The 59,629-nt window shown below is 41.4% G+C and overlaps 6 gene segments (V, D, J or C); all 6 read right to left on the bottom strand.

Moving 5' to 3' along the window:
* Positions 1–6,117: 6,117 nt before the first annotated feature.
* On the bottom strand, positions 6,118–7,361 carry LOC116521944. The segment is given in 4 exon segments: positions 6,118–6,231; positions 6,343–6,653; positions 6,738–6,855; positions 7,137–7,361. Coding segments are annotated over 4 exon segments (768 nt in total).
* Positions 7,362–8,338: 977 nt separating this feature from the next.
* LOC116522864 lies at positions 8,339–8,841 on the bottom strand (the record flags this gene model as incomplete). The annotated part of the segment is given in 2 exon segments: positions 8,339–8,655; positions 8,741–8,841. Coding segments are annotated over 2 exon segments (357 nt in total), but the record flags the coding sequence as incomplete, so codon positions are not given.
* Positions 8,842–19,481: 10,640 nt separating this feature from the next.
* LOC116521943 lies at positions 19,482–19,954 on the bottom strand. The segment is given in 2 exon segments: positions 19,482–19,837; positions 19,915–19,954. Coding segments are annotated over 2 exon segments (396 nt in total).
* A 3,807-nt stretch (positions 19,955–23,761) lies between these two features.
* LOC116521942 lies at positions 23,762–24,259 on the bottom strand. The segment is given in 2 exon segments: positions 23,762–24,138; positions 24,220–24,259. Coding segments are annotated over 2 exon segments (417 nt in total).
* Positions 24,260–28,028: 3,769 nt separating this feature from the next.
* LOC116522868 lies at positions 28,029–28,465 on the bottom strand (the record flags this gene model as incomplete). The annotated part of the segment is given in 2 exon segments: positions 28,029–28,348; positions 28,426–28,465. Coding segments are annotated over 2 exon segments (360 nt in total), but the record flags the coding sequence as incomplete, so codon positions are not given.
* Positions 28,466–32,789: 4,324 nt separating this feature from the next.
* On the bottom strand, positions 32,790–33,260 carry LOC116522865 (the record flags this gene model as incomplete). The annotated part of the segment is given in 2 exon segments: positions 32,790–33,106; positions 33,189–33,260. Coding segments are annotated over 2 exon segments (357 nt in total), but the record flags the coding sequence as incomplete, so codon positions are not given.
* Between the last annotated feature and the right edge of the window lie 26,369 nt (positions 33,261–59,629).

Raw genomic sequence — 59,629 nt, 5'->3', positions numbered from 1 at the left:
CAGATACAGCTGGCTGCAGGAATCATCCCTGGAGATGATGAAACGGCCCTTGACTTTATTTGGGTATTAAGTGGAAGGAGATGAGCCTGTACTTATGCTGGCCAACAATTCCAGTCCTTTCCTTGGAGCCTGTCTCACCCAATACATGTAATGGTTGCTGAAGGTGAATCCAGAGGTTTCGCAGGAGAGACGGAGGGACTCTCCAAGTCTTCTCACATTCCCTCCAGACTCCATCAGCTGTACCTGAGATTGGACTCTTTAAAAAAAAACATATTTCAAATAGTTTTTTTGATCAGGAAACAGGAAATGGAAGGAAATTGTTTAGAGAAGAAAGGATGACCTTGAAAGAGGACTAATAGGGACACCAAGATGAAGTCTTTCCACAAGACCATTTTCTGTCCCTGCAATGAATAAAAATGGATTCAGGAAATTTCACAAACTGTGTTGGCTGAAAAGGGAAAGAACGGGGGCTCCTTTAAAGAGGAAGTGGAAATTTTGCCTCGATTTGCCTATCCAACCAGATATGTTTGGCCTAGTGGTTAAGGCAGCAGGCTAGGAAGCAAGAGATCTTGAGTTCAGGCCTCTCTTAGCTATGAAAGCCAGCTGAGAGACCTTGAGCTACTCATTCTCTCTCAGCACAAACCTTATCACAAAGGTGTTTTAGTTTTGTTATTGTTGTTATAGGGAAAATAAGAGAAGGAAAGGAGTGTCGGATATATTCACCACCTTGAATTATTTATAAAAAATAGCAACAGTACTTAGGCTTATATACCGCTTTATAGTGCTTTTACAGCCCTCTCTAAGCAGTTTCCAGAGTCAGCCTCTTGCCCCCAACAATCTGGGGCCTCATTTTACCCACCTGGGAAGGACAGAAGGCTGAGTTAACCTTGAGTCAGTGAGATTTGAACTGCCGAACTGCAGTTAGCAGTCAGCTGAAGTACCCTGCAATACTGCACTCTAAGTAGAGTAGAGTAGAACTTTCCACTAGAATGTGTATAGATTTATGAAACCCATTCCAGTCCTTTCCCTGGAGCCTGCCTCACCCAAATCATCCCATTGCTGCTGAAGGTGAATCCCGCGGCTTGGCAGGAGAGATGGAGGGATTCTCCAGGTCTTCTCACGTCCCCTCCAGACTCCACCAACTGGACTTGAGATTGGACTCCTAAAAAGAAAGGAGCTTTTTTAAATAGATATCTTGTATGCAAGAGGAGAACATAGAAATCAACTATGTAGTGGCAATAATTATCTTTGAGGACGAAAAGTATGGACAGAAGGTTTAGCCACATTTTTGCTTCCTGTAATGAATGGATGAAATTTAAAGGAGAGGATTCTGGAAATTGCGCAAGGTTTATGTTGGTGGGTGTTGTCCGAAAAGGCAAACCTTAAAGGGTAAATAGTGTCTCAATTTGCATATCTGTTGGGATAAAAGAGCCACAAAGGGCATTGATTAATACATTAACATGAATATAACTTGTATGTGCATTTTTCAATTAAGAAAAGGATTGGGACACAATTGTTTGATTAATACATTAGCATGAATATAACTTGTATGTGCATTTTTCAATTAAGAAAAGGATTGGGACACAATTGTTTCCCCTGTGATTTAATGGGAGAAAGGTCAGTTGATTGTACATTAAATAAAAGGAAATCTTGGAGAAATCCAACATGTCTCAAAATAATGCACAGTAATAGAGAATAAATGTATTTATTAGAGAGCACATCAAAATGCTAAAACTTCAGATGTTTGCTGCAAAATTACTTTTTTAATTTATGGAAAACCCTAAATACATTAAATGCATATTTCAATTAAAAAAGGATTGTGTTATGTGTTCCCCCCTCTCATTTAATGGGAGAAAGGACTAATTTATTGTAACTTAACTAAAAAAAGGCTTGAAAATAAAATCAGCACTTCTCAAAATGATGCAAAAAATAGAGAGTAAACTTATTTATTAGAGAGGACATCAAGAGGCCAGCACTTCTGATGTTTGCTGCAAAATTACCTTTTTATATGCGAAGCCTCAATATGCTCTGATTTCTGTTCTAAATTCCGACATGGCTTAATAGTAAGGATTGTAGTCTCTCAAGAACAGTGGTGTTATTCAGGCGGTTCCGATCAGTTTCGCTGAACCAGTAGCCCTGGACTGTGGGTGAACCTTCCCGGGCACGCCCGCTCCCAGCCAGCCGCCATGGCACCAAAACTTCTTATGCAGCCTCATTTTTGATGCCACCTGCATGCATGCAGTCCATATGCATGACCAAAGAACATACGTCAAAGGCACACACATGCATGACACAAGGGTGTGGAACAATGTTCCCTCTAATTTTTTTCAGTGTGCGCGGAAAAGTATAGTGTTTGAGCAGCACATTTTCATGCCTGAGCACCTGAATTTTTCATAGATGTTTCACAGAGCAATTGATTTATAGGATCCAAATTGGATTGGAGAAAAATGGTTTTGTGTGTGGGTGCATTTGTATGTTTGTGTCTCTGTGTGTGTGTGTGTGTGTGTGTGTGTGTGTGAGAGAGAGAGAGAGAGAGAGAGAGACAGAGAGAGACAGAGAGAGAGAGAGAGAGAGACAGAGACAGAGACAGAGAGACAGAGAGACAGAGAGACAGAGAAAGTGATCCGGTAAGGGAACTGCGCCTATTTAGAAAAGAAGGTAAATTATTTCATATATGATCAGTCGAAGATAAGTATGGGGACAGGTTAGGCGGTAGAGGGGAAGGTGGAGAGAGAGAAAATGATAAAAGAGTGGGAGAGAGGAAGAGGGGAAGAAAAAAGAGGGAAGAGAGACAGAAAGAGAAAGAGAAGGAGAGAGAAAGCGACAGAAGAGTGGGAAAGGAGAGAGAAAGAGAGACAGAAAGAGGGTGAGAGAGACAAAAAGAGACAAGCAGGAGAGAGAAGGGAGAAGGAGAAAGTGACAGAAGAATGGAAAATAAGGAGAGAGAAAGAGAAGAGAGACAAAGAGAAAGAAGATGAGAGAGACAGAGAGAAGAGAGGAAAAGGAAAGAGTAAGAGAGAACATCTCATTTCAACCATGAGGTTCAAATATTTTCTTTCATTGGTAATTTTATTTGTCCATTTACTATTCTATATTCTCATTTCTCCTTAACTTTGTCAAGAATTCCCTTCTTTTCATAGAATTTGTCACAATATCTTGAGAACAACTTTTTCAGCATAGCTTTACAGCTATTTAAAATATATAGTAATTTAGGTCAGGTTTTTAGAACATTAGTCTACTATTTAGGTCATTAAGTGCAAAGAAACAGAATTCAGAAAGTTGGCTTCCCTTTTTGTAATTGCCTATTGCCTGATTAATATTCCACCTACATTTTTGATAACTGATATTCACTGTTGACCCAAGAAGCCCATCGTAGAAAGAGACACTCCCTATGAACTTTGTTGGGTTTCCATGGAATGAAGTTTGATCTTTTTCTCAACCATACAGTAGCATATTCTTTCCAAGGAGGATATAATCAAGATAGTCCATAATTGCCTATCAATCTAACAGTATGGCGATTGACAATCTCTATATATTTCAACTCTAACTCTTTCAGCCTTAAAGATTTGGTGAGGAGAAATCCAAAAATTCTTTTAAAGAGGAAAAAAATGCTTGCACAATTGCACCCATGGAGACATGTATATATACACTTTAAAAAATGCTAAGTCTGCCCACCAACACACTGTCTCTCTCTCTCTCACACACACACACACACACACATTCTTACTCTCAATCTCATTCTATCACTCTCTCACTCACTCTCTCTCTCACACACACCCACTCTTACTCTCACACTCTCTCACCCTTTCTCTCACTCACTCTCACTCACACACTCACTCAATCTCTCTCTCACACTCACTCTCACTCAAACACAGACACTCACTCTTACTCTCACTCTCATTCTTTCAGTCTCTCTCTCTCTCTCACCCACTCTCTCTCTCACTCTCTCACTCTCTCAACTTCTTTCTCTCTCTCACTCACACTCTCACTCACACTCTCACTCACACTCTCACTCACACTCTCTCACTCTCACTCTCTCACTCTTTCACTCTCTCACTCTCTCACTCTCTCACTCACTCTCTCACTCTCTCAATCTCTCACTCTCTCACTCTCTCACTCACTCTCTCACTCCCTCACTCCCTCACTCTCTCTCACTCCCTCACTCCCTCACTCTCTCACTCTCTCACTCTCTCACTCTCTCACTCTCTCACTCTCTCACTCTCTCACTCTCTCACTCTCTCTCTCACTCACTCACTCACTCTCTCACACACACTCTCACTTTCACTCTCACTCTTACTTTCTTTCTCTCATGAGAGTGAGCGCATGTATCCCTCCTTCCTTCAGCCCAACATTCTTGCTGGCATCCCGGCCAGGCAAGAGGGACTGTAGAGGGTCTCCTTGAGTCTAGGGCAGTGAGTCATTCGATGGGAAAGTTGCCTCTCGGAAGGAATGACCCAGCTTGGCTCGTGCTTTCGATCTGCCACCCAATGAACGAACGGGGAAGCGAAGAGGCAGGAGAGACGAGTTCTCATGGCAAATCCGAGCAGCGGCTGCTGGGAGCCCATCCCATGCCTTCTCCAAACCCCCCACCCCTTCTCACAGCTACTTTCTGCCTCATGGACCTAGAACTGATTGGATCGCTGCTGTCTACGGGCTGGTTCTCCTCTCCTATTATTGTGGAAGGCGTCTCATAATATCCACTGCATGGCACTTGGAAACTGCTGTGCGGTGTTTTGTTGCCACTTGCGTGGCTACATAGCCGCACAGCTTAGAGGGAACATTGGTGTGGAAGCTCACAGTTGCAAACTGGTGGTAAACCAGTGAATCCCAGCCCTGTACTATTTGTTTGCAGATGCAGCTGGCTTCTTTTGGCATTGTCCCTGGAGATGGTGAAGCAGCCCCTGACTTTGTCAGAGTAGAACTTTTTACTGCAATCATCATAGATGAGTGTAAACCACTCCAGTCCTTTCCCTGGAGCCCGTCTCACCCAGGTCATGTGATAGCCACTGAAGGTGAATCCAGAGGGTTGGCAGGAGAGAGTGTATGTTAACACTTCAATGCATCTTGTATCATATCACATATCACATCAACTGTATGGTTTACAGAGTATTACTGTGTTTTTTGAAGCCTCGTGTATTGTTCAAATGTTAATCATGTTGATTAGTTTTTCTGGCACAACGTGCTTTTTATATTTCAACACTCATTTTGTTTTAAGCGCCAATGAAATAAATATATGTTTAACTTTAAGGGACATGGTGGCTCAGTGGCTAAGACGCTGAGCTTGTCGATCAAAAAGACTGGCAGTTTGGTGGTTCAAATCCTTAACACCATATAATGGGGTGAGCTCCTGTTGCTTGTCTCAGCTTCTGCCAACCTAGCAGTTCGAAACCTTGAAAAAATTCAAGTCGAAAAATAGGGAGCATTTTGGTCCCTACTGCCAGTCATTACTGACTCGTGTGTGTGTGTGTGTGTTTCTGTGTTTCTCTGTGTGTGTGCTCATCTCTGTTTCAAAGCCAAAGAGCCAGCGCTGTCCGAATACGTCTCCGGGGTCATGTGATTGGTATGAATAAACACCAAAGGTGCACTGAATACCGTTACCTTCCCACCAAAAGTGGTCCCTATTTTTCGACTTGCATTTTTACCTGATTTTGAACTGCTACATTGGAAGAAGCTGGGACAAGTAATGGGAGCTCACTCTGTTATGCGGTGCTAGGGATTAGAACAGCCAAACGGCTGACCTTTCTGATTAACAAGCTCAGTGTCTTAGCCACTGAGCCACATTGTCCCTATAATTTATTAGAGAGGATATTAAAAGGCTAGCATATCTAATGTTTACTTTAAGATTACCCCCTTAACCTTTAATTTGTTTTATGCAAAAAATGTCACCCCTAGTCCTTCTTTTCAATAGACTAGCCATACACAAATCCTGAAACTGTTCTTTGTATGTTTCAGCCTCCAGATGCCAGTCATCTTATTACTCTTCTCTGCCCTCTTTCCAAAGTCTCAATATCTTTTTTTTTATAATGCGGTCAACAAAACTGGTTGCATCATTGCAGATGTGATCTTCCAAAGGCTTTATTAAGTGATGCTTCATGTAATCTTGACTCTGTCACTCTGTTAATGCAGCCTAGGGTTGCCCTGGCTTTTAAACAGACTGATGAACTTGGCCTTTTTCATTTTTCTAACAGCAAACTCTGTGATATCAAGACCAAAATAGTCCTTCATGAAGCTCTCAGTAGACAGTGATCAATCCTGTCTGACTAATGCAGGATTGGGGCTCCATAAAGTTGAAGAGTGAAGAAAGGAAGGTTTTTGCTTGGCTTCTGATTCACTTCCTCTCACTGTGGGTTTTGCACAGTAATAGACTCCTGTGTCTTCAGTTTTGAGGCTGTTCATTTGCAGATACAGCTGGCTTTTGGCATTGTCCCTGGAGATGGTGAAGCGCCCCTTCACGTTGTCTGAGTAGAACTTTTTAGTGGGATCATAAGAGATGAGTGCAACCCATTCCAGTCCTTTCCCTGGACCCTGTCTCACCCAGTGCATCCCATAATCTCTGAAGGTGAATCCAGAGGCTTGGCAGGAAAGACGGAGGGACTCTCCAGCTCTTCTCACATCTCCTCCAAACTCCACCAACTGTATTTGAGATTGGATTCCTAAAAAGAAAGGAGCTTTTTAAATAGATCTCTTGTATACAAGAGCAGAACATAAAATAATATATATATAGTGGCAATAATTACCTTTAAGGAGTACAAGTATGGACAGAAGGTTTAGCCACATTTTTGCTCCCTGTAATGAATAGATGAAATTGATAGGAGAGGATTCTGGAAATACGGAAATAGCGTTGGTGGGAGATGCCTGAAAAGGCAAACCTTTGGGCTCCTTTTAAGGGGAAATTGTGTCTTGATTTGCATATCTGTTGGGATAAAAGAGTCACACGGGGCATTGATTAACCCTTAACCACAGACATAAGATTCCGGCTATGCTATTACAGACAAAATTACCACTCTAGATGCATAGTCCATTAATTGGACAACAATATTGTGACTGTTGGTTCTGGATCTGTTGCTTCCAAAAGGTGCAGAAGATCATTTGAATTTGTTCTTGCCATACTAATTATTGCACAAAGTATATTTTACTTGGACAACTATTTCATCAGGAGCTTCATCATTGCTGATGTCAGAATCGGTGGTGTGTTTGTGTCTGTGTGTGTGTTTCTCGTTGTCCATTACAAAACTTTTGTCGCAATCCGATCCCACTTCAATCAGATCATTCTCTGCTTCTTCATACCATGTTAGAAGACCCTCCTCGAAGTTTGGACCACCAAATCTCACTCTTTTTGGTGGAAAACATGGCCCCAACATTATAACTTTATATATATATTAACAAATATCTGTGATCAAAATAACCACAACTCAAATTCAAATGCCACTGAAGAAAACACCAAATAACTGACCCAACTGTGATGCTGCATAGACCCTTATTAGCTGCTATTCCCAACCGGAACGGTCCATTTCTAAAAATAGGGGTGTTCCATACATTTTGGAAAACTGTTGCAGTCACTATGATGGAGGGTTTGTGGTTATGGGTTAATACATTTCAATGAATAAAAGTTGCTTGTGCATTTTTCAATTAGGAAAAGGATTGGGATTCCGTTTTCTCCCCTGTGAGTTTATGTGGGGAAGGACCAGTTGATTGTACATTAAGTTAAACGAAAGCTTGAAAAAATTATGTGAAATCCAATTCTGTTCGAGAACTTAACTTCTTTCGTAATACATTAAGACAATGTATCACTTTGTAACCCTTGGTGGATTGGTGTATATATTTGTATGCATTTTTAAAACACTTTTTTTTCATATCAGCCAAATATAATATGTCCTTCGATGTTTCCATATCCAGCAAAGATTTGAAATACTCAGGCATTTTATCTGGTGAAAAACATTAATGATATATCATTTTAAAAAGATTCCCAGTGATTAAGAAAGGAGGTTTAGAAACTTTTGTTATCAAACATAATTAATTTTTATTTAAAAGGTTTCACAAAGATAGAATGTTTTGAATGATATTTTAAATAGACAATGGAATGCCATTTATGTGGTTTTGCCTTGAATTTTGGAATATTTGTTGCATCTTAAGGTTACACTGGCTTTTAAACAGACTGATGAACTTGGCATTTTTCATTTTTCTTGCAGCAAACTCTGTTATATCTAGAATGAAAGAGTCCTTCCTGAAGCTCTCAGTATACTGTAATCAATCCTCATTGACTAATCCAGGACGTGGGGCTCCATAAAGTTGAAGAGTGAAGAAAGGAAGGTTTTTGCTTGGCTTCAGATTCACTTCCTCTCACTGTGTCTCCTGCACAGTAATAGACTCCTGTGTCTTCGGTTTTGAGGCTGTTCATTTGCAGATACAGCTGGCTTTTGGCATTGTCCCTGGAGATGGTGAAACGCCCCTTCACTTTGTCTGAGTAGAACTTTCCACTAGAATCGGTATAGATGAATGAAACAAATTCCAGTCCTTTCCCAGGAGCCTGTCTCACCCAGATCATCCCATAGTCGCTGAAGGTGAATCCAGAGGCTTGGCAGGAGAGACGGAGGGACTCTCCAGGTCTTCTCACATCCCCTCCAGACTCCACCAACTGGACTTGAGATTGGACTCCTAATAAGAAAGGAGCTTTTTAAATGGATGCCTTGCATTGAAGAGTGGAACATAAAAATTATATATATATAGTGGCAATAATTACCTTTGAGGACTACAAGTATGGACAGAAGGTTTAGCCACATTTTTGCTCCCTGTAATGAATAGATGAAATTGATAGGAGAGGATTCTGGAAATAGCGCAAGGTTTATGTTGGTGGGTGTTGTCTAAAAAGTAAGTTGGGCTTCTTTAAAGGGGAAATTGTCTCTTGATTTGCATATCTGTTGGGATAAAAGAGTCACAAGGGGCATTGATTAACCACAGACATACTATTCCAGCTACGCTATTACAGACAGAATGACCACTCTAGCTGCATAGTCCATTGATTGGACAACAATATTGTAAACTATAGCCTTGACTATACACACTTTTGTTGGCAGGGTGATGTCTCTGTGTGGAAATTTTAAATCCCCTTAAACATTCCAGACAGTTTCCCTCCTGAAACACAGCAACATTTTTATTAAAATCTTCAGCTTTGTGGCGGAGGTCAAAGACTCATGAGAAATTCTCTTGAGAGAACATTCAGTGAACTATGACAAAAAAAAATTGTCATGTTTTAAAAATGAAGCAATATCTCAAAATGCTTGTTTTATTCTCTACCCCACCCCCATAGGCCATGGAGTTTGGTGTGCCAACATTGCCCCCTGGTGTCCAAAGTGAGGAGAGGACACAATCCTCCTAATTCTCTGAGGAGATTCTTTAGGTCCAGATGTTTCCTCAATATCTGTGTGGCAGTTTGGATATTTATAAAGATCATCATCATGCTTCATTTCCTGTCTTATGCCAGGATACTCAGGGCTGCCTTAACTGAGGGACCTGGTGGGCTGTTGCCTGAAGCACCACAAGCATAGGGGCCCCACGTGACCCGTCAAAACCGCGGACCACAAAAGCGTGATCGACAAAATCGCGCATTTGACGTCATCACAGCGCGACGAAAAAGATCGAAAAATTGAAATAAAAATTAATAAAAATTAAATTACAGCAAGCCGATTCACATGAAGGTAAGGGTTAGGTTTAGGGTTAGGGTTAGGTTAAGGGTTAGGGTTAGCTTTAGAGCGTTAGCGTTACGTTTAGCGTTAGGTTAAGGGTTAGCGTTAGGTTTTTGGTTACGTTAACGGTTAGGTTTAGGGTTAGGTTTAGGGTTAGGTTAAGGGTTAGGTTTAGGGTTAGGTTTAGGGTTAGGTTTGGGGGGGTTAGGGTAAGGTTTTCGCTTTATTTTTACATTTTTCGATCTTTTCCATCGCGCTGTGATGACGTCACATACGCGCTTTTGTCGACCGTGATTTTGTCGTCCGCGGTTTTGTGGTGGAACCGGGGCCCCATACTAATCTTGTATCATATAAGTACATCAAATCTATGGCTTACTGATTATTATTGTGTTTTTCAAGCATCGTGTATTGTTCGAATGTTTATCATGTCAATTAATGTTTGTGGCCAGCATATATTTAATGTTTCAACAGCGATTTTGTTGAAAGTGCCAAAAAAATAAATATATGTTTAATTTGAGGGTGGCTCAGTGGCTAAGACACTGAGCTTTTCAATCAGAAAGATTTGGAGTTCGGCGGTTCGGGGTCATAATACTGTTAAGACATCCCTGCTAAATGGATAGGAAAGCATTTGGGAAAGTTCAGAAAAAGTTAACTGGCAGGGTGACTTTGGGCTGGTTACTCTCTCTCTCTCTCAGCCCAACCCACCTCACAAGATTGTCGTGTAGAATTTGACCAGTTTAAATGCCTAAGCCTGGACTCAGAGTCCCTGTTACAGCCTGGGGGATCAATCCATATTTCTACCTGTAATATTTCTGTTGGGAAGAGCAACAAAGTTGATTAGGGGACTGGAGGCTAAACCATATGAAGAAGGGTTGTAGAAACTAGGTAAGTTTAGTTTAATGAAAAGGGCGACTAAGGGAGACATGATAGCAATCTTCCAATATCTCAGGGGCTGCTACAAAGAAGAGGGAGTCAATCTATTCTCCAAAGCACCTGAGGGCAGGACAAGAAGCAATGGTGGAAACTAATCAAGGAGACAAGCAACCTTCCTTATTCAGTGGAACCACTTGCCTCCAGACGTTGTGAATGCACTGGAATTAAGAAGATGTTGGATAATCATTTGTCTGAAGTGGTGTAGGGCTTCCTGCCTAAGCAGAGAATTGGACTAGAAGACCTCCAAGGTCTCTTCCAACTCTGTTATTCTATTCTATTCTATTCTATTCTATTCTATTCTACTCTACTCTACTCTATTCTAATTCAATTTTCATAGCTGCTCTAATGAGAAGGTTTTTGCTCAGCATCAGATTCACTTCCTCTCACTGTGTAAGTTGAGCAGTAATAGGCACCTGTGTCCTCCAGTTTGAGATTGTTCATTTGCAGATACAGCTGGCTGCGGGAATCATCCCTGGAGATGGTAAAGCGGCCCTTGACTTTACCTGGGTAGTAATTGGAAGGAGATGAGCCTGTACTTATGCTGGCCAACAATTCCAGGCCTTTCCCTGGAGCCTGTCTAACCCAATACATGTAATGGTTGCTGAAGGTGAATCCAGAGGATTCGCAGGAGAGATGGAGAGACTCTCCAAGTATTCTCACATCCCCTCCAGACTCCAAAAGCTGGACCTGAGATTGAACTCCTTTTAAAAAAAAACATTTCAATTATATTTTTTGATCACGAAACAGGAAATGGAAGGAAATTGTTTAGCTAAGAAAGGATTACCTTGAAAGTGGACTAATACGGACACCAAGACTAGCCGCAAGACCATTTCCTGTCCCTGAAATGAATAAAAACGGATTCAGGAAACTTCACAAACTCTTTTGGCTGAAAAGGGAAAGAACGGGGGCTCCTTTAAAGAGGAAATTTTGCCTCGATTTGCCTGTCCAACCAGATATGTTTGGCCTAGTGGTTAAGGCAGCAGACTAGGAAGCAAGAGACCTTAGCTATGTCTTAGCTATGAAAGCCAGATGAGAGACCTTGAGCTACTCATTCTCTCTCAGCACAAACCTTCTCACAAAGGTGTTTTCTGGTTGTTGTTGTTGTTGTTGTTGTTGTTGTTGTTATAGGGAAAATAAGAGAAGGAAATGGGTGTCAGATATATTCACCACCTTGAATTATTTATAAAAACTAACAACAGCACTTAGGCTTATATAGCGCTTTATACTGCTTTTACAGCCCTCTCTAAGCAGTTTCCAGAGTCAGCCTCTTGCCCCCAACAATCTGGGTCCTCATTTTACCCACCTGGGATGGACGGAAGGCTGAGTCAACCTTGAGTCGGTGAGATTTCAACTGTCAAACTGCAGTTAGCAGTCAGCTGAAGTAGCCTGCAATACTCCACTCTAACCACTGCACCACCTAGGCTCTTTGGCAGGATACAAATATATTTAATTCCTTATTTTATATTTTCTTTTACTTTATTTTACTTTACTTTTCCTTACCTTAACTTACCTTATTTTACTTTATTTTTTAAATTTAATTACCATCCCTCTCAGCACAAGATAATTCTTTGGGTAGCTTACAATGTTAAAATGGATAATGCATAACAACAACATATACAACATATACATATATACAATAAAACATTATATAAATAAACAAAGAAGCAAATGAATGAATGAATGAATGAATGAATGAATGAATGAATGAATGAATGAATGAATGAATGAATTCATAACCATTGGGATCAAAGAATCCCTCCGTGCATTGGTCTCCTAGGTTTCCTTGCATACAAAAGAACCACAAATGATAATAAAGGCGGAAAGAGAGACTGAAAAAAATCAAGAATGATTTTTTCCCCCTGTAGCATATTTTAGCCCATTAACAATATTAACACTTTTATTTGTGATTACAAAAAAAGAGCTATTTTTTTTTTCCCAGTGAAACATTTGTTTAATTTTTCTTTAAAAAAAACAAACACAAATATGTCATCATTTGTCAATCATTAAGACATTGAAATACAATTTTTTTTGTTGTGTGTACCCCTCCCTCCCTCCACCCCCCCATCCCCCCTCCTCCTTCCCCCCCCGACTTCCCAGAACCCGTACACGGTATGGATTTTTAACTAACACAGTCTAAAATCTATTGAGAAAAAAGAAATAAAGAAATTAATGACATTCTAGATTGAACTTAGCTTCTTCTTACTGAACTAACTTTTAACAGTTTAAATCATTTCTGATCTTAAGCATAGGCTAACTGGAATTTCTTAGTCCCGTATTTATTTTGTATATAGTCAATCCATTTTTTCCAGTCTCGTTTATATCTCTCATTTGAATGATCTTTGAGATATGCCGATATTTTAGCCATTTCAGCTAAGTTTGTTACTTTCAATGTCCATTCTTGGATTGTAGGCAAGTCTTCCTTCTTCCAATATTGCGCCACCAACAGTCTTGCTGCAGTTATCAGGTGCAGAATCAAATTGGTCTCTACCACTGTAAAATCAGTACATATACCTAGTAAAAATAACTGAGGAATAAACTTTATCCTTTTTTAAAAAACATTTTGCATGACCCACCATATTTTTATCCAAAATGCCTTAACCTTTTGGCAGGTCCACCATATATGATAATATGTAGCATCGAGAGAACCACACCTCCAACATTTAGGCTGTACATTCGGATACATAGAAGCCAACTTTTTAGGATCTAAATGCCATCTATAAAACATCTTGTAAAAATTTTCTCTCAGATTTTGAGCTTGTGTAAATTTCACATTTCTTACCCAAATTCTTTCCCATGTATCCAACATTATTGGTTCCTCAATATTTTGAGCCCATTTTATCATACAATCTTTAACTAATTCTGTTTCCGAATCCATCTGTATTAATACATTATATATCCTCTTTATATGCATTAAGCTTTGATCTCTTATTTGTTTAAACAGATTATCCTCAACTTGAATAAAGCCAATTTTTTGATCTATTTTCCACCTAGCCTGTAATTGCCCATACTGGAACCATGTTTGAACTACCTTCTCCTCTTTTAATACCTCTAAAGATTTTAATTGTAATACCCCCCTTTCCGAGGTAAGAAGCTGTCTGTAAGTAAATCTGTCCTGTTTTTGTGCTGTATTCATATTTTCAATTGCATGTCTAGGAATTGCCCACATGGGTATCTTGTCATTTAATTTATATTGGTATTTCTTCCAAACCCGCAATAAAGCATTTCTCAAAATATGACTTTTAAAGTTCTTATCCAATTTTTTGTTGAATAACAGGTAAGCATGCCAACCAAATACCAGATCGTGTCCCTCAATGTTCAATATTCTATCATTGGTTAAATGAATCCAATCACTAATTACAGATAATGCCACTGCATCATAATATAGTTTTAAATTAGGTAGTTTCAATCCTCCTCTCTCGCGTACATCTTGCATTATTTTCATCTTTACCCTCGGCTTCTTTCCTGCCCACACAAATTTGTTGATACCCTTCTGCCATTCTAAAAGGTTCGCATCTTTTTTAAGTATAGGTAACATTTGGAAAAGAAATAAAAATTTTGGTAAAATGTTCATTTTCACTGCCGCTATCCTGCCCAGCAAAGATAAGTGCAATTTCTCCCATTTTTTCATCTCTGTCTGTATGCTATGCCAAAGTGGTTCATAATTATGCTTATATAATTTCCCATTTGAAGTTAAAATGTTAACTCCAAGATATTTGACTTTTTTAACTACCTCACATCCTAGCATCACTCCTAATTCTTCCTTTTGTTTAATATTCATATTTATAGCTAATATTTTGGTTTTTCCTAAGTTTATTTTAAAGCCAGACACTTGACCATATTGATTAATCGTATTCATTAAAACCATACTGGATTCCTGCGGTTGTTCCAATATTATGACCAAATCATCCGCAAAAGCGCGGATTCTATATTCTTGCTGCCTAATCTTGATCCCTTTTAAACCATCCAAGCCCCGTATTTTATTCAACAATACTTCCAAAGTTATAATAAACAATAATGGGGACAAAGGACAACCCTGTCTTGTACCTTTTCCAATTTGAAAAGAGTCTGTTAAACTTCCATTGACTATGATTTGTGCTGTTTGCTGTTGGTATATTGCTTTAATTGACTGTAAAAAATTATCTCCTATCTGCATTTTTTGCAATATCTTCAGCAGAAATTGCCAGTTAACTCGATCAAAGGCCTTCTCAGCATCCAAAAATATAAACGCAGAAGGGATCTGGTTGTTCTTTCCCAAATATTCTAATGCATTAATAATTAATCTGACATTACTTTTCATCTGTCTCCCTTGTATAAAACCTGTTTGGTCCGTATGTATCAATTGTTGAATGACCAACATTAACCTATTTGCTAATATTTTAGTAAAAATTTTATAATCTACATTCAGTAATGAAATGGGTCTATAATTTTTGGGTTGAGTAGTATCTTGATCTTCTTTGGGTATCAAAGATATAAACGCTGTCTTCCAAGATGGAGGGACTTTACCTTCCGTTTGAATCATATTAAATAATTCTCTAAGAGGTTCTACCATTTCTAACTGTAAGTTTTTGTAGTAAACCGCTGTCAAGCCATCTGTACCTGGTGCTTTCCCTGGCTTTAATTGCTTAATTACCTGCAGGATTTCCCCCGAGGTTATTGGTTGATTCAATTTTTGCCTGTGTTCTTCTCTAACTGAAGGTATTTTCTCCTTGTCTAAATATTTGTCTATGTCTAAACCATTAATTTTATCCCCTTTATACAGTTCTGTAAAAAATTCCCAGAAAGCCTTTTGAATCTCTTCCTGTTGGAACACCTCCTTCCCTCTGTAAATCAGTTTAGATATATTTCGAGTTTTCCTTTTTTTCCTAATCTGATAAGCTAACCATCTGCCAGGTTTGTTTGCATTACAAAAAGTATTGTGTTTTGCATATAATAAATTAGTAGCTACCTGGTCAGAGATCAACATGTCAAATTGAGATTTTAATATGTTAATAGCTTCCTTAACCTTTGTATCGTCTGGTTTCCTTGTTAACTCCAGCTCTTTTCTCTTAATTTCCTCTTCCAGTTCTGTTCGTTTTAGCCCTTGCTTATTTCTATGTGTTTTATTTATATTCATCAAAACTCCTCTCATATACGCTTTGCTTGCATCCCATACAAATTCCATAGATGTACCCTTATTCATATTCAAAACAAAATATTCAGATAGTAATTTTTTACAATCATTAATATAGTTTTCATATCTAAATAAATTTTCATTCAGTCTCCAAAACCTTCTTGCCTGCACTACCCTTCCCAACTCCATCCAAACTGGGTTATGGTCCGAAAGGACTCTAGCTGCAATCTTTGTTTTCTTGACCCTAGAAAGCAAATCATTAGTGGTTAGAATAAAATCGATCCTTGAAAGGGATTGATGCCTGTCCGAGAAGAAAGTGAAGTCATATTCCTCTGCATTTCTTTCTCGCCAGATATCTCTCAATTCAAAATCATCCATAATGTCAAAGAAAGATTTGGGTAACTTTGCTCGCATCTTGGTATTTAGGCGGGAAATCTTCTTATCTCTCTTAGTGTCTATCACTCCATTCCAGTCACCCAATAGTATACAGGAACTATAGTCCCACTGTACTAATTTAGCATGAAGATTTCTATAGAATCTATCTTGCTGTTGATTGGGAGCATAAATTCCCAAAAGTAATGTCTTTTTCCCTTCTAAGATTAAGTCTAAAGCAATATATCTTCCGAAGGGATCTGCTTCTATTAATTCAGCTTTCATATCTTTTCTTAAGTATACAACTATACCATTCTTCTTTTCCATAGCAGAAGCTGCAAAATGTTGACCAAGTTTTGAGTTGATCAAATATTTTTGATCAGTTGACTTGATATGAGTTTCTTGCAAACAAATTACATCGTTCTTAAACTGTTTAAGATAATGAAATATTTTCTTCCTCTTCTGTGGAGAGTTCAGTCCGTTGACATTCCATGTTAAAATCTTAGTTGTCATCTTTGGTTGGTTGAAGCATTTTTAGAGCTTCCTGCACGGCCTGTTTAACCTTAGGTCTAGCTCCTCCCACTGCTTCCAGATTTGTTGTTGTAGTTCCTTGATCGATGGCCGATGATTGTTGATGCTGTTGCCTCTTAGCTTGTTTCTCCATACGTCTAGTAGTCATGCGGCTAGGTCTTGGTTCCATAGCACCTTGCACTTCTAGAGAAGAGAGATGCTCCATCTTGTCTGGTGGTTGTGTAGTTTGCTGTCTATCCTGTCCTTCTTGTGGTCTTTCTCTAGGTCCAGATGGTGCAGGGTGTCCGGCCTTCAATATATTATAATAAAAATCTCGGGCTTTCCATACAGAGTTGAGGCGGTACCTTTGCTTATCAAATGTAAATATGATGCCAAATGGTGCATCCCATCTATACTGTATCTGACGATTTCTGAGTTCTTCGACCAAAAAAGCGTAGTCTCTTCTGGCTCTTAACATTTGAGGTGGTATCTCTTTCAAAACAGCCAGGTCTTGACCGCCAATTTGAAGCTTAGTGTTATAAGACGCTTGCAGTACCATATTTCTGAACTCTCTTGTAGTAAAATATATAACGATGTCTCGAGGAAGCTGCTTCTGCTTTGCCAGCCAGGAGTTAACGCGGTAAGCTTTGTCAATTTGCCAGCCTTGGTTGGTCCCTGGTCTTCCCATCAGGCGGTCAAAAGCTTCCGATAGGATCTGTTTCAGGTTCTCCTGTTTCTCCTCACGCAGCCCCCTTACTCTTAATGCGAACTCCATTTGTCGGTACTGTATCATAATAATTTCTTTTTCAGCATTTTCCACTTTTTGTTCCACCACCTCTGTTTTCAATGTCAAGTTAGCATTGGCATCATTAAGAACCTCTAGAGTATCTTCCACTCCAGAAATATGTTCTGTTAATACAGTTACAAGACTCAGCATGTCGTCTCTAATTTTATCAACCTTAGCCTCAAATTTCTCATACAACTCCTGTTTAAGTCCTTTTATTTCACTTTTAATTTCACTTTTAATTTCTTCTTTCATTTCTTTTATTTCCTCTTTTCTCTCCTCTCTATTATCTCTAAATTTATCTTCCATTTTAATTGTCTGTGCATTAAGAGCCTCGCTTAGATTACTCAGAAAAAATTCTTTCGTTAACACATCCCCAGCAGGGGGCATAGGAAGCGGAGGCTGCAGCTTTGTACCAGGCACTGAGGATGTGCCCCTGGAAGTAGAGGGTGACGACTTCAAGTTAATATTTGGTTTTGAGGCCATTTCAAAATTTGTCTGCCTGCAGTTAATAAAACTCTATTGCCTAAATATGCAGCTTTAAGTAAAGAGGCTTTTATTTTGAAGTTTAAGGCTTGGCAAAAGTTTCAGTGAGTAAACATTGTAACAAGACCGTTCAACAGATTCATCACCATTTAACTTCCAAATAAGCAAAGTTAATGAAGGAGTAAAATTCTTCTATTGTGAAACCAAAACATGTGATAAGCTATCTCTTTTGTTTTGAATTCTTTTGAAGTCTTGTGAGAATTAGCAAAAAGTGTTCGTTATTACCGGAGAAACCAGCCTGCTCGGCGCCATTTTAAAAGCCTCTGAGTAAATAATTTTTCGGAGGAGAAAAAGAGAAGAAGCTAAAATGTTGATAAGCAATTATTGTCCTTGCAGTAAACGGATTCAGCTCGTGATAAGATTAAATCAAACAAAACTTAGAGCAGAGTGGGAGAGACCTACTTTGTCCTGCACAAGGCAGTTTGAAGTTCCCAGCACGGACAGCCGTTCTGCCTTGGGCTAGCCCCCCTTTCCTTGCAAGCACAAAAGCTGCAAAAATCGAAGAGCATTTGCCAGCAAAACAGTTTCTTCTTTCCCTCTTGCCTGAAGGATAAGAAAACCTGATAAGACGTCAGATGGAAGATCCTCTAATCAGGTACGTAGCCAGGAATTCGGAGGCAGCTGATTTTTTGCTGCTTCCACCAGTAAGCTCCTCCCAGGAAGTCGCTAATTTTTTTCTACTATCCATTTGTTGTAATGTCAACCATTTGTCTAAAATGGTATAAGGTTTCCTGCCTAAGCAGAGGGTTGGACTAGAAGTCCTCCAAGGTCCCTTCTAACATTGTTTATTCTATCCTATCCTATCCTATCCTATCCTATCCTATCCTATCCTATCCTATCCTATCCTACTCTATGCTCATGTCTCCAAAATGAGACAATATCTAATGACGCTTGTTTTATTCCCAACCCCACAACCATTGTGTGCATAGGACAGGGAGTTTTCTGCCACAACGTTGCCCCTAAGGGTCAAACATGAGGAGAGGTTGCATTTTCCTAACTTTCCAAAGAGATTCTTTAGCTCCCGATGTTTCTTCAATTTTTGGATACTTTGAAATATTCTCCTAAAGTTTCATTTCTACTCTTCCAACCAGTGGGGGTATTCAGCTGATTCGTACAGGTTTGGGTGAACCAGTAATGGTGACCTGCAGATGGCCATGCCTGTTGTGGCCCACCAGTGGCCAGTGGAGCTGGCAGTGTATCGAGACAGTGAGGAGGTGGGGGAGGAAGATGGGCCAGTCCTGGAATCTGGGAAAGGCTCTGATGAGGGCTCTGTGTCAGAGACAGAGATGGGGCCAGGGCTGTATGTCAGTTATCAGCTCCCTTCAGAGTCCTGGATTCCACACACCTCCCCCAGAAGCCAGATCACTTTCTACATTGGGAAGCTGGGAATGTCAAGCCATTTTCTTCACATTTCATTTTTCTCCCTCAGCAAATTCTCCAAATGGACATCCAGAAGTAAAGAGCCCAGAAGTAATCACTAGATGGTGATCCATCATCAGTGACTAATCCAGGACTTGAGGCTAAATCAAATTGAAGAGTTGCTCTAAGGGAAGGAAGGTTCTTGCCTGGCTTCAGATTCACTTCCTCTCACTGTGTATCTTGCACAGTAATAGACTCCTGTGTCTTCGGTTTTGAGGCTGTTCATTTGCAGATACAGCTGGTTTTTGTTATTGTCCCTGGAGACGGTGAAGCGCCCTTTCACTTTGTCTGAGTAGAGGGTTCCTGAAGAAGGGTTTATCCATGACACCCATTCCAGTCCTTTCCCTGGAGCCTGTCTCACCCAGTGCATGTCATAGCTGCTGAAGGTGAATCCAGAGGCTTGGCAGGAGAGACGGAGGGACTCTCCAGGTCTTCTCTCATCTCCTCCAGACTCCACCAACTGTATTTGAGATTGGATTCCTAAAAAGAAAGGAGCTTTTTAAATTGATATCTTGCATGCAGAACATTGAAATAAACTATATAGTGGCACTAATTACCTTTGAGGACTAAAAGTATGGACAAAAGGTTTAGCCACATTTTGGCTCCCTATTATGAATAGATAAAATTGATAGGAGAGGATTGTGGAAATAGCACAAGGTTTATGTTGGTGGGAGTTGTCTGAAGCGACAAACCATTGGGCTCCTTTAAGGGGAAATTATGTCTTGATTTGCATATCTGTTGGGATGAAGGAGCCACTCAGGGCATTGATCAAGGTTGATCTCCTCTAGGACTGACCAATTTGATTGCCTTGCAGTCTATGGGACTTCCAGGACTCTTCTTCAGCTCCATAGTTCAAAGGCCTCAATTCAGCCTTTCTTATGGTCCAATTTTCACAGCCATATATTGCAAGTGGGGAAACCATAGCCTTGAAAATAAACATTTTTATTGGCAGAGTGATGTCTCTGCTTTGAAATTTGAAATACCCTTAAACATTCCAGGAAGTTTCCCTCGTGAAAAACAGCAACATTTTATTAAAATCCTCAGCTTTGTGGTCGAGATCAAAGAATCATGAGATGCAAAATTTTCTTGAGAGAACATTCAGAGAACTATGCCCCCCAAAAATTAGCATGTTTCAAGAATGAGACAATATCTAACAATGCTTGTTTTATTCTCTACCCCACCCCCACGCCTGGAATGCTCTACCTGTCTCTGTTGTTACATCATCAAACCCTTCACAGCTTCAACCTCCAACTGTTTACCATGGACCTCTCCCCATTCCTAAGAGGGGTTGTACATAAGCACACCAGTGTTCCTACCGTCCCTGTCCTACTTACCCCCTTTTCCTTCGTTCAGGTTATTCCTGCTACCTTGTGCATGTTTGACAAACAAAATATATAAATAAAAATAAATAAATACATTAAGTTGCAGGGAAGCTTCAAAAGCCCTGATTTCTCTTCTAAAGTCAGACATGGCTTGTTAGTAAGGATTATAGTCTCTCAACTAAGTTCTTTTGTAATAGATTGAGCCGAACTTTACAATCTTCGAGATTGGTGTATATATCTCTATGCATTTTTAAACATTTTTTTTCACATGAGCCAAATATAATATGCACCTCAATCATTTCATATCCAGGAAAGATTTGAAATATTCAGACATTTTATCTGGTGACAAACGTCAATCATTTTATAAAGGTTCTCATCTTCTCCGGGAACATTATAGATCTGAAATTTCCAAAATAAAGCTTCCAACCGTTCTTCATGTGTTTTACCCTCCAGACTTTTAACCATCTTAGTTGTTCTTCTCTGTCGTCTTTCCAAAGTTTCTACATCTTTTTAATAATGTGGTGACTAAGACTGAGTGCAGTATTCCAGGTGTGACCTTACTAAGGCTTTATGAAGCCGTACTTATACTTCACACGATCTTGATTCTATCCTTCTGGTAATGCAACTACTGGCTTTCAAACCAAGTAAGTTAACTTGGAATATTTCATTTTCTTACACCAAACTCTTTGCTACCTGGAAGAAATCAGTTCTGCCTGAATTTCTCACTAGAAAGCGATCAAACTTCATTGACTAGTCCAGGACCTGGGACTCAGTAAATTGAAGAGTGAAGAAAGAAATGTTTTCATTTGGCTTCAGATTCACTTCCCCCTTTTGTGTCTCTTGCCCAGTAATAGATTGCTGAATCTTCTGGTTACAGAGGTGGTATTCAGCTGGTTTGGACTGGTTCGCCCAAACTGGATGCAGTGGACTGGGTTTGGGGGTGGGGGATCTTGCCAACCCACCCGCCGTGGTTGCAAAACATCCTATGTTTTCGATGCCATCCAGCCACCTCATTCTCTGTTGTCCCCTTCTTCCATTGCTCTCCATTGTTCCCAGTATTAGGCTCTTCTCCAGTGAGTCCTTCCTTCTCATTAGGTGGCCAAAGTATTTGAGAATGAACATTCCATAACTACAGGGCAGGTAGCTGGATTCTGTGCCCATCAGAAAAAAACATGTCTAAAACACCATAGTTGTCTTAGACAACAAATGTTGGAAACCCGTTGCACTGCTTAATCCTTTAGTATAAAACTGACTATGGGAAACCCAGTTTGATTATAATTTTAGTGTAGTTAGACCTGGGGTCAGCAACCCATGGCTCTGGAGCTGCATGTGGCTCTTTCATCCCTCTGCTGCTGCTCCCTGTCGCCAGTCGGCACCACAAATTTTATAGGAGCTTCCGGTTTGGGGGGAACAGGGTACCCCAGGAGGAAACTCTATGGCAAGTGGTGGGTTTTCTGGTCAGCTCCACAATTGATAGGGCTTTCAGTTAGGGCGGGTAGAGGAAAAAGGATTTTGCACTAGGAGTACACTCTATGGTGGGTAAATGGGACTTCCAGTCGGTTCAAGAATTGAACTCTGGTTGAGACCTCTGTGACTCTTTGATTGTTTAAGTTTGCCAACCCCTGAATTAGACCATGTATAATTGACAGACGGGATTTTATCATTGATTTTAGTTGTTATTTATTTATTTTATCCTGGAATTTTCAATTGTATATTTACGGAGTTTTTTTTTTATTTGTTCTGGTCTATGACTGTAATAAACTAAACTGAATTGATATAGATTTATTCAGCCCTTCCCAATCCTAGTGCAATATTCAAATTTCTATGACTGCCTAAATTTGAGGGCTACTCAAAGATAAGAAACTTTGTGTCTGGTTTCAGATTCACTTCCTCTCAATGTGTCTCTCACCCAGTAATAAGACAGCTGTGTCCTCCGGTTTCAGATTGCTCATTTGCAGATGCAATTGGCTGCGGGAATCATCCCTGGAGATGGTGAAGCGTCCCTTGACTTTATCTGGGTAGTAAGTGGAAGGAGATGAACCTGTCCTTATGCGGGCTACCCATTCCAGTCCTTTCCCAGGAGAATGTCTCACCCTGTTTTGAGAGAAGCTCATATTGACTGCAAGGGGAACTTTTACCTTTTTATGCCCTTTTTAAGAAACCCAGATGAACTGAATGCAGACCAAGACCAAGTTTTCTGCATCACCAGAGTTCAAAAGCCTCGATTCTGACCAAATATAGTATCTCAATTCAAACAGAATGATAAATAATTAACTTTGTATTATCCAAAATATTGTTTGTTCTATGTTACCTGGTTTAAATCCAGGCAAGGTTTCCCCGTAAGGATTATACTCGCTCAAGATTCTAGGTTCTTTTGAATTCCATTGGGAGAATTAAAATCTGCTGGATTGGTGTATATATTTGCATCGGTAATATTTTAACTGATTTATATGTGCAATGTATAAGATATTTTGTTTCCATTTCCAGCAAACATTTGAGATACCTTGATAAGTTTCTCTGGGGACGAAAACTAAAAGTCCATCTCATTATGAAAATAGTCAGTTTCATATTGAATTCTAAGCTGCTACTCTCCTTGATTAGTTTCCATCCATTGTTCCTTGTCTTGCCTTCTGGTACTTTGGAGAATAGTTTGATCCCTTCTTCTTTGTGCCAGCTCTTCAAAACACTGTAATGGTGTCACCCCTAGTCCTTCTTTTCATTATACTAGCCCTACCCAATTCCTGAAACTGTTCTTCATATGTCTCATCCTTAAGGTGCCCAGTCATATTTGTTGCTCTTCTCTTTCCAAAGTCTCAACAACTTTTGTATAACGTGGTGAGCAAAACTAAATGCACTGTTCCAGTTGTGTAGTTTTGCTAGTACTTCACATGATCTTGATTCTATCTCTCTGTGAATACAATTCAGGATTGCATTGGCTTTCAAACAGAGAAGGTGAACTTGGAATTTTTCATTTTCTTATACAAAGATTCCAATACCTAAAAAAAAAAAAATCAGTCCTGCATAAAGTCCTCACTAGAACAGCGATCAATCCTCATTGATTAAGCCAGAGTCTGAGGCTCAGTCATGTTGAAGAGCTTTTCCGAAGAAAGGAAGGTTCTTGTTTGGCTTCAGATTCACTTCCTCTCACTGTGCGTCTTGCACAGTAATAGACTCCTGTGTCTTCGGTTTTGAGGCTGTTCATTTGCAGATACAGCTGGCTTTTGGCATTGTCCCTGGAGATGGTGAAGCGGCCCTTCACATTGTCTGAGTAGAACTTTTTACTAGAATCAGTATAGATGCGTGCAACCCATTCCAGTCCTTTCCCAGGAGCCTGTCTCACCCAGTTCATCCCATAGCTGCTGAAGGTGAATCCAGAGGCTTGGCAGGAGAGATGGAGGGACTCCCCAGGTCTTCTCACATCCCCTCCAGACTCCACCAACTGGACTTGAGACTGGACTCCTAAACAGAAATATATATTTTTATGAGATCTCCTGTGTACAAGAGCACAACAAATACACTTTAGTTAGGGGTAATAATTACCTTTGAGGACTGCTAGTAAGGACACAAGGTTTAGCCACATGTTTGCCAACTCTAATGATTGGCAGGAAGTGAAAAGAGATAGATCAGGAAATAACACAATGTTTATTTGGGAGGCAAACCATTGGACTCCTTTAAAGGGGAAATTGTTCCTTGATTTGCATATCTATTGGGATAAAAGAGCCACACAGGGCGTAGATTAACACATTTCAGTGGATATAACTTGGACATGCCTTTTTCAATTAAGAAATGGATTGCGACACAATTGTTTTCCCTGTGAGTTTATGGGAGAAAGGACCAGTTGATTGTACATTAAGTAAAATTTAGGCTTGGAAAAATCCAACAGGTCTTAAAATGATGCACGGTAATAGAGAATAAATTTATTTATTAGAGAGGATTAAAAGATAGCACTTCTGAAGTTTTCTGCAAAATTACTTTTTTATATTATGGGAAAGCCCAAATACATTAAATTGCAGGGAAGCTTCAATATGCTCTCATTTCTGTTCTAAACTCAGTCATGGCTTAATAGTAAGGATTATAGTCTCTCAAGAACTGTGGGGGTTTTCAGACGGTTTGAATCGGTTCTGGGGAACCGGTAGTGGCAACCTTCAGGTTGGCCCACCCACCTGATCCGGGGCTATGCCATTCTATTTAGCTATGTTTTCTAAGCCACATGCATGCATGAACGCTGTGCAAGGGAGCAAAGTGCATGAACAAAAGGCGTACACGAACATTTTCAGTGTGCGGCGAACACGTAATTAAATTATGTGAAACCCACTTTCTCTGCTTGAGAAATCAAGTTCTTTTTTTAATACATGGAGACAATGTATTACTTTACAATCTTCTGGATTGGTGTATATATTTGTATGAAATTTATTTTTAAAAAATCGGGTCAGCCAAATATAATATGTCCCTCAATGTTTTCATATCTAGCAAAGATTTGAAATACGTAGACATTTTCTCTGGTGACAAACATTAAAAATATAACATTTTATAAAGATTCTCAGCTTCTCGCTGAGTATTACAGATGTGAAATTTTGGAAATAAGGCTTCCAACCGTTCTTCATGTACTTCAGACTTTTAACAATCTTCGTTGGTCTTTCACAAAAACGGGCCAAAAATGCTGTATTCGGTGTATAAGACCCACCCAGATTTCCACCTTCTTTTTTGGGGGGGAAATGTGTGTCTTATACTTGGAAAAATACAGGTAATTGAAATAATGACCTCTTAGGATTCCTAGTAAGAACACATGGTTTAGCCACATTTTTGTTCCCTGTAATGAGTAGAAGAAACTGAAAAGAGAGGATTCGTGAAATAGTGTAAGGTTTTTGTTGGTGGGTGTTGTTTGAAGAGGGAAAGCATGGGGTTTCTTTACAGGGGAAATTGAACTTAAATTTACATATCAGTTGGGATAAAAGAATGCCTAAGGCCAGGGGTGTCAAACTCAAGGCCCAGGGGGCCAGATCCGACCAACAAGGTGCACCTGGCCTGCAGGTCTGCTCTGAAAAGAGCAAAGGATTGGCCCCTGGTTCAAAAGCCTGCAACAATGGAGCTCAGGAGGGGCACATGTGGACCTTGCAAGCTCCATTTTTGCTGGCAGAGGGTTGCAAGAGGGCATTGCAGCCAAAGGTGGGGCTTGGAAGCCCATTTTCGGCTGGCACAGTATTTGGGCCTCAACAGACACCCCAACACGAGTGACATTCAGCTGGCCACGCCCATCCTGGCCACACACACACCAGCTCCAGCCCCGAGGTCAAACACAAACCTGATTTGGCCCTCAATGAAATCAAGTTTGACACCCCTGCATTGGGGCATTGCCTAGTACATTTCAGTCAGCTTAACTTGTATGTCCATTTCGTAATTAACATTCCAGTCCATTTCTCTTCTGTGTAAGTTAAGTGGAGAAAGGGCCATTGATAATTGAATTATTCCCTACCTCCCCACTCCCCCCGGTGTATAGGCAATGGGATTTCATGTGGCTCATTGCTCTCCTCCCCTGCGTCCAAAATGACGAGGGGAAGCTTCCTAAAAGCTTAAAATTTCTATGACTGCCCAAATTTGATAGCTACTCAAAGATTGAGGAAGTTTTTGTCTGGCTTCAGATTCACTTCCTCTCAATGTGTCTCCACACAATAATAGACAGCTGTGTCCTCTGGTTTGAGATTGTTCATTTGCAGATGCAACTGGCTGCGGGAATTATCAATGGAGACGGTGAAGCGTCCCTTGACTTTGTCTGAATAGTAAATAGTATCGGAACCAGAGATTATGTGTGTCACCTAATCCAATCCATTCCCAGGAGCCTGTCTCAGCCACGTCATCCTGTAGTAACGGCTGAAGGTGAATCCAGAGGCTTGGCAGGAGAGATGGAGGGACTCCCCAGGTCTTCTCACATCCCCTCCAGACTCCAATAACTGGACCTCAGATCAGACACCTAGAAGGAAAGTTCTTTCAATAAGCTCTCCTTTATACAAGAACAACACATCGGATGATCCTGAATAGGGACAGTACAGTTACCTTGGAGGACTGCTAGTAAGGGCAGCAAGTACAGGCACAAAGTCATACTTGCTCCCTTGTGAGGATTGCAAGAGAATCGATAGGAGAGAAGATGGAACAGTGCACAAACTTTGGGTTGGTGGGCGTGGCCTGAAACTGGAAATCAACTGGCTGCTTTAAAGGGGAAATTACCCCTCGATTTATATACTGGGGGAGATAAAAGAGCTCCTAGGTGTATTTACGTCCTACTTTTCCTTGCACACTCCCTAAAGGGTTGATTCGCCAGCCTTAAGAAAAGAAGCCTTTACATTAGAGCAGGAGTGTACAACTCACATCATCACAGCAGTGTCATGTGATGCATCAGGACTTTTTCCTGCTTCGCTAAACCTTGCGTGGGTGTGGCCAGTATGTAACGCATCCACCCTGTGAGCCGGGAGTTTGACAGCCCTGGATTAGAGTCCTTAAAGCAAAGACTTGCAAACTTTCAGCATTTCCAAAAAGTGATTCAAAATGAAGGTCACAGATGATGATTACGTGATAAGAATTTTTGAAAGATATATGTTGGAAATAGAACAGGAAAAGTACAAGATATTTGAGTTCAAGAAAAGTGTTGTAACTTTTTTCTCCATTCATATGCCCCTTTTAGGGACGTGGTGGCTCAGTGGATAAGATATAGCAATAGCAGTAGACTTATATACCGCTTCATAGGGCTTTCAGCCCTCTCTAAGCGGTTTACAGAGAGTCAGCATATTGCCCCCAACAATCTGGGTCCTCATTTTACCCACCTCGGAAGGATGGAAGGCTGAGTCAACCCTGAGCCGGTGAGATTTGAACCGCTGAACTGCTTATCTAGCAGTAGCCTGCAGTGCTGCATTTAACCACTGCGCCACCTTGGCTCAGAGCTTGTCAATCAGAAAGGTTGAAAGTTGGGCAGTTCATATCCCTAGTGCCCCATGACAGAGTGAACTCTTTTTATTTGTCACAGCTTCTGCTAATCAAGCAATTTGAAAGCATGTAAAAATGCAAGTAGAAAAAATAGGAACCACCTTTGTTGGGAAGGTAACAGCATTCCATGCACCTTGGGCATTTAGTCTATCAGTCTGTTAATGCAGCCTAGGTTTCCCCTGGCTTTTAAACAGACTGATGAACTTGGCCTTTTCATTTTTCTTATAGCAAACTCTGTGATATCTAGAGCGAAAGAGTCCTTCCTGAAGCTCTCAGTAGACTGTGATCCGTCCTCATTGACTAATCCAGGACGTGGGGCTCCATAATGTTGAAGAGTGAAGAAAGGAAGGTTTTTGCTTGGCTTCAGATTCACTTCCTCTCACTGTGTCTCTTGCACAGTAATAGACTCCTGTGTCTTCGGTTTTGAGGCTGTTCATTTGCAGATACAGCTGGCTTATGGCATTGTCCCTGGAGATGGTGAAGCGTCCCTTGACTTTGTCTGAGTAGTAAATGCTAGATGAGGTTGGATATATGTAGGCCACCCATTCCAGTCCTTTTCCTGGAGCCTGTCTCACCCAGTGCATCTCATAGCTGCTGAAGGTGAATCCAGAGGCTTGGCAGGAAAGACGGAGGGACTCTCCAGGTCTTCTCACATCCCCTCCAGACTCCACCAACTGGACTTGAGATTGGACTCCTAAAAAGAAAGGACCTTTTTAAATTGACATCTTGCATACAGAACATTGAAATAAACTATATAGTGGCAATAATTACCTTTGAGCACCACAAGTATGGACAGAAGGTTTAGCCACATTTTGCCTCCCTGTAATGAACAGATAAATTGATAGGAGAGGATTCTGAAAATAGCACAAGGTTTATGTTGGTGGGAGTTGTCTGAAGCAGCAAACCATTGGGCTCCCTTAAAGGGGAAATTGTCTCTCGATTTGCATATCTGTGGGGATAAAAGAGCCACGCAGAGCATTGATTAATACATTTCAGTGAATATAAGTTGCACCCGCATTTTGGGACACATTTTTCCCCCTGTGAGTCTATGGGAGAAAGGACCGGTTGATTGTACGTTAAATAAAAGGAAGGCATGGAAAATCCAACACATCTCAAAATGATGCAAGGTAATAGAGAATAGAATAGAATTTTATTATTTGTATGCTGCCCTTCTCCGGGAGGACTCAGAGCGGCGAACAATTCAAGGGGGAAAAAAGGGGAACATAAAAAACAAAATACAAATAATAAAAGTAAACAACAGTCGCACAACCATACATGTCGAGAGGGGAGGGAACTCATCACCCCCAGGCCTGTTGGCAAAGCCAGGTTTTGACGGCTTTTCGGAAGACCTGGAGAGAGGTGAGGGTCCGAATCCCTGCGGGGTGTTAATTCCAGAGGGCCAGAGCTGCCACAGAGAAGGCCCTCCCCCGGGTAATAGCGAGGTGGCATTGGCTGGTAGATGGCACCCGGAGGAGGCCAACCCTGTGAGATCTAATGGGTCTGTGGGAGGTAATTGGCAGCAGGCGGTCTCTCAAGTACCCAGGTCCAATACTATGAAGGGCTTTATAAGTTACGACTAGCACCTTGAAGCGTATCCGGAGACTGATCGGTAACCAGTGCAGCTCGCGGAGGATAGGTGTAACGTGGGGGTACCGAGGTGCACCCACAATCGCTCACGCGGCTGCGTTCTGGACGAGTTGAAGTCTCTGAATACTCTTCAAGGGCTGCCCCATGTAGAGCGCATTGCAGTAGTCCAGTCTTGAGGTCACGAGGGCGTGAGTGACTGTTGCGAGCGCCTCCCAGTCCATGTAGGGATGCAACTGGTGCACCAGGTGAACCTGGGCAAATGCCCCCCTGGTCACAGCCGACAAATGGTGTTCTAAAGTCAACTGTGGATCCAGGAGGATCCCCAAGTTGCGAGCCATGTCTGAGGGGCGTAGATTTTCACCCCCCAGCCTGAGTGATGGAATATTGACCAAGTTTTTGGGAGGGAAACACAACAGCCACTTGGTGTTGTCTGGATTGAGTACAAGCTTGTTAACTCCCATCCAGACCCTGACAGCCTCCAGGCACTGGCACATCATGTCAACCGCTTCACTGAGTTGGCACGGGGCGGACAGATACAACTGTGTATCATCCGCATATTGATTGTGTTTTATCCCGTGCAGTCGAATGATCTCACCCAGTGGCTTCATGTAGATATTAAATAGCAGGGGGGACAGGACCGAACCCTGAGGAACCCCGTATGTCAGGGGCCTAGGGGTTGACCTCTCCTCCCCAACTAACACCGACTGCGACCTGTCCGAGAGGTAGGAGGAGAACCACCGAAAAACGGTGCCTCCCATCCCCACCTCTCGCAACCGTCGCAGAAGGATACCATGGTCGATGGTATCGAAGGCCGCTGAGAGGTCAAGGACCACTAGGATGGAGGAATGACCTCCATCCCTGGCTCTCCAAAGATCATCGGTCAGTGCGACTAAAGCGGTTTCGGTGCTATATCCAGGCCTGAAACCCGACTGAAAGGAGTCTAGATAATCGGCTTCATCCAAGGACCGCCGGAGTTGCGAGGCCACCACTTTCTCAACAACCTTCCCAATGAAGGGGAGGTTGGAGACTGGACGGTAGTTGTTCAAACTGGCTGGGTCCAGTGACGGCTTCTTCAGGAGGGGTCTCAACACCGCTACCTTCAATGCCGGTGGGAAGAAACCCTCCCGAAGAGAGGCATTTACCATCGCCTGGATCCAGCCCCGCGTCACCTCCCTGCTGTTCGCGACCAGCCAGGAGGGGCACGGGTCCAGTACACATGTGGAAGCACTTACCGCTCCCATGGCCTTGTCCACTTCATCAGGAGCAACAGGTTGAAAATCAGTCCAGAAGTGTCGTTCAAGACCTTCCCCCGGTACCTCGACTGGCTCTGCGTAATTGGAGTCCAGGTCCATCCGAAGCCGAGCAACTTTGTCCGTGAGGAACTGGACATATTCCTCTGCTCTACCTTGTAAGGGGTTCCCCGCAACCCTCGTATTTAAGAGGGAGCGGGTCACCCTAAACAAGGCGGCAGGGAGGGAATCAGCAGACGCAATCAGAGCGGCAATGTGGTTGTTCTTGGCTGTCCGTAATGCCGATAGATAGAGAATAAACTAATTTATTAGAGAGGACATCAAAAGTCCAGCACTTACCTTAAATTGCAGGGAAGCTTCAATATGCTCAGATTTTCTGTTCTAAACTCAGATATGGCTTAATAGTAAGGATTATACTCTCTCAAGAACAGTGGGGGTTTTCAAACGGTTCGAATCGGTTCTGGAGAACCAGTAGTGGAAACCTGTAGATTGGCCCACCAACCTGACCCAGCGCTATGCCATTCTATTCAGCTATGTTTTCTAAGGCACATGCATGCGTGCAAGCTTCACATGGGAGCAAAGTGCATGCGTAAAAGGCATCCACGCACATTTTCGCTGTGTGTCGAACTGGTAATAAAATGATGTGAAACCCACCTCTGCTTGAGAAATCAAGTTCTTTTTTAACACATTGAGACAATGTATTACTTTACAATCTTCTGGATTGGTGTATATATTTGTATGCAATTTATTTTTTAAAAAATCATATCAGCCAAATATAATATGTTCCTCAATGTTTTCATATCTAGCAAAGATTTGAAATACGTAGACATTTTCTCTGGTGACAAATGTTAATGATATAACATTTTATAAAGATTCTCAGCTTCTCTCTGAGTATTACAGATGTGAAATTTTGGAAATAAGGCTTCCAACTGTTCTTCATGTGTTTTACCTTCCAGACTTTTAACAATCTTAGTTGCTCTTTTGTGAAAAAGGGCCAAAAATGCTGCATTCAGTGTATAAGACGCACCCAGATTTTCACCTTCTTTTTTGGGGGAAAATGGGTATTTTATACTTGGAAAAATACAGGTAGTTGAAATAATGATCTCTTAGTAAGAACACATGGTTTAGCCACATTTGTATTCCCTGTAATGAGTAGAAGAAAGTGAAAAGAGAGGATTCATGAAATAGTGTAAGGTTTGTGTTGATGGGTGTTGCCTGAAGAGGGAAAGCATCGGGTTTCTTTGAAGGGGAAATTGATCCTCTATTTACATATCGGTTGGAATAAAAGAACCCCTCAGGGAAGGAGGGTCAAACTCAAGGCCCAGGGGGTCAGATCAGACCCACGAAGTGTTTATAGATGGCCCTGCAGGTCTGCTCTGGAAATAGCGAAGGATTGGCCCGTGGTGCCTCTGCCTGCAGCAATGGAGCTCTGGAAGGCCGTAAGTGGCTCTCGCAAGCTCCATTTTTGCTGGCAGAGGGTTGCAAGAGGCAGTTTCAGCCAAAAGTGGAGGTTGGAAGCCCCTTTTTGGCTGGCAGAGTATTCGGGCCTCCACAGACACCCCAACACGAATGACATTCAGCTGGCCACGCCCATCCTGGCCACACACACCCCAGCCCCACCCCCTGAGGTCAAATACAACCCTGATTTGGCCCTCAATGAAATCAAGTTTGACACCCCTGCCTTAGGGCATTGCCTAGTACATTTCAGTCAACCTAACTTGTATGTCCATTTCATAATTAACATTCCAATCCTTTTCTCTTCCCTGTAAGTTAAGTGGAGAAAGAGCCATTGACAATTGAAGTATTACCTCCCTCCCTCCTCCCGCCTCTGGTGTATAGGCAATGGGATTTCATATGGCTCATTGCCCTCCTCCCCGGTGTCCAAAGTCAGGTATGAAATACAGCAGATTCTGACAGGTTTTGGAGAAGGAGTAGCGAAATTTTGAATAGTCAGAGAACCAGCAAATACCACATCTATTTGGCCCTAGAGTGGGGTAGGAATGGGTATTTTGCAGTATCCTTCCCCTCTCATGCCCAACACTCCAAGCCCACAAAACCGATAGTACAAATTTTGAATTCATCCACTGCCCCTAGTCCTTTTTTTCATTAGATAACCATACACAAGTCCTGCAACTGTTTTTTGTACGTTTTAGCCTCCACATGTCAATCATCTTATTGCTCTTCTCTACCCTCTGGAGAGTAAATGGATTACTTCCATTGAGTAATCTAGGACCTGGGGCTCCAAAAATTTCAAGTGTGAAGAAAGGAAGGTTTTTGTTTGGCTTCAGATTCACTTCCTCTCACAGTGTCTCTTGCACAGTAATAGACTCCTGTGTCTTCAGTTTTGAGGCTGTTCATTTGCAGATACAGCTGGCTTTTGGCATCGTCCCTGGAGATGGTGAAACGGCCCTTGACTTTGTCTGAGTATCTAATAGTACCAGAACCATCGCTTATCCATGACACCCATTCCAGTCCTTTCCCTGGAGCCTGCCTCACCCAGTGCATGTAGAAGCTGCTGAAGGTGAATCCAGAGGCTTGGCAGGAGAGACGGAGGGACTCCCCAGGTCTTCTCTCATCCCCTCCAGACTCCACCAATTGGACCTGAGATTGGACTCCTGAAAAGAAAGGAGCTTTTTAAATAGTTATCTTGTATGCAAGAGCAGAACATTAAATAATATACATAGTGGCAATAATTACCTTTGAGGACTACAAGTATGGACAGAAGGTTTAGCCACATTTTTGCTCCCTGTAATGAATAGATGAAATTGATAGGAGATGATTCTGGAAATAGCGCAAGGTTTATGTTGTTGGGTGTTGTCTTAAAAGTAAATTGGGCTACTTTAAAGGGGAAATTGTGTCTTGATTTGCATATCTGTTGGGATAAAAGAGTCACAAGGGGCCTTGATTAACCCTTAACCACAGACATACTATTTCGGCTACGCTGTTACAGACAGAATGACCACTCTAGCTGCATAGTCCATTGATTGGACAACAATATTGTAAACTATATCCTTGACTATACAGACTTTTGTTGGCAGGGTGATGTCATTGCATGGAAATTTGAAATCCCCTTACGCATTCCAGACAGTTTCCCTCCTGAAAAACACCATTAATTTTATTAAAATCTTCAGCTTTGTGATCAAGACCAAAGGACCCCTGAATGTGAAAATCTCTTGAGAGAACATTCAGTGAACTATGACAAAAAATAAAATAAAAAATTGTCACATTTTCAAAATGAAGCAATATCTCAAAATTCTTGTTTTATTCTCTACCCCACCCCCATAGGCCACGGAGTTTGGTGTGACAACATTGCCCCCTGATGTCCAAAGTGAGGAGAGGACGCAATCCTCCTAATTCTCTGAGGAGACTCTTTAGGTCCAGATGTTTCCTCAATATCTGTGTGGCAGTTTGGATATTTAGAAAGATCATCCTCATGTTTCATTTCCTTACTTATGCCAGGATTCTCAGTGCTATCTTAACTGAGGGGCCTGATGGGCTGTTGCCTGTGGCCCCAGAAACATAGGGGGCCCATACTAATCTGTGTACGTTAACCCTTCAATGCATATATATATCTTGGCAATAATTACCTTTGAGGACTACAAGTATGGACAGAAGGTTTAGCCACATTTCTGCTCCCTGTAATGAATAGATGAAATTGATAGGAGAGGATTCTGGAAATAGCACAAGGTTTATGTTGGTGGGTGTTGTCTAAAAAGTAAGTTGGGCTTCTTTAAAGGGGAAATTGTCTCTTGATTTGCATATCTGTTGGGATAAAAGAGTCACAAGGGGCATTGATTAACCACAGACATACTATTCCAGCTACGCTATTACAGACAGAATGACCACTCTAGCTGCATAGTCCATTGATTGGACAACAATATTGTAAACTATAGCCTTGACTATACATATTATTGTTGGCAGGGTGATGTCTCTGCATGGAAATTTGAAATCCCCTTAAACATTCCAGACAGTTTCCCTCCTGAAAAACACCAATAATTTTATTAAAATCCTCAGTTTTGTGGTCAAGACCAAAGGACCCCTGAGATGTGAAAATCTCTTGAGAGAACATTCAGTGAACTATGACAAAAAATAAAATAAAAAATTGTCACGTTTTAAAAATGAAGCAATATCTCAAAATGCTTGTTTTATTCTCTACCCCACCACCATAGGCTATGTAGTTTGGTGTGACAACATTGCCCCCTGGTGTCCAAAGTGAGGAGAGGACGCAATCCTCCTAATTCTCTCCAGATGCTTCCTCAATATCTGTGTGGCAGTTTGGATATTTAGAAAGATCATCCTCATAGTCGACGGAGGCATCAAAGTTGGAGCGAGGCTGGTCGTGGGACACCTGGCACTGGAAGGACGAAGGAGGAAGAGACGCTGTGACGGTGGGCGGGAACCGGTGAAGATCTGGCATGGACTGGCTGGCCATTTCGTATGCCCGAGTCTCATCAACGGCGATTTTCATGGACAACTCAGATCGTGACGGGATTCGACGATAGAGGTTCAGGTCGAGGAGACCGTAGATGAATTGCTCCAAAAGAGCATCGTCTAAGTCCAGACGCCACATATTGAGCGATGGACTGGCCCTCCTGCTGGATACAATGACAGAAATGCTGTCGCCTGGCATAGCGGGAGGGAGCTGGCTCGTAGTGGATCTTGAGACGGGAGAGGAGAACGTCAAAAGGAAGAGCGTGCGACGGCAAAGGAGAGGAGAGGGCACGGGCAGTGGCAAACATCTTTGCCCCACAGTAGTGGAGAAACACTCCCTTCTTGTGCCCCTCAGGCAGGTCGGTGAGCCCGAGGGCTTGGAGGAAAACTTTGAACCGCTCCAGGAAGGCATCCCAACTCTCAGCCTCAGGCCGGAAGGGTGCAAAGGAAGAAGCGGCGGCAAGGGCTGGAATATGTACTGGGTGTTGCTCATCCGCATCGCCAGGTTTTAAGTATGAGGCGAGGTGTGAGGTAAACTGCAGAACTTTTATTAACAGGTCTGGAACAAGTAACTGTTCAGAACGCGCGCGATGGACAGCGCCGCCTGATTGCTATTTATGCGGATAGCTGTCAGGCGGCCAGCCAATGGGGGAGGCGCAATTCTCCCGCTGGCAGCCAGCCACGCCTGGGCCAATCAGGTTATTGTGAGGCGTGGCTTGGCTGCCGGCTGTGTCAGGAGGACGCAACACAAGGGCCATTGATAATTGAATTATTCCCTACCTCCTCACTCCCCCTGGTGTATAGGCAACGGGATTTCATGTGGCTCATTGCTCTCCTCCCCTGCATCCAAAATGATGAGAAGAAGCTTCCTAAAAGCTTCAAATTTCTATCACTGCCTAAATTTGAGAGTTACTCAAAGATTGAGGAAGTTTTTGTCTGGCTTCAGATTCACTTCCTCTCAATGTGTCTGCCACACAATAATAGACAGCTGTGTCTGCCAGTTTGAGATTGTTCATTTGCAGATACACCTGGCTGTGGGAATTATCCCTGGAGACGGTGAAGCGTCCCTTGACTTTGTCTGAATAGTAAATAGTATCGGGACGAGAGCTTATGTGTGTCACCCATTCCAGTCCCTTCCCAGGAGCCTGTCTCAGCCAGGTCATCCAGTAGTAACTGCTGAAGGTGAATCCAGAGGCTTGGCAGGAGAGACGGAGGGATTCCCCAGGTCTTCTCACATCCCCTCCAGAATCCAAAAACCGGACCGCAGATTGGACACCTAGAAGGAAAGTTCTTTCAATAAGCTCTTCTTTATACAAGAACAACATATCGGATGATCCTGAATAGGGACAAGACAGTTACCTTGGAGGACTGCTAGTAAGGGCAGCAAGTACAGGCACAAAGTCATACTTGCTCCCTTGTGAGGAATGGAAGAGAATCGATTGGAGAGAAGATAGAACAGTGCACAAATTTTGGGTTGGTGGGCGTAGCCTGGAACGGAAAATCAACTGGCTGCTTTAAAGGGGAAATTACCCCTCGATTTACATACTGGTGGAGATAAAAGAGCTACTGGGTGTATTTACGTCCTACCTTTCCTTGCACACTCCCTAAAAGTCTTCAACTTACAATCACAATTGAGTCCAAAATTTCCTTTGGCCCTACTTTATGAAGTTTATTTTGCCACAGAGAAGCTGATCACTGCAATTGTTCAGCGAATCATGAACTTGTTAAGTGAATCTGGCTTCCCCCATTGGCTTTGCTTGTCAGAAGCTGCCAGGGGAGGGTTCAAGTGGTGATCATGTGACCTCAGACAGTACCCAAATTTTGATCACATGACTATGGGGATGTTGCAATAGTTTTAAGTGTGAAAACTGGACGTAAGTCATTTCCCCCTGCCATTGAACCTTTGAATCAGTAGTGAGTTTCAAAAAATTTTGGAACCTACTCTGTGGGTGTGGCCTCCTTTATGGGAGTGGCTTGCCAGCCATGTGATCTGGTGGGAGTGGCTTGCCGGCCTTGTGTTCTCTCTCTCTCTCTCTCTCTCTCTCTCTCTCTCTCTCTCTCTCTCCTTCCTTTTGTCTCTCTGTCCCTTTTTTTCTTTTTTTCTTTCATCTCTCTCTTTTTAATCTTTTTTTATTTAATTTATTTCTTCCTTTCTTTCTCTTTGTCTCTCTCTGTGTGTCAGTGTGTGTGTGTGTCTGTGTCTGTGTCTGTGTCTGTGTGTCTGTGTGTGTGGTGGGTTTCAAAAAAATTTGGAACCTCTTCTGTAGGTGTGGCCTGCTTTCCGGGTCCACTGGTGGAACCTCTTCTAACCGGTTCGGTAGATTTGACGAACCGGTTCTACTGAATAGGTGCAAACTGGTAGGAACCAACCTCTGCTTTGAATTGTCATAAATGAATGGCTGTAAGTCGAGGACTCTCTGTATCACTCAAGTTCATTGGGAGATAATGCCTCTATACTGTTCTTGAAAAATTATTTCAGCTCACTCCCAACTGGAAAAGACGGGTGTCACTGAATTGCACACCCAGAAACTGAGTGATAATTAATTATGCATGTTAAGGCATTGCTTTCAATACTATGGGTAGTCCTCAACTTATGACAATCGAGCCCAAAATTTCTGTTGCTAAGCAAGACAGTTGTTAAGTGTGTTTTGCCCCATTTTACAACCTTTCTTGCCACGGTTAAGTGACTCACTAGAGTTATTAAGTTAGTAACTATATTGTTAAGTGACTCTACCGACCCCACTGACTTTACTTATCAGGTCACAAAAAGATGGGTCCCTGTTGTGGCTCGGGAGGAGCCATTGGCCACCAGGTGGCGGCAGAGCATTGGATCAGAGGGAGTGTTCAGGGAAACACCTCGGAGTTGTTGCAGGATGCACCCCATCAAAGGGTTACTCAATGGAAGGAACAACTGAGTACTTACAGGAGATGATTGCGAGCAGCTGTTGCTCATTGGGATCCCCTCCTGAGTATAAAGAGACTGCTGGTGCCACGCCCTGGTTGCAGAAGTCAACGTTCCGTTCCTGTTCTAGTGATTGTTCTTGTTCGTGTTCACAAACCGAGAGAAGCCAACTTGGATAAGTGGTTTGAGATAAGAGAAGCCGGGTTTGTATTTTGTTATGAGTTATAGGACTTTTGCCAGAGCTATTATCTTTGTTTATTTGGGCTTTCAGCCAACAAGATCTTGGACTGATTAAAAGAAACCTTTTTAGTTACGTGGCTTTTGGCTTTCATTCCTGGACAGAGAAGGGGGGGGGTCAGAACAGGTCCCTAACTTTGGGACACTGCGACAGTCAAAAATACATGCCAGTTGCAAAGCGAAGTCTAAATACCGTGATCATGGGGTAGTCCTAAGTGTGGAAAAAGTCATTGCATCAATTTTTTCCAGTTTTGTTGTAACTTCAGTCCCTCAACCTAAACTATAAGTCGAGGACTTGAAGGGAACCAGTTTGCCTTAAGCAACTATTGGACAATAGGGAGTTTTCAATAAGTCCCAGATACAGCTTTTATGTCAAACATTCTGAGAATTTCATTTCAGCACCTAAGGATTCAGGCTCAAATGTTTCGGCCAATTGGCAGACTGCTAAATTTATCTGGAGCGGGTTTTCCAGGGCCACCTTTAAAGATGCCTTCCCATATTTTCAAGGCGAAGCCGGATATGCTCCTGCTTCACATACAGAGGTTAGGGGGACCCTTTGCCTCCCTTCTCCTTTGAGGTCGAATCACCTGTTGGGACTGGTGACGATAATCTCTGCGGAGACAGGGGGCAAACTCTGCGGCAGTCGGAGCTGCACCCCAGACCAGGACACGTGGCAGCTGCAGAAGTCCTTCAAGTAATGGTAGATCCCCGAGGTGATGGCCACTCCACTGGAGCCAGAGACATTTATCGTGTTCAGCCTATTCGAGCTCAGCCAGTATGTGTCCAGACCACCAGGCCCGGCCAAAGACCGGTTCACAGATACCGCGAAGGCAGAAGCTGCCCTTGGGCCCAAAAGCCGCTCCAGGAGTTCCCGCACCATTGTTGCCTGATGGGCTTCTTCCGCCTACGGCTGCAAGCGAACCATCACTTCCTATTGCCACAAAGATTGGGAATTAGCAGCGGCTGCGGTGGCCCAAAGCAAAAGCAACAGCGGACGTGACATAGAAAGGGACCCTGATGGGAAGTTAGCAAAGTGGGGAACTTCCGGGGAACAATCTCTCCTAAGAATGTTGGCCAATGGCTGCCACAGCTCCCTTGCAGGCCAATTGATTTCCTTGCCACGCTTCTAAGACAATCACGGGATCCACTGCTGGGTGGGAAAATCCCAGCCTCCTTTTTTTCATGCATATTCTATACAATTCTCTTCTGTGAAATGTGATTCTGGGATGTGTTCTGAATGGGACTCAGCGTGACTCCGATTTCAATACAAGCACACGGAGCCAGGAGGGGAGATAAACACCTTCATTTGCATTGTATGTGATTGTGATGCTTTGCGAGGAACAATCCCCGGGGCTCCCCATGACTTTTTGCAGATATTTCCTTTCGTGAAAAACATTGGTAAAGGGGGACACCATTGACCGGGGAGAGGGGTGTTTCTTGATTAATTTCTTTTAAAAAATCGGGACTTTTTTAAAATGCTGCGGGACGAGGGACAAATTGTTCAAATTACCAAAAGCGGGACATTTGGTCACCTTAATCTAAAGGGCAGTCAGGGTTGATCTCCTCTAGGACTGACCAGTTTGATTGCCTTGCAGTCCAAGGGACTTCCAGGAGTCTTCTCCAGCTCCATAGTTCAAAGGCCTCATTTCAGCCTTTCTTATGTTCCAAATTTCACAGCCATATACTGCAAGTGGGGAAACCATAGGCCTTGAAAATAAACATTTTGATTGGCAGAGTGATGTCTCTGCTTTGAAATTTGAAAGACCCTTAAACATTCCAGGCAGTTTCCCTCGTGAAAAACAGCAACATTTCATTAAAATCCTCAGCTTTGTGGTCGAGATCAAAACTCATGAAATGCAAAATTTTCCTGAGAGAACATTCAGTGATCTATGACAAATAAAATTGGCATGTTTCCAGAATGAGACAATATCTAACAATGCTTGTTTTATTCTCTACCACACCCCCACCAAGTTCATAGTCCATGGTGTTTGGTATGACAACATTGCCCCCTGGTGTTCAAAGTGAGGAGAGGACACAATCCTCCTAATTCTCTGAGGAGATTCTTTAGGTGCAGATGTTTCCTCAATATCTGTGTGGCAGTTTGGATATTTAGAAAGATCATCCTCATGCTTCATTTCCTTCCTTATGCAATGATACTCAGGGCTGCCTTAACTGAGGGGTCTGATGGGCTTTTGCCTGCGGCCCCAACAAGCATAGGGGCCCCATACTAATCTGTGTACGTTAACCCTTCAATGCATCTTGTATCATATAAGTACATCAACTGTATGGCTTACTGAGTATTATTGTGTTTTTCAAGCTTCGTGTGTTGTTCAAATGTTTATCATGTTGATTAGTTTTTCTGGCACAAAACGTCACCTCTAGTTCTTCTTTTCATTGGACTAACCATACACAAATCCTCCAATTTTTTTTTGCATGTTTCAGCCTCCAGATGCCAGTCATCTTATTACTCTTTTCTGATCTCTTTCCAAAGTATCAATATCTTTTTTTTTAATAATGCAGTCAACAAAACTGGATGCATCATTGCAGGTGTGATCTTCCAAAGTCTTTATAAAGTGACACTTCATGTAATCTTAACTCTATCACTCTGTTAATGCAGCCTAGGGTTTCCCCAGCTTTTAAACAGACTGATGGATTTGGCCTTTTTCATTTTTTTTACAGCAAACTCTGTGATATCAAGAACAAAATAGCCCTTCCAGAAGCTCTCAGTAGACAGTGATGAGTCCTCATTGACTAATCCAGGACGTGGGGCTCCACAAAGTTGAAGAGTGAAGAAAGGAAGGTTTTTGCTTAGCTTCAGATTCACTTCCTCTCACTGTGTCTCTTGCACAGTAATAGACTCCTGTGTCTTCAGTTTTGAGGCTGTTCATTTGCAGATACAGCTGGCTTTTGGCATTGTCCCTGGACATGGTGAAGCGTCCCTTCACTTTTTCAGAGTAGTAAGTGCCAGACTCAAACTCTATGCGGGACACCTATTCCTGTACTTTCCCTGGAGCCCGTCTCACCCAGTTCATCCAATAGCTACTGAAGGTGAATCCAGAGGCTTGGCAGGAGAGACGGAGGGACTCTCCAGGTCTTCTCACATCCCCTCCAGACTCCAATAACTGGGCTTGAGATTGGACTCCTAAAAAAAAAGGAGCTTTTTAAATAGATCTCCTTCATCCAGGTGGACAACATAGAAATTAACTATGTAGTGGCAATCATTACCTTTGAGGACTACAAGTATGGACAGGAGGTTTAACCACATTTTGGCTCCCTTTAATGAATAGATGAAATTGACAGGAAAGGATTCTGGAAATACTACAAGGTTTATGTTGATGGGATTTGTCTGAAGCGGGAAACCATTGGGCTTCTTTAAAGGGGAAATTGTTTCTTGATTTGCATATCTGTTGGGATAAAAGAGTCACACAGGGCATTTCAGTGAATATAACTTGCACATGAATTTTGGGACACATTTTTTCCTCTGTGAGTCTATGGGAGAAAGGACCGGTTGATTGTACATTCAAGTTCATCAGTATGTTTAAAAGCCTTTAGTCCGTTTTGTCATTAGATAACCAAACATAAGTCCTGCAATTGTTTTTTCTACGTTTTAGACTTCAGATGTCAATCATCTTATTGCTCTTCTCTGTCCTCTGGAGAGTAAATGGATTACTACCATTGAATAATCTACCCATACCATTTTGATATGCGGTGAAGTGGTGATAAATTATGTGAAACCCACTTATGCTCGAGAAATTAAATTCTTTTGTAATACATTGAGACAAACTATCACTTTACAATCATCTGGATTGGGGTATATATTGCTATGCATTTGTGTCTGTGTGTCAAGGTTGATCTCTTCTAGGACTGACCGGTTTGATCGCCTTGCAGTCCAAGGGACTCCCAGGAGTTTTCTACAGCACCAGAGTTCAGCCTTTCTTTCTTTTTTTTTTTTAAGATTTTATTGGTAAAAAGAAAATACAACATCCATAACTTGTAACAAACAATACAACTACATTTCGAGATATTCCCATACTATCAAATCATTATAAACATCAAAGGTTAGGTATCTTTCCCTCCCTCTTTTCTTCCCTCCCCCCTTACTTCCTTCTCCCCTGCCTTCCCTCCTTTCTTTTCTCCTTTTCTCCTTTCCTTCCCCCTCCTTTCCCTCCCTCGCTCCCCCCCTCCTTCACACATACCTTCCCTCCTTCCCTGCCTCTTTCCCTCCTCCTTCCTTTTCTCTTAATCTCCCTCCTTTCCTCCCTCCTTCCCTCCTTCCTTTCAACTCTCCTTCTCTCTTTCTTTCCCTCCCTCTTTCCCTCTTTACTACCCTCTCTTCTTCCCTCCCTCCTTCCTCCCCAGTTTCTTCTCTTTCTTCTCTCCTTCTTTCTTCCCACCTTCTTTCCCTTCTCTTCTTTCTCTTCCTCCTCTTTCTTCCCCCCTTCTTCTGCCTTTCCTATTCCTCTCCTTTCTCCTCTCCATCCTGACTTCCCTACTATCCTCCTTCCCTCCCTTCTAACCTTTGTTACATTTGCATATTTTCCTCTGCTGAGGACAATCTGGTTCTCTTTCCCTTTCCTTGCTTGAAGAGGCAAGGATTATACGTCTTCTCGCCTCATCTAAAATGAAGTTTGATCACTAATTTCATGCAGGTAATTATAGCGAATTTCCTATCAGCTTTTTAAAGTTTTCCCAGCATTGTAGCGTGACAAAATTGCTCGACGGTGGGTTCTCGCCCCTGATACATTTCTCCTTTCGTTTATCTCTCAGTTGTTGTATATTGTTCATTTGAGTTATTGGTTTAATCGTGATAGGTTAGTTAGCTATCTCTTTTTATGTCTAGGTCTTCACTGACTCATCAAGCCATTTGTATAGCTTCTCCCAGACTGTATAAAAGTCTGTGTCTTCTTTGTCATTAATTCGCATCGTCAGTCTGTTCATTTCTGCTAGTTCTAAAATTTTATTCATCACCATAGTGTTGGTGGGGGCATTTTCACTCTTCCAGCACTGTGCGTAAACAATCCTTGACGCTGTCAGAATATGGACTAGGAGGTATTGGTCAGATTTGCAAATTTTTGATCTATTATTCCTAATAAGAAAGTTTCCGGCTTAAGGCATAGTTTAATTGACAGGATTCCATTCAGCCATCCTAGTATTTGCTTCCAATATGCTTTGGCTACCGGACACGTCCACCACATATGGTAGTACGTGCCCAGCACCGTTTTACATTTCCAGCATATGGCTGAAACTTTTGAAGACATTTTCGCCAGTCTTGTCGGTGGAAGATGCCAGCGGTAGAACATTTTATATATATTTTCTTTATAGGCCGTCGACTTTGTCAATTTTAGATTCCATTCCCAGACTCTTTCCCAGTCGTCTAGATCTATTGAGTGGCCGATGTTTTGGGCCCAGGTTACCATGACTTCTTTTACTCTTTCTGCTTCTGTTTTTCGAATCAGTAAGCAGTTGTATATTTTTGAAATTAATTTCTCATCTGGTCCAATTAAAATTTTATCTAATTCCTGGTTCTTGTTCTGGAAGCCAGGTTGTGCTAGATCGAATTTATGTTTGTTTTGAATTTGAAGATATGGCCACCAATCGATGTTTATTCCCTTATCAGCCAAATTTTCCCTGGGGTTTAGTTTGTTTTGGTCGTCTAGCAACTGTTGGTAGGTAACAATTTTATCCAAGTTTATCAAATTCGGGTATATCAGGGCTTCCGTCAGAGATATCCATTTAGGTAGTTGCGTATAGTATCTCCTTCTAATTTCGAGCCAGTCCTTAATCAATACCCCCCTTAAATGGTGACTACTAAAATAATTGTGGATTTTATTTCCCTCGCACCATAAGTAGTTGTGCCACCCGTATTGCAGGTCGTGGCCCTCTATTGTTAAGATTCTTTTATTAGCTAACATTACCCATTCTTTTATCCACATAGTTGTTGCTGCTTGATGATATGTTTTCCATTCCGGTAATCCCATTCCCCCTTGAGTTCTTTTATCCTGCAGGTGCATATATTTTATTCTGGGCTTTTTACCATTCCATATAAAGTTTCGAATCATTTTGTCCAAATCATTATAAAAATTTTCCCCTAGCTTAACCGGTGCCGTTTGAAATAGGTAGAGGATTTTTGGGAGAACATTCATTTTAATTACTGCGACTCTTCCCATCAGTGATAGTTGTAGTTTTGACCAGGTTTTTAAGTCCTTTTGGGTATTCTGTAACAACTTATCATAGTTGTCTTCTTTTATGGAAGAGCACTTCGCAGACAGCCAGATCCCTAAATACTTAATTTTTTTAGTTACCTTTAATTCCATTGTTTCCTCTAGTTCTCCAATCTGGTTTTTGGGGAAATTTTTTATAATCATTTTTGTTTTTTCCTTGTTTATTTTTAAACCGGCCACACACCCAAAGTTCTCAATGTCCTTCATCAAATTCGGTCCTGAAAGTAAGGGGTCTTCCACGATAAAGACCATGTCATCCGCGAAGGCCTGTACTTTATATTGTTCTTTTTTTATGATCAGGCCCCTAATTTCCTGATTTGATCTTATCCGATTTAAAAGGACCTCTAGAGACGTAATAAATAGTAGTGGGGAGAGCGGGCACCCTTGTCTAACACCCTTTCCAATTTGTATCCTCTCCGTTAGTTCCCCATTGACTATAATATTTGCAGATTGCCGTGAATATATAGATTCTATAATCTTAATAAATTTATCGCCAAATTTCATCATTTTTAGTTGAGTGGTTAGAAAGTTCCAATCTAGGTTATCAAAGGCTTTCTGAGCGTCGACAAAGATTAATGCGAGTTGTTTCTCGGATCTTGTTTGATAGAATTCCAGGGTGTCCATTATTATTCTTGTATTGTTTCTAATATGTCTTTTTGGGAGAAAGCCGTTTTGATCCGAATGGATACTTTGATTTAATATTATTTTTAGTCTTTCCGCCAATATTGATACAAAGATTTTGTAATCTGCATTTAACAGGGATATGGGTCTATAATTTTGGACCTTGCTACTGTCCGCCTCTTCCTTTGGTATTAGGGTAATGTAAGCTTCCCCCCATGATTTTGGGACCCTACCATTTTGCAATGTATCATTACATAGTTCTAATAATTTGTCTTCTATGGTATTTTGAAGTTTTTTATATATTTCCGACGGGAGCCCATCCGGCCCAGGTGTTTTATTGTTTTTTTGTTTTTGAATGGCCTTTTTCAGTTCTTCTTGTGTAATTTCTTTATCGAGCATCTCTCTCATCTCCTCCGACAAGACTGGAAGCTTCTGCTTTATAAGGTATTTTCTAATGTCCTGTTCATTAATTTCGTCTTGTTTATATAGTTTCCTATAATAGTTCTGTACTATCTTTTTCTTTTCTCCTATTTCTTGTTTCAGATTCCCCTCCTCGTCATACAGTTGTTTAACAATTCTTTTGACCTTCTCCTTTCTTATTTTGTGGGCCAACCATCTCCCAGTTTTATTTGCATGTTCAAAATAATTCTGCTTCATTTTCTTAATGTTTTGTGCTATTTCCTCTTGGGAGATCAAATTTATTTGGTGTTTAATTAACTCTCCTTTTTCCCTGTGTCTACTATTTTCTGGCTCTTTCTGGGTCAGCAGTTCCGTCTCTCTTAGTTCTTTGTTCAGTGTATTAAGTTTTTCCCTGTGCATTTTGTTTCTTCTTATTATATAGGCTATGGAAATTCCCCTCACAACTGCCTTCATCGTGTCCCAAACATTTTGTATTGAGGTCTGCTCTTTACCGTTTTCTTTAAAGAAGTAGCCCAGTTCCTTTTCTATTTGTTGTACAAATTGTTTCTCTTGTAGTATGTTCTGGTTTAATGTCCACCTAGCTTTTATCCTTGCCTTCCCTTTCCATTGCCATAAGACTGGGTGATGATCGGCCCACTTGTTGGTTATTATTTCAATATTTACAGTATCCATGAGTAGCTCCGAGTTTGACCAAACCATGTCGATACGGGACCATGAATTATGTGGATGGGAGTAAAACGTGTACTGTTGCATCTTGTCATTCATTGCTCGCCAGACATCATAAAGATCTAAATCCTTCACCATATTTACATAGGCAGACGGTAGTTTCCTTCTTGTGCTTTTCTTGTGGGTACCCTTATAGTCCATCTTACCATCTGCTATAGCGTTGAAATCCCCTAGAATACATATATTTTGCCACTCTATTTCATTTATCCTCTTATATAGATTAATATAAAATCTCTCTTGTTTTTGATTTGGGGCATAGATTCCAACTAGTAAAAATTTTTTCCCACCATTAATTATCTCCACCATTAATACCCTACCATCTTTGTCTGCATATATTAATTTGGGGTTCAACCATTCTTTTATATACATCACAATTCCTCTTTTTCTGGTTTGTGCTGACGAGCAGAATGTTTTACCTAGTTTTGGACAGACCAACAGGTTATTGTATTTTTCTTTAATGTGGGTTTCCTGAAGACAGATTACATCTAACTTTTGTTTCACTAGATCCAACAGTACACGTTTTCTTTTGGAAGTTATGTTAAGACCATTTACATTAGCTGATAGTACATTCGTTTCCCATTCTTCAATTCCCTTACACGTTATTCGCTTTGAGGGCACCTTTGGATCGAGTCTCGATGGGTGACCTTGCTCTCGAATCTTCTCTGCCATATCTCTCTCGTTCTCTGGCCTCTCCTGGCCCCCGCCCCTCTGGTTGAGTTTCAATTATAGTGTCCCCCTGTCTTAAAAGTCCTTCTTTATTAAATCTCTCATCGTCTGCTAGTAAAAGTTCCTGGAATTCTTGAGCTTTCGCCAAGGTATCTATTCGGTATTTCTTTTCCCTCCATGTTATCAACATTCCTTCTGGAAGGAGCCATCTGAACTGAATTCTGTCTCTGTTTAAACGTGTGGAGAGGAAGTTGTATTTCCTTCTCTTCTCTCTGACTCTCCGTGGAGTCTGTTTTAAGATGAGAATTTCTTTACCTTTGTATGTTAGAGAGTCCCCTCTTATTGTACTTAGAATGTCCTCTCTCAGCTGTCTTCTCAACACCCTCACATGGATCTCCCTCGGAAGCCGGTGGCGTCTCGCGAAGCCTGTATTGACTCTATAGGCTTCGTCCAGATCATTAATAACCTCTTTTTTCGGCCTGCCGAGGACTAATCCCAGGATTTCTCCAATCAGCTCCCGGAGGTTTTCATCTTTTGCTTCCTCCACGTTTTGTAGTCTTAAATAATATGCTGATCGCTCTAATTCTAGCTGGAGGATGGCCTCCTCCAGGCTTGAGTTTATAGATTCCAGATTGTCCTCCACTTTGTCTATCCTTTTTTCCGCTATTTCCGTTCTCCCCTTAACATTTTGAATTTCCTGCTCATTTTTCAGCAGCGCTGTTTGTATTACTCCTATACGTTCCTCAATTTTTCCCATATTGTTTCTTACTTCACGCATTTCATTCTTTACTCCCTCCAGGCCTTTGGCGACACTTTCCCCCATCTTCAATATTGTCTCTTGTAGGGAGTCCATTGTTACTTCCTGGTCTTGCAGGGTTGGGGCTGCCTTATCTCCCGTTTGCCTGCCCTCAGGGGACTTTTCCCTCACCGGGGTAGATAGGGGAGTTTGCTTTTTACTCCCTTTAATTAAGGTTACTGTTTTCGTTGCCATTTGCTTTAATTCAGCTCTTCCCCTATAAGGTGTAAGTCTAGTACCTTCTGAGTGCTGCTTAAGTAGTTATACAGAGCCCGGGGTACATACAGGGTAATTAAGCTGGAGCAGGGCTGTGAAATATAGGCTCAGTTAATTCTATAGTATCTGGGAGAGTCAGGAAGAGAAACGTTTCAGCGTGATACGACAGGGTGCAGGAGAGGCCAGAAAGTATTTAGAACTCACCCATCAATCTCTTCCTGTTGTCAGTGTAGTGTTTTCCTTCTGCTGTCTCTGGCTGTAATATGACACCGGGTACTTCAAACCCTTGTGATTAAACTTCTTTCCTTTTTCCCAGGCAGGCAAATCCAGCTTCTCTTCTTCGTCTCGTCCTCTGTTAATCCTCAAATTTAACTAGTCCAAAGCCTGTCTTCTTCTATTCACAACGTCAATCAGCTTTCACAAAAGTTCACTGTTTGTATTTAATAGCCGCTGCAGATAAATGCGCCCACACACGTATCTGTATTTATTGCAGTAAAGTTGTTTATCTTTTAGGTTTAGGCTTTTAAGTCAGATCTTGTGATTACCGTCATTTGGTCCGCTATATTCCCTGCAGCTGTCTCTCCCTTCCTTATTAGTGGCTGGCAGTCACGCCTTCTGGTCGGCCATTAATCAGCCGACCTCTTTTGCACGAACTCTGAGGGAGCCTCTTGCTTCGTGGGAGGAGATCGCCTTTCACCCTCCACTGCACAGAGGTTTCCCCTCTCCAAAGGTCCTCGCACCTCGAAGGGACCTTGCCTATTACGGCCACGCTCGTGGAAAGACCGGGCGAACCGAACAGAGAGTCTGTCAGCAGCCCGTTCCAGCGTGACGCCAGACCGGAAGCGAGTTCAGCCTTTCTTATGATCCAACCTTCACAGCCATCCATTACAACTGGGAAAACCATCACCTAGACTATACACACTTTTGTTGGCAGACTGATGTCTCTGCTTTGAAATTTGAAGTACCCTTACACATTCCAGGCAGTTTCCCTCGTGAAAAACACCAACAATTTTATTAAATTCCTCAGCTTTGTGGTCGAGACCAAAGGACCCCTGAGATATGCAATTCTCTTGAGAGAACATTCAGTGAACTATGACAAAAAATAAAATAAAAAATTGTCATGTTTTCAAAATGAAGAAATATATAACAATGCTTGTTTTATTCTCCACCCCACCCCCATAGTCCATGGAGTTTGGTGTGACAACATTGCCCCCTGGTGTCCAAAGTGAGGAGAGGACACAATCTTCCTAATTCTCTGAGGAGATTCTTTAGGTCCAGATGTTTCCTCAATATTTGTGTGGCAGTTTGGATATTTAGAAAGATCATCCTCATGTTTCCTTTCCTTTCTTATGCCTTGATACTCAGGGCTGCCTTAAGTCAGGGGCCTGATGGGCTGTTGCCTGTGGTCCCACAAGAATAGGGGCCCCATACTAAAGTGTGTATGTTAACACTTCAATGCATCTTGTTTCATATAAGTACATCAACTGTATGGCTTACTGAGTATTATTGTGTTTTTTCAAGCCTTGTGTGTTGTCCAAATGTTTATCATGTAGATTAGTTGTTCAACACCGATTTTGTTGTAAGTGCCAATGAAATAAATATATGTTTAACTTCAAGGGATGTGGTGGCTCAGTGGCTAAGATGCTAAACTTGTCGATCGGAAAGGTTAGCAGTTTGGTGGTTCAAATCCCTAACACCATATAATGGGGTGAGCTCCCGTTGCTTCTCCCAGCTTCTGCCAACCTAGCAGTTCGAAAGTTTGTAAAAATGCAAATAGAAAAATATGGACCACATTGGTCCCTACATGCAGTGTGTATATCTGCCAGTCATTACTGACTCGTGTGTGTGTGTGTGTGTGTGTGTGTGTGTGCATGTGTGTGTGTGTTCATCTCTGTTTCAAAGACGGAGAGCCAGCGCTGTCTGAAGACGTCTCCGTGGTCATGTGGCTGGTATGACTAAATGCCGAAGGTGCACTGAACACTGTTACCTTCCCACCAAAGGTGGCCCCTATTTTTCGACTTGCATTTTTACGTGATTTCAAACTGCTACGTTGGCAGAAGCTGGGACAAGTAATGGGAGCTCACTCTGTTATGTGGCACAAGGGATTAGAACAGCCGAACTGCTGACCTTTCTGATCAACAAGCTCAGTGTCTTAGCCACTGAGCCACCGTGTCCCTATAATTAATTAGAGAAGATATTAAAAGGCTAGCACATCTGATGTTTACTATAAGATTTCTCCCTTAACCTTTAATTTGTATTATACAAAAAATGTCACCCTTAGTCCTTCTTTTCAGTAGACTAGGCATACACAAATCCTCCAATTTTTCTTTGTATATTTCAGCCTCCAGATGCCAGTGATCTTATTACTTTTCTCTACCCTCTTTCCAAAGTCTCAATATCTTTTTTTAATATAATGTGGTCACCAAAACTTGATGCATCATTGCAGCTGTGATCTTCCAAAGGTTTTATAAAGTGACGCTTCATGTAATCTTGATTCTATACGTCTGTTAAAGCAGCCTAGGGTTGTCCTGGCTTTTAAACAGACTGATGAACTTGGCCTTTTTCATTTTTCTGACAGCAAACTCTGTGATATCTAGAATGAAAGAGTCCTTCCTGAAGCTCTTACTAGACAATGATCAATCCTCATTGACTAATCCAGGACCTGGGGCTCGATAAAGATGAAGAGTGAAGAAAGGAAGGTTTTTGCTTGGCTTCTGATTCACTTCCTCTCACTGTGTCCCTTGCACAGCAATAAACTCCTGTGTCTTCGGTTTTGAGGCTGTTCATTTGCAGATACAGCTGGCTTTTGGAATTGTCCCTGGAGATGGTGAAGCATCCCTTCACTTTGTCTGAGTAGTAAGTGCTAGAAGCTGTGTTTATGTGTGACACCCACTCCAGTCCTTTTCCTGGAGCCTGTCTCCCCCAGTACATGCCATAGCTGCTGAAGGTGAATCCAGAGGCTTGGCAGGAGAGACGGAGGGACTCTCCAGGTCTTCTCACATCCCCTCCAGACTCCACCAATTGGACTTGAGATTGGACTCCTAAAAAGAAAGGAGCTTTTTAAATAGATATCTTGTATGCTAGAGCGGAACATTAAATAATGTATATATATAGTGGCAATAATTACCTTTGAGGACTACAAGTATTGACAGAAAGTTTAGCCACATTTTTGCTCCCTGCAATGAATAGATGAAACTGATAGGAGAGGATTCTGGAAATAGTGGAAGGTTGATGTTGGTGGGTGTTGCCTTAAAAGTAAATTGGGCTTCTTTAAAGGGGAAATTGTGTCTTGATTTGCATATCTGTTGGGATAAAAGAGTCACACAGGGCCTTGATTAACCCTTAACTGCAGACATACTATTCCGGCTACACTAGTACAGACAGAATGACCACTCTAGCTGCATAGTCCTTTAATTGGACAACAATATTGTAAACTATAGCATTGACTATACACATTTTTGTTGGCAGGGTGATGTCTCTGCATGGAAATTTGAAATCCCCTTAAACATTCCAGGCAGTTTCCCTCCTGAACAACACAAACAATTTTATTAAAATCCTCAGCTTTGTGGTCAAAACCAAAGGACCTCTGAGATGTGAAAGTCTCCTGAGAGAACATTCAGTGAACTATGACAAAAAATAAAATAAAAAATTGTCACATTTTCAAAATGAAGAAATATCTAACAATGCTTGTTTTATTCTCTACCCCACCCCCATAGGCCATGGAGTTTGGTGTGACAACATTGCCCCCTGATGTCCAAAGTGTGGAGAGGATACAATCTTCCTAATTCTCTGAGGAGATTCTTTAGGTCCAGATGTTTCCTCAATATCTGTGTGGCAGTTTAGAAAGATCATCCTCAAGTTTCATTTCCTATATTATGCCAGGATACTCAGGGATGCCTTAATTCAGGGGCCTGATGGGCTGTTGCCTGAAGTCCCGCAAGCCTAAGGGCCCCATACTAATCTGTGTATGTTAACCCTTCGATGCATCTTGTATCATATAAGTACATCAACTGTATGGCTTACTGAGTATTATTGTGTTTTTCCAAGCTTCGTGTGTTCTTCAAATGTTTATCATGTTGATTAGTTTTTCTGGTACAACATGCTTTTAATGTTTCAACACTGATTTTGTTGTAAGCACCAATGAAATAAATATATGTTTAACTTTAAGGGACGAGGTGGCTCAGTGGCTAAGACGCTGAGCTTGTCAATCAGAAAGGTCAGCAGTTCAGTCGTTCCAATCACTAATGCTGCATAAAGGGGGAGGGGGAGCACCAGTTACTTGCCACAGCTTCTGCCAATTTAGCAGTTTAAATGCACAAAAAAATGCAAGTAGAAAAAAATAGGTTCTACTTTCATCCCTGTACATATCTGCTATCATTAACAAATCTTAGGTGGGCTGCTCATCTCTGGTTCAAAGCCAAAGAGCCAACACTGTCCGAACATTAGAGAAGATATTAAAAGGCTGGAACAGCTGATGTTTACTATAAGATTGCCCCCTTAGCCTTTATTTTGCTTTATGCAAAAAATGTCATCCCTAGTCCTTCTTTTTATTAGACTAGCCATACACAAATCCTGCAATTGTTCTTTGTATGTCTCAGCCTCCAGATGCCAGTCAACTTATTTCTCTTCTCTGCCCTCTTTCCAAAGTCTCAATATCTTTTTTTTTATAATGTGGTCACCAAAACTGGTTGCATCATTGCAGGTGTGATCTTCCAAAGGCTTTTTAAAGTGATGCTTCATGTAATCTTGATTCTATCAGTCTGTCAATGCAGCCTAGGGTTGCCCTGGCTTTTAAACAGACTGATGAACTTTTTAAATTTTTCTAACAGCGAACTCTGTGATATCAAGAACAAAATAATCCTTCATGAAGCTCTCAGTGGACAGTGATCCATCCTCATTGACTAATCCAGGACGTGGGGCTCCATAAAGTTGAAGAGTGAAGAAAGGAATGTTTTTGCTTGGTTTCAGATTCACTTCCTCTCACTGTGTATCTTGCACAGTAATAGACTCCTGTGTCTTCGGTTTTGAGGCTGTTCATTTGCAGATACAGCTGGCTTTTGGCATTGTCCCTGGAGATTGTGAAGCGTCCCTTGACTTTGTCAGAGTAGTAAGTGCTAGAAGCTGTGTTTATGAGGGACACCCATTCCAGTCCTTTCCCAGGAGGCTGTCTCACCCAGAACATACTATAGCTGCTGAAGGTGAATCCAGAGGCTTGGCAGGAGAGACGGAGGGTCTCCCCAGGTCTTCTCACATCCCCTCCAGACTCCAGCAACTGGACTTGAGATTGGACTCCTAAAAAGAAAGGAGCTTTTTTAAATAGATCTCTTGCACGCAAGAGCAAAATATAGCAATAATCTATATAGTGGCAATAATTACCTTTGAAAACTACAAATATGGACAGAATGTTTAGCCACATTTTTGCTAATAGATGAAATTGATAGGATTCTGGAGGATTCTGGGAATAGCAGAAGGTTTATGTTGGTGGGAGTTGTCTGAAAAGGCAAACCATTGGGCTCTTTTAAGGGGAAATTGTCTCTCGATTTGCATATCTGTTGGGATAAAAGAGCCACACAGGGCATTGATTAATACATTTCAGTGAATATAGCTTTCTTGTGCATTTTTCAATTATACAAAGGATTGTGTTACATCCCCTCCCCGTCAGTTAATGGAGAAAGGACAAATTTATTGCATATTAAGTAAAACAAAAGCTTGAAAATAAAATCCACAGTTCTCGAAATGATGCAAAGCAATCAAGAGTAAACTTGTTTATTGGAGCGGACATCAAAAGGCTACCACATCTGATGTTTCCTGCAAAATTGCTATTTTATTTTATTGAAAACCTCAAATACGTCCTACAATGTGATCTAAGCAACAGTACACAGAATTCTCTGCTACAACGTCTTACCTGTCAACGACTATTCCAGCTTCAACCACAATGATACACGGGCAAACAATTGAAACAAACTCAAGGTAAACCTCTTCAACCTCGATTGCAGAAAATGCGACTTCAGCAACAGAGTGGTCAACGCCTGGAATGCTCTACCTGACTCTGTTGTTACATCATCAAACCCTTCACGGCTTCAACCTCCAACTGTCTACCATGGACCTCTCCCCATTCCTAAGAGGGGTTGTACATAAGCACACCAGTGTTCCTACCGTCCCTGTCCTACTTACCCCCTTTTCCTTTGTTCAGGTTTATGTTCATAGTTATGCCTGTTACCTTGTGCACGTTTGACAAACAAAATATATAAATAAAAATAAATAAATGCATTAAGTTCCAGGGAAGCTTCAATAAGCTCTGATTTCTGTTCTAAAGTCAGAAACGGCTCGTTAGTAAGGATTATAGTCTCTCGACTATGTTCTTTTGTAATACATTGAGGCGAACTTTACAATCTTCTAGATTGCTGTATATATCTGTATGCATTTTTCCACATTTTTTTTTCACACGAAGCAAATATAATATGCACCTCAATGATTTCATATCCAGGAAAGATTTGAAATATTCAAACATTTTATCTGGTGACAAACATTAATCATTTTATAAAGGTTCTCAGCTTCTCCGGGAACATTATAGATCTGAAATTTCCAAAATAAAGCTTCCAACTGTTCTTCATGTGTTTTACCCTCCATACTTTTAATCATCTTAGTTGTTCTTCTCTGTCGTCTTTCCAAAGTTTCCACATCTTTTTAATAATGTGGCGACTAAGACTGGGTGCAGTACTCCAGGTGTGACCTTACTAAGGCTTTATGAAGCGGTACTTATACTTCACACGATCTTGATTCTATCTCTCTGGTAATGCAACTACTGGCTTTCAAACCAAGTGAGTTAACTTGGAATATTTCATTTTCTTACAGCAAACTCTTTGCTACCTGGAAGAAATCAGTTCTGCCTGAAATTCTCACTAGAAAGTGATGAAACTTCATTGACTAGTCCAGGACCTGGGACTTAGTAAATTTGAAGAGTGAAGAAAGAAACGTTTTCAATTGGCTTCAGATTCACTTCCCCCTTTTTTGCCTCTTGCCCAGTAATAGATTGCTGAATCTTCTGGTTATAGATGTGGTATTCCGCTGCTTTGGATTGGTTCGCCCAAACTGGAAGCAGTGAACTGGGGGTGGGGGTGGGGGACCTTGCCAACCCACCCACCCGCCGTGGCTGAAAAAAATCCTATGTTTTCGATGCCATTCAGACACCTCATTCTCTGCTGTCCCCTTCATCTATTGCCCTCCATTGTTCCTAGTATTAGGCTCTTCTCCAGTGAGTCCTTTCTCATCATTAGGTAGCCAAAGTATTTGAGAATGAACATTCCATAACTACAGGGAAGTAGCTAGATTCTGCGCCCATCAGAAAAAAAAAAACATGTCTAAAACACCATAGTTGTCTTAGACAACAAATGTTGGAAACCCGTTGCAGTGCTTAATCCTTTAGTATAAAACTGACTATGGGCAATGCAATTTGATTATAATTTTAGTGTAGTTAGACCAGGTGTCAGCAACCCATGGCTCTGGAGCTGCATGTGGCTCTTTCATCCCTCTGCTGCTGCTCCCTGTCACCAGTTGGCACCACAAATTTGAGAGGAGCTTCCGGTTTGGGGGGAACAGGGTACCCCAAGAGGAGACTCTATGGCAAGGACTGGGTTTTCTGGTCAGCTCCACAATTGATAGAGCTTTCAGTTAGGACAGGCAGAGGAAAAAGGATTTTGCACTAGGAGTAGACTCTATGGTGGGTAAACAGGACTTCCAGTCGGCTCAAGAATTGAACGGAGGGCCTCTGGTTAAGACCTTTGTGGCTCTTTGATTATTTAAGGTTGCCAACCCCTTAATTAGACCATGTATAATTGACAGACTGGATTTTATCATTGATTTCACTTGTTATCTATTTATTTTATCCTGGAATTTTCAATTGTTTTTATTTGTCCTGGCCTATGACTGTAATAAACTATACTGAATTGATATAGATTTATTCAGCATCTTTGGTTTGCATTAAAATAACTTCAACACACACAATGTTTTGATTGCACCACAAATGCAGTAGTTATCCTTACCTTTCACAGAGGGACTGAGTTTTATACATATGAGCATGATAGTGTAGAATAATCATATCCAAGGACCAGTGGTGGGTTTCAAAAAATTTTGTAACCCCTTCTGTAGCTGTGTCCTGCTTTCCGGGTCCACTGGTGGAACCTCTTCTAACAGGTTCGGTAGATTTGATGAACCAGTTCTACTGAATAGGTGCGAACTGGTAGCAACCCACCTCTGCTACATTCCCAATGGAAAGGAAAGTGTCTTTGAAAAAAAATATGATTAAAAAAAGGATGTGTCTACATCTGTATGAGTGTTTTTTTCTTAATTTGAGAGCTGCTCAGAGATGATCCCATGCTGCTGATTCCAAGATCATCTTGAAGGAAATGATATTAAGTTACATTTTTATAAAATATTAAAAGGTTGCATTTGTATTCTTTTACCATGTTAAATGTACAACCCATTATATTCTTGCCTAAAACATGTAATAAGTTACTGTGCTTTTGCTAACCACAAAATGTGTTCAGTAAACAGGACAAGATAACCTTTGTTATTCCAAGTTTACAGGGACCTACGTTCAAGTTAGATAGGAAGCCATCTGCTCAGGCACCAGAAAAAAACAAATAAGAGACAGGGGCCTCTCAAGAAATTGTCAAGTTGACCCTTTTAAGTATGGAATGATGAAAGAAATGACTTAAATGAATGAGCAAGAGGGGGAGAGTTTCTTAGGAGTAGAATGTATAAAAGGTATTGTTTGAATGCTATTCTTTGCTCTCCTTGTACTCAATCCATTTGGGAAGAGACTAGGAGGCTGCCTTTGAAAACATTTTCTTTATTTTTCTGTAAAGAAACCCTTTTGAATTGTGAACCAGGCTTGTCTCTCTGTTTGGAGGATTTAATAATTGAGTTTTTATATCACAATCTTTTTCTTCCTCTGGAAGTTAGTTTCAAGAAAAATGCAGCCTTCTGAGGCTGAAAGCACTTGCAGGCTGCTTTAAGGAATGGTAGGTTTTTGCCAAGCTTCAGATTCACTTCCTCTCGCTGTGTTTCTTGCACAGTAATAGACAGCCGTGTCTTCTAGTTTGAGATTGTTCATTTGCAGATACAGCTGACTTTTGGCATCGTCCCTGGAGATGGTGAAGCGTCCCTTGACTTTGTCAGAGTAATAAAGATTTGAAGACCATATATATGCCACCCATTCAAGTCCTTTCCCTGGGACCTGTCTCACCCAACTCATATCATAGCTGCTCTGGTGAATCCAGAGGCTTGGCAGGAGAGACGGAGGGACTCCCCAGGTCTTCTCACATCCCCTCCAGACTCCACCAACTGGACCTGAGATTGGACTCCTAAAAAGAAAAGTGTTTCATTGAGATCTCCTGTATACAAGAAAAGCAAATGGAAGGAAATTCCCTATAGAGGGAAACAATTACCTCCAAGGGATGCAAGTAAGAACACCAACTTCAGCCATGGGGTCATTTTGGCTTTCTCTAATGAATGGTGAAGAATCGATAGGGAATGGTTTGGGAAAGTGCTCAAATTTTGTGCTGGTGGGCATAGCTTTAAAAGTAAAACCATCTGACTTCTTTAAAGGGGAAATTGCACCTCGATTTACATATTGGTTGAGATAAAAGAGCTCCTTGCTGCATTTATCTCAATAGTTTTCCTTGTAGGCTCCTACAATGGTGATCTTGAAGTAACATTCCAGCCTTGAGAAAACTGAAGGCATCCTTTAATTAGAACAATTAAAGGAAAGCCTTGAAAATGTTCACCATATTTCTGAATTGATTCAAGCTAACATATGATGAGCATGCACTAAGTGTGCATTAAATACACAATCTCTATGTAGACCGAGTTATACTAAGAAAATCTCTTTGGATTCTTCAACTAATTCAGGTTGCTCTACATTTAGCAAAGCAAAATTACAGTCAACTCAAGGATTCCTTTATGGCGAGGATTTTATGGAAAGAGTAGATACTCACCCAGTCTAATAAACAATGAGAAGGGAAGGAAGCGAAGGGAAATTAAAAGGGAAGGGAAGGAGGAAATGAGAGAATAGGACAGGACAGGAAAGGAAAGAAGATTAAGGAAAGGAAAGGGGAACAAGAAGCAATGGGTGGAAAATAATCAGGGAGAGAAGCAACTTAGAACTGAGGAGAAATTTCTTAACAATTAGAACAATTAATCAGTGGAAGAATTTGCCTCCAGAAGTTGTGAATGCCCCAACACTGGAGTTCTTCAAGAAGGTGTTGGACAGCCATCTGTCTGAAATGGTATAGGGTTTCCTGTCTATGCAGGGGGTTAGACTAGAAGACCTCCAAGGTCCCTTCCAACTCTGCTATTGTATTGTATTGTAAATTGGAAAGGAAAGGAACGGAAGGAAGAAGGGAAGGTAGAAGGGAAGAAGGGAATGGAGGGGAAGGAAAGAAAAGGAAAAGGAAAGGATGAAAGAAAAAAGTAAAGAATAAAAATTCAGAGAGAGAAAATGAGAAGAAATGGGGAAAAAGAAACTTTCAGTTTGAAATATATTACATTATAAACTTTTATAATTGCCAAAAAGCCCACATTTTTTTCTCTTTTCTTATTTTTTCTAATCATCAAAACCACAAATCACGAGAATATATATATTTTTGTATTACACACAAATTTCATACAATTTCCAATCAACCTTGAAGACAGATTTCTTTCTGATTAAAAAAAAAAAAACAGCTTAGCCATCTCCCCAAATTTCTTCATCTTCTCCAGCCGTTCCTCCATTGTGGGCGGTTTGGGGGGTCTTTCCATTTTTGAGCATATAATACACTCCTTGCTGTTATCCTAGATAAATTGACTCTGTGAAGCCATCTTCTTCCAATAGGACTCCCTTGCCCCATTTGCACCAGTCAAGGGGCCTGCTGTGAGCCCTGTCAGCCAAGGAATTTCAGTTGAAGGGGTCATGGAGAGGAGCCTTTTCTTCGGTGGCCCCATTTTGTGGCACAATCTCCCAGCAGAAGTTAGAACTGGCTCCGTTCTTTTGGCCATGGAAAAGGACATCAAATCCAGGTTTTGCCAGAGGCCTTGGGAACATGAAAGGATTGATCAATGCTGGAAGTGTTTGACAGGGTAAGAACAATATCTAATTCCTGTGAGACACCTGTCTCCTTGATCTAGGATTTATATAACCTTATAATTGCAATTGTAATTTAAGCAAAATTTGCCTTTTTCTCTATCATGTTATTGCTTGAAAGTTGTCCACGGTTGCCTTATCATTGAGGGGAGCAGCAGAGGAATTCAACAAGCAAATAAATTATAAAAATGAAATTCCATGACTCTTCTTCTAATTTCCTGTCCATTAGTCCCAAAAGAAAACCGCTTCGGTTTCAAATGTACATTAGCTTGTTAAACCCTCTGGATTACTGTGTGAATTTGTATCCATGAATTTTGAGCTGTTTTACATGTCTGCTTCACATGATCAATTGTCCCTTTAGGTTGTTTCAATGGACAGAAAAGTATGAAGAACATTTCCAGATTGTAGACAACTTCTCTGTGGAAAAATCTATCTGTCTGTCTGCCTATCTCTCGATAGATCGATCATTCATTCATTATCTATCTATATATCTATATATCATCTATCTATCTATCTATCTATCTATCTATCTATCTATCTATCTATCTATCTATTTATCTATCTATCCGTTTCATTGTGAGGATTATATTTTTCTGAGATGTGAGATTTTCATGTGAACTTTTCACTGAACTATTACAAAAATAAGATGAAAAAATTGTCATGCCGCCCACAAAAAAACAACCTAAAATGAGACAATATCTAATGTTTTCTTCTCTACCCCACCCCCGCCGGGTGCATACGCCATGTGACAACATTGCCCCCTAGTGCCAAAAGTGAGGA

This window comes from Thamnophis elegans, chromosome Z (genome assembly GCF_009769535.1).
Source record: "Thamnophis elegans isolate rThaEle1 chromosome Z, rThaEle1.pri, whole genome shotgun sequence".
NCBI lineage: Eukaryota > Metazoa > Chordata > Lepidosauria > Squamata > Colubridae > Thamnophis > Thamnophis elegans.
The sequence above is the reverse complement of the archived record's forward strand: the minus strand, read 5'-3'. Positions and strand labels throughout refer to the sequence as shown.